Here is a 68,517-nt window from a genome sequence, read left to right as displayed (position 1 = left end):
AGACAGCTGAATGTTCCCGGGGCCTGAGGTGAAGTGAGCTGCCGTGGGAGGGAGGGAGCCCCCCAGCGCAAAGGCGTGCGAGCCGGATGAGCCCCCGAGAAAACTACCTGTGCACCAGCTTTGAGGGTGAACGCTTCCCCTCCCCCACACCCCCAACCCTGACTTTTGGGGAAGGAAATGGTCAGGTGTTGAGCATCCCCTGTGGGCAGGCACGGCTCGGGTGCCCCAGACACTTGTCTGGCTGATTCTTCGAGCCATCCGTCCTCCTACGGCAGGGGAGAAACTCAAAGTCACGCATCCGGTCAGCAGAGGAGTCCGGATTCAAACCCAGGCCTCTGCAGCCACTGCCCTACGGAGACTGCAGGCCGGGGCCGTGACGCCTGACCCAGGGCGGCCGAGGGAGCAGCCTACGGCTCACAGGGGGCGGCGTTCTCAGGTCCGGGAGCCCAGGCACAGTCCGTCTGGGCCACCGCGGGGCCCACCATGAGCAAACCTTGAACCTGAGCTGGGTGCAGTTCCCATCTCCCCGCTGCTGGGGGCCTGCCCCTGCCTCCCTCAGCTGCTGGCGGTGCGGGGGGCTGATGCTTCCAGATAATAATGGTAGGTCTTGCTAAGGTCACAGATCATAGAGGTGCCAGGAATGCTTTGTCCTCCATGCCAGGCACTTCTGCGTGCTGGTCACATGTTGTCTCATTTAATTCCCTCAACACCCTACGAGACAGACACTGTCACTCTTCTCACCCTGGAGCTGAGAAGACTGAAGCTCAGAGTGGCTAGGGATGTGCCTGAGGTCACACAGCTAGGAATCGGTGGGGACAGGTCCTGAAGCCAGACCCCCTGCAGACCTCGCAGGGACTGGTTCCAGAGGCTGCGCCTGAATCAGCCCCGCCATGTGAGCCCATCTCCACGTCCTCCTGCCACTTACAAATGGGTATGAGCTGATGATGGCTGGAACTTGTGGTGTGGGCATCCCTGCTGCCTGCCGCTGCCAAGCAGGGCGTGACAGATGGTGATGTGCTGCCCACCCGCATGGACACGGCTGCACACCCATCTAGAGGGTTCAATCCCAGCTCTGCCCACCACTGGCAGCGCCTCTCTGGGCCTGTTTCCTCATTGGGAAGAAGAGGATAGCGCTGGTGCCCACCCACAAAGTCATACGGATCCACAGGCTATAAAGTCAAGTGCATGCTCTGTGGTGGGTGGCACGTCAGGTGCTTTAACCCACAGAACACTATGACACAGGTGCCATCGTTATTGCCATTTCGAGAAGGGAAGCCTGGGACTCAGCACTTGCCCAGTGTCACCAGGCTTCTGTGACAATGGAGCCAGGGCTGGCACCCAGGCCAGCTCCAGGATCCATGCTTTTAAGCCCACACTGCCCTGCACTTGCCAAGACCTTGGAAGAGTCTGAGGAGGGTGTTATTGGTGGGCGCTCCCCAACCTGATGAGGAGTACAGAAGTGTCACAGGACCCACAAAGCATGGGGGAGATGGGGGAGAAGAGGCCGAATGGCCGAGCCCCTTGCACCACAGATACCCTCCTCCACACCATCAGTCTGAGCTCTGGCCTTTGGACGCTGCTCTTCTTCCTCCCACCTCTCTTGCCCCCGGGGCAGCCCCCTGTGCTGCAGCCCAGAGCCAAAGCCACTGGGCTCACTGGGCCCCAGCTCTGCCCCTGGAAGGACACCCCTCTGCACCCTGGGCTCTCTTCTCAGCTCCCACTACTCACATCTGGGGATCCGAGGATCAGGTAACAGGCCCAGAATGCCGGTCGCATAGGGAGCAGCTCACAGGATTTGTTCCAAGGCCTGTCAAGGCAAAAGAAACTCCTTAGGACAAAAGGAGGGACCCCCAGAGCTGGCCCTCGGGATGGCCCCCGCTGCAGCAAGGCCAGCCTGTGCCGGGCTCTATGCCGACCTCGGGAGAGGCACCCATTCCCCACCTGCTCCACTTCCCATCACCAGCGCCTCTTTCTACCCTGCCCAGCCTGGCCCCGCAGTAGCCACAGTGATCTTCTAGAAACAAGCAGTCCAGGACATGTTGGCCTCCCCATCTAAAGCCCTCCAGTCTTCCCATGAGGCTGGATGAAGCCTTTGGAACCCTGTGGAATCACCACCCACCCAAGACCACAGCCAAACTGCAAGCCACCTTTGCTGTTGCCACATTTGGATCACAGCAACCCTATTCCTGAATCCCTCTCAGCCCCTAGGCTCCCAACCATGCCCCAGGCCCCTGTCCCCACAGCTGCCCTAGGAGTCTCTCAAAAAGCTTGGGGAGCCCTCTTTCTTCCCCCTGCGTGCTTCTAATGTCGAGTCTAACTATGGCCCAGGAGTCTCACAGCCCAGTGTCCCCCAAACTACCCCGGCCCCTCCACCAAAGCCTGGACCCCCAGTCCTCCCTCCCGCCCTGGTTCCAGGAGTCTAAACTTCTAACTCCTGTGTTTTCCAGTCTTCTGTGATACCAGAGTCTGTGGGTCCTATCAATCCAAATTCTCAAGTGCAGCATCTTGGAGTCTATTAGAAAGAATTCTAAGAGTCTAAACGTCAGTGATTAGAGCCCCCCATCCTGAGACGCTGCAGCTTTGCTGGTCAACCCCCCACACTTACCGTCTATCTGGCTGAGCATGGATCTTGCAGGATGTGGCCTGAAGGTCCCCATCCCAGCTCCAGATGCAGGAGATGTTGGCTTTTGAGTTGTAGAAGCATGTGAGCTTGGAAGTGTCTGCTGACAAGACGAGGCATGAGTTGCTGGCTGGGGGGTACCTAGGGACCTCCGGGGCCCGCCCACCACCCAGCTCCCTGCTCCCTGCTCCCTGCATCCTGTGCCTGCCAGATGAGGAGGTGGGCAGCCCTGGTGGGCAGCAAAGAACTCAGTGGATCCATTTCAGAGAGGACAACACTGAGCCCAGCGCCTGCAAGGTCCCTCAGGCAGGCCGAGGCAGGGCAGGCATGAAAAGCCAGGGTCTTCCTTTGGCTGGAGGAGACACAGGGGTGCAGCAGGGACAGGACAGATGGGCCAAGGGGGAAAGTGGTGCACCTGATCTCTGGTCCCATTGCCCTCGCCTCCTCCCTCCCCAGCCTCCTGCCCCAGTTGATGGGCCTCTGCCCAGAAGCAGGGGTCCTGAAAGGGATCCGACAGGGGTTTGTCCACCTGCCAAGAGAAAGCACAGCTGTCCAGGTGCCGGGGTCCTCACCATTCACCACTGAGGATGCCTGAAGGATGGCCAGGGGCAGGAAGAGGACAAGGAGGGGCAGACAGGAGGACAGAGCAGGAGCTGCCATCATATCCACGGGTGGGAGCCGGGGAAGGGAGCCCTAGAGGGGGGAAGAGGGGAAGAAAGCACAAGTGAACACCTGCTCCAGGTCCCTGCCCCTCTCAGGGTGCCCCAGTCTGCTCTCCACCCAGCAGCACCAGCCAGCCTCGGCGTTTTGCACCTGCTGGCCCCTCGGGCCCACGCATACTCCCTCCCTTCGGGGATTCGGGGACCCACACTCTGTCAGACACTGTCACACACTCGCTCTCCCTGAGCGAGCCCAACCCCTTGTTCAAAAGCCGAGGAAACTGAAGCCCAGGGAAAGGAAAGATTTGTTCTAGTCTACGTGGGGAAGTCAGCACAGAGCCAGGATTAGGGCTTGCCTCCTCTTGGCCCTGCTGCTCCCTAGTCACCCCTGAAAGTGGCATCAGGAGGCTCCTAGATGCCAGGCTGTCTTAAACTCTTTAAATGAAGCAAGAAGCACATCCATTGGAGATACTCTTATTATCTGCATTTTCAGGCGGGGAAACTGAGGCACAGTGCTGTAACTGGCCAAGGCCACACAGCTGATAAGAAGCAGATGTGGGGGATCCCTGGGTGGCGCAGCGGTTTAGCGCCTGCCTTTGGCCCAGGACGCGATCCTGGAGACCTGGGATCGAATCCCACATCGGGTTCCCGGTGCATGGAGCCTGCTTCTCCCTCTGCCTATGTCTCTCTGCCTCTCTCTCTCTCTGTGACTATCATAAATAAACAAAAATTAAAAAAAAAAAAAGAAGCAGATGTGGGATGTGAGCCAGAGCAGACCGCCCAGAGCCCAGGCAGGGGCTCCTGTAGCTTCTCCGACTGCACCTTCCCGCCCACCGAGACGGTTGACATGGTCAGTCCATGTGTACTGATTACCTCACGGCCAACCTCTTGGGGTGTACGGAGCACTCACACTGTGCCCAGCACTTTACACACACTACATCATCTTCTCTCCCCAGCAGCTTGGGGAGGGGCGGGTGCTTTTATTGTCCCCTTTACACAGATGAGGAAACTGAGGCTCCTAACCCGCCAAGGTCAGGTGCCCAGAAGAGGCAGGGCTAGGATTTCATCTGCTGCTCGCTCGCCCCCAGGACACGTTCCCTCACACCCTCTGGCTCTGCCCAGACCCTGTCCCAGGCACTGGCCTCAGAAGAAGGCCCATAGCCTCCCTGTCCTGGAGTTGAGGAGTCAGGGCCCAGCAAGGGCGCAGGCCAACTGTCAGGGGTCTGGCTGGGGTTCGAGAAGGAGCCCAGGGAGGTACCTCTCGGCTCTTTGCCTGGACCACCATCCCCACAGGAGGGTGAGCTCCCCAGCGGGAGTACAGGGTGCGGGGTTGATTGCCTCTTTCCACAGCACAGGGCACAGGGTTGGGACCCCCAAGGGACCCCCCCCACTCACTCAGTCATGGCCCTCTAGCATGGGCACCAACAATCTCCTGCAGGGTGTCACCTCGGGTCAGCACCAGCGAGCACCGCAACCCCATGCCCAGGACGGGACTTGGTATCGAGCCTCAGGATGGGTAGGAGGGTTGGGGCAAAGGCATGCAAGAGCACAGGAAGGTCAAGGCGAAACCACAGCCCCCGCAGACGTGAGCCGAGCCGGCTAGAGCAGAAGCATCGTCTAGAATAAGTTCCCTGCCGCTCACAGCAGAAAGGTGCCGCGATGTACATCAGGATTGCAGAGGGCGCAGGGAGAGGAGAGAACGGGCTGTGCCAGAGCTGGTGGGGGCAGGGAGGGCCCCCAGCCCACACGGGGCTGCGCCCCCCACCCCAGCAGAGCGAGGAACTGAGGAAGCTCAGGGAGGTTAGGGGTCCTGCTCAAGGCCACGGGCCCAGCCTCAGGGAGAAGGAGCAGGACCTCTGGGTGCAAGCACGGCGGGGCCCGGGTTCTCACGCACACCCACGCAGCCTGCCCTTTCACAGCGGCAGAGCCGCGCTCACTGACTCATTAGGTCCTCACCGCAACCCTGGAAGGTGGCTGTCATCACCCCCCTTTCATAGATGCCAAGACTGAGCTCAGCACTGCCCAGAGAGCTGGACTCAAAGCCCGTCATCTGATTTCAAGTGAGGAGATGATAATGACAATGAGGATGACGATGGTGACAGGGGTGATGACGGGGGTGGTGACTAATACTCGCCTCTCACTCTGTGCCTGGGTCCCTAGCGCCCCACAGAGAGCAGCTCACTTAGTCCCCACAGCGGCCCTGGGAGTGGGTACCATTATGACTCCTTTTCTCAGATGAGGAGGAGCCGAGGCTGGTAAGCCTGTCGCCCAGGCCAGAGTGGGGCAGAGCGGGGGCTGAACTGGGTCAGTACCGCCTGACTTCCCGCCACTGCCGCCGCGGGGCTGATGCTGTGGGCCGTGGGGTGCCCCAGAGGGGTTCGGGGGGACCAGAGGCAGGAGGCCGGCATGCAGACCGCTGGCCTTGATGGGCACCATCTCCCCTCGTCCTCCTGGTCACCCCACACACAGGGGTGGGGGGCATGTTGTTTACCTCCAGGAGCATCTCCCCAGCTGTGGGGTAAGGAAGGGGACCCCAGGGGGTGGCTCTGCCCCTCAGCCACCCCATCTGTGAGGTGCTCCGAAAACAGTTCAGGGCGGGAGGCCTCATTCCCCCAGGAGAGAGGACAGCCCCAGGAATGGAGTCCCATCCCCTCCAGTGGGGCCTGGAGACCCTACAGGCCTGCCCTCTCACATGGCTCCCAAAGAGGAGGAAACCCCATTTCAGGGCTAGGTCTCAGAGGACCCCCTCACCCCTTTCCCACCCCACAGCCTCCCAAGGAGCACTTTACAGAGGGGTGCTTCCCTGCCATCCACAGCCGCCGGGTGGGGGCTTGCGTGTCCCCCCACCCCTCATCCCACTGCCCTCTGGGGCTTAGCTGGCCTCCCCCCTCCCCGTCCTATCTCTTTCCTCACCGATTTTGGGTTGGGAGTCCCCCTCATCCCAGAGCAGCCCCCAGCCTCCCCAGGGTTGGGCTGGGAAGGAGGAATAGCCCAGAACTAGGGGCCAGCTTTTTTCTCAAGAAGGCAAAAGCCATGAGATCAGGACCACTTCATCCTTGAGGGATTTCAAGATAGGGCTGGGGATGAGAGAGTCGGGAGATGGGGGTTCAGGCCGAACCTCCTGGGGCCTCTAAGTGAGAGCTCAGCAGTGTCCCATGACCACTTCCAGCCCAGGGGCTGATGGCAGGGCCAAGAGGGAGCCCCCAGGTACCCGGAAACCAGACAGGGGCAGGGGTGAGGGCAAAGTCACCTGGCTGAGACATGGAACCGCAGCGCGCTCTTTTGGGATCTCTCCACTGCTGGGTCCGCAGCCATCTCCCTGGGGCCCTGCGCCGACTCCTCCACTCCGGCAGCCCAGGTAGCAGCTGGCTGAGGAGGCCGGCAAACACTAAAACCCCAGGGCCAGCCCACTTCCTGTGCAGAGGATGGAGGGGGCAAGGCCTGGGGTGGGGACGGGGAGACAGGCTGGTGAGAAACTCTGAAACTCCTGAAGCACCTAGGGGCCAGATAAAGATCTCCCTCCTCCACTGGGGGAGGTGGGGCACCGTGGGTGTCTTGACAGCACACGCACACGCACACACGCACACGCCCGCGCCCACATGCACACCCCCCCATCACTCTCAAATAGGCACCTTGCTGCATATAGAAGCCTAGGGGGGTTCAGCGCCTTCTTTCCCCTCCTACACCACCCAGCCCATCTCACACAGGCCACTCTGACACCTTGATCCAGTCGCGCACACACACACTCACCCACTAACACCCGGGCCCTACACAAACACGACCTTTTAGGTGTCTCCGTGCTGCTCACTCCCATCCCACCCACCTCTCTGAGACCTGCAGAGAGCTCAGCCTTCAGGGAGCCCCTTGCTTAGTTTTGCATTCAGAGGGGGACCATGTTCCAAGGGGTTGCAAATAATTCAATGGCCATTTTATTGAACGTTCTAGAACCTTCCTTTTCCTTTCAAGTCATGGCTCCCTAATCCTTCCATCCCCACCCACCGCTGCTCAGGACTTTTTTTTCAAATGATGAGACCTTGTGGGTCGCTCTTTAGAAAGTGTCATGCACAGTGTCCCAGGCCCAGGGGCCCAGGAGTTTCTATCCAGAAGAAGCAACCAGAAGAAGAAGAAGCTCTGCGTTCTCTTTCTCCTGACTTTAATGACCCTGCTTCTGTGGCGGGGGAGGGGGCGCGGGGTGGGGGGGCGCAGGTGTTCTCATAAGCTGCTCTCTCTTTAGAAGAAGGGGATGGGGCAGGCAGGAGGCGAGTCAGAGCCCAGGTCCAAAGAACCTCCTGTCCACATGGAGTTAAGGGGCAGCGCTGCGGGCCCTGAGAGGAGAGTCAGTGGGCTCCCTTCTGAGTAGAAGCAGAAGCAAGAGGGCTGCATCCCTGGGAAGAGCGAGGCCTTCTTTAGAGCCTGCGTGCAGACTCTCCCTTCCCACGCAATGTGCACCCCGCAGTAGGAGGCAGGATGGTTCTGCGGGATGTGTGTCCCTAGGGCTCTAACCGTCCCTGCGCCGAGTGGACTCACAATAACCCCACCTCTCCTCTCCCTAGAGCAAGGCTTTCCGGCTGCAGGAGTGGGTAATAAACACAACCACAGCGAAGATGAAAAGAATAGCCGAGATTTATCAAGCCTAAAGTGTTTCTGGAAGCTTCTCAAGAAACTGGGAATGTTGGTTCTCCCAGGAAGGAAAGCCAGGCCAGGAAGGGGTAGGAAGATGTTTTCACTGTAGATTCATCGGTACCACCTGAACATATTTCCTGCCCCCAAAATGACTTCAGTTAAAACTTTTAAAAAAGGGCACCTGGGTGGTTCAATTGGTTGGACACCTGCCTTCAGCTTGGGTCATGATCCTGGGGTCCTGGGGTCGAGCCCTGCATCAGGCTCCCTGCTCAGTGGGGAGCCTGCTTCTCCTTCTCCCTCTGCTGCTCCCCCTGCTCATGCTCTTTTTCTCACTAATAAACAAATCTTTAAAAAAAAAAAAAAACTGTATTTAAAAATATATAAAGAAAAAATATATCCCCAGGCAAAGTGAGAAGTCACAGACCCAGCTTGCGATAAGCAGCCACTGCCAGCAGCCTGGCCGTGGGGGTGGCCTTGGCCTGCCCTGCACAGCCTTTCTGCCACGGTCCTCCTCCATCCTTCTTCTCTTCTCTCATTCCCCATCCAATGGGCAAACATCTACTGAGCAGCCCAGATGCCCCAAGAGCAAGGTGGAGGAGCCTGAGCCCACTGGCCCAGGCCCAGGGGCAGAAGGGGGTGGCTCTCACCAGCCACGGGCCCGGCAGGAAGGGGCGCAGTGCATCCACGTGTGGCCTCCGCCTGCCGAGGCAGCTTGAAGCAGCCCCCACCCAGGCCCAGGGGGTCGCACTCTTGCCTTGGGACTCAGGCCGGGAACCCTGAGGTGGAGCGGCAGGGGCGGCCACGCGAGAGTGTCAACCCTGTTGTCCGCATCTTCCAGCTGGAATCTGATGGCTGTAGGAGCATGCAGGGGTGGGCACATGGTGGTAGAGAGAGGTGGGGGCATCCCCGTCACCCATCGGGCCCCAACTCCTGGGCATCTGCTGGGGTCCACCTCTCAGCCTCCCTGGGAGGCCGGTGGGGCCACGTGACCCGCCAGCGAGGTACGGTGGGAGGGATTCCGTCCTACTCCCTGGGCTAAGACCCCTTTTGTGCCTCCTCTGTGTGGGTGGGTCTGTCTCCTTGCCCTCCTCTCCCCCCTCCCTCTCCCTCTCCCTGTCTCCCCTCTCTCCATCTCCCCCTTACCCTCTCCTCTTCCCCCCTCTCTCCCTCCTCCCTCTCCCCCTCTCTTACAAGAATGCACCAGAGGATGTGAAGCCCTAGCTGGCAGCTGAAGGCCCTGCTCCCCACGCCCCAGACAAACCACACTGAACTGTAACAGGAGCAAGAAGGGAAGGGCTGGGGGTTGGAGGTGCTCGCCTCAGCTGTCAGTGGGCTTCACCCCGACTGACAGCAAAGGTGCCCCAGGTGCCCGAGCTAGGTGTCGAAGCCAGGTGAGGGCTGAGCGGGCAGGCCGAGCAGGTGGGGGGCAGGTGGCTCTGTTCTGCCCTCAACCCGGTCCCAGCGGCCCTCACCTGCCCCTGAGCCAGGTCCACAGAAGCCATCTGACTGCCTCCCACCCCCATTTCCACTCCTGACCCCTCCAGCCCGTTCTCCACTCAGCAGCCGGGATGATCTTGCCCAAAGCCCAGTCAGGCCACCTCTTGGCAGCTGGCCCTATGAAGCCTCCAGTAGTTCCCAGGGCCTTCCCGATCAGAACTGGACTCTTCATCTTGGCCTCGAAGCCCCGCAGGAGCAGCTCCGCCTCCATCTCTGAACCTTCCCTCCGGCCCTGGTCGGGCAGCTCCCCCCTCAGCCATGCACACAGCCCCTCCTGCTCTCCGCAGAGCCAGCCCCTTCCTCTCCATTTGCAGGCAAGGAAACTGAGGCTCAGGGGTCATGTGACAGAATGTGACCGAGCCAGGAATAGAACTGGGGTGTGTCCGATGGAGCATATCCATCAGATTCTCAGAGGTATTCCGAAGAGGAATCCAGAAGCTTCTCTAATGGCCAGGGCCAGACAGAGCCCACGGAGGACTCCTGGGGGTTGGACTAGCCTGCTTCCTGAGCTGGCCTCCTCCCTTCCCAGCACCAAACCGCCAGGTGCATCGAACGCTGGTCCCTCTAACTGCCTCTCCTTTCCCCGCTCCCACCCCCACCGCCACTCCCAACGCATCTTCACAGCGCTCACTGCAAACCAACCTCCCCGCACCCTCAGCTTGCAGGGCACAGGCTCCGCAGCTCAACTGCCTGGGGGACCCCACTTTTGAAGGCACCACAGGGCAAGCACATATGGGGTCTTCTGACTTCCTCTTCCTCAACACCTCCCCCAGCCTCATAAGCCACCACCCTCCCTGATCCTGCTTTGCCAGTCACTTTGTCGGCCTCCCAGGCTCCAGATCTGATATGCATGTTCTTTCGTGTTCTCCTGTGAGCGGGTGGTTCACCGGCCCCTCCAACACCCAGTACCCCAAGCAGCTCACGTCTTGTGCAAACCATGCCTTTCACATAGAAAGTCATTCCTGGGGTGCCAGGGTGGCTCAGTCATTAAGCATCTGCCTGCCGCCCAGGTCATGGTCCTGGGGTCCTGGGATTGAGTCCTGTGAGGGGCTTCCTGCCCTGCGGGGGAGCCTGCTTCTCCCTCTCCCTCTCCCTCTCCCCCTGCTTGTGCTCTCTCTCTCTCTCTCAAATAAATAGATAAAATCTTGAAAGAAAGAAAGTCATTCTTTATTCTGCTTCCTCGTCAGGACTGCTCCAGGGGAACTAGCTGTCCCACTCTGTGTGGGCCTGAAGGGGTTTCAGGACATGGACCTCCTGTGCTAAGGCTGGGAGAAAGTTGGTCATTCCATTCCCAGCTTACTCGTCCCAGACTGACTCAGCTCCCCAATTTAAAGCCAGTCCTTCTCTGCTCCCCCACCTAGCCAGGGCGGCTTCTATGCACACACAGGCAATTGCCTCTTGTGTCATGGCTGTTTACATGTCTACACTAGGAGCCTCCGGCAGCAGGAACTATATGTGACTCATTTGGACAGCTCCAGAGTCTAGAAATCACCTGGCATACAGGATGTGTCAAGATGCAGGGAAGGAAGGAAAAAAAAGTCTCAAAGTTTCCAATTCTTATTAATACAAAGAAGATTCCAGAAGATACAAATTAAAAAGAACACGGGGAGTAACGTGTTTGAAGTTTCCAAAGGTTTGTAATCAGTATGGTTTTGAAGGGAGTGGGTGCTCCAAGTGGCACAGCCTCCCTGGGGGGCGGTTTGATGACATCCAGCAACAGCTCCGGCCCATGACCCAGCAGGGGTATGTCTCAGGCTCGTCCTGCAGAGAGAAGCGTGCCCACGTAGGAAACGTGTGTGCCAAGACTGGAAGCAGCTGCAAAACGTGCATCAGCAGAGCACGACTGGTAAGTCAATCAAGGACCATCCACAGGGCGGAATGCAGCGCAGCCAAAGACAAAACGGAAGCGGGCAGCTTTCTGCTCCCAACACGGAACAGTCCCCAAGGCACATGGTGGAGCGAACCAAAGCCAAATTCAGAATGAAGCGTGTGATGTGCCATGACCCGTACAGAGGGGGCAAATGTGAGTGTGTGAATGTGAAAAGGGGTGTGCAAGTGTGTGGGGGGTGCCGATGTGCATGAGAGCCAGCCTATGCGAGTGTGTGCACATATGCGCACATGTACGTCCATAAGGGTGCATGCGAAGGTGTGATGGAGAGTAGGCGTGAGCACACGCGTCGTGAGCATGTGCTGGGTGGGAGGGTACACCTATGTGTGGGAGAAGGGTGTGGGTGTGTGAGTGTATGCATTTGTGAAGATGGTGTGTGTGTGCGTGCATAAGGCTAAGTGTGTGCGTGTGTGCGAGGGTATATGTGTGGGCAGGTCTGTGAACTAGCGTGTCCATGCACTAAGTTGCTCTAGAAAAGATTTCTAGAGACTGGTAGCAGTGTTTTTCCTTCAGGGAGGGGAGCTGGGAGACCCAGGGTGGGGAGGAAGGGGAGGAATCTTCCTGAATGATCTTTTGGGCACGTTGATCTTCGTTTTCTGGGAACATGATACCTACTTAAGAAAATAAATAAAATTTAGAACAAAATATAAAATAAAAAGTAGAGGACCCTTTGTGGGGGACAGAGCTCCTCTCGGAGCTCCCCGAGTACCAGTCCTCCTACCCCTGATCATTTCTAACGTCTCCCGAGGAACCTGAAAATATCCTCGAGTCTCCAGGCCTGTGGGACCAGCTCCCTGTGCTGAAGGAGCCCCGGAGAGAAGCTCTGTGTCCACAGTCATCGCGACTCTTAGCCCCCATCTCCGTGACGGGGACCAGTCAGGAGAGCGCCGAAGACCCTCTACCAGTACCTGCAATGGTCTCCCCCTTTCCCGTGGGAAACAGGTAGAAAAGAATCCTTTCGCTTTTTCTTAGGCAGGTTTCACCAAGATCTGTGATCTTTCTCAGAAGACAATCTAGGTGTTGCACGGAGGAAAGAGAATGTGTGAGGTTTGCAATGTCTGTGAGAAGTTCCTCTCAACCTAGAAGTTATGCTTGCTTGCTTTTTTTTTCTTGGTGTTTTTATTAAGGAATCGGAAAAAAAAAACACAAAGGCCCCTCTATGGAGGCTGTGCCTGGCTGTCACCACTGCCTACGACGTCTGCTAGGAGGAAAGCAGTCAGATGGGGTCAGAAATTGGCCCCAGCTCTGGAATGGTGTCCCTAGTCAAGCCGGCTCCAGGGCCAGGAATCCCGGAGAACAAGGGACCCCCAGGCAGTGAGGATGCCAGCTTCTGGCTGTGGGCAGGTGCAAGGTGGGCCAGACCTGGCCCTGCGTCGCATTGAGAGGCTGTAAAGTCTTCCCCTGGTCCCTGCCCCTTGGCATCCTGGCATGTCTCTCTCATTGCCACCTCAAGAATCCCAATGAGGCAGCACTAAGAGAAGAGAGGCAACTCTACGTTGGCAGATCCTGACACAGGACATGGAGGGATACAGAAAACCCACGGGTCATGTCCCTGGAAGAAAGGGGCTGAGCTGAGCCTGAGGAAGGAAAATTCTGGGCAGGTGCAAAGCCTCTAGAGGTGCTGGGCCAGTGACAAGGATTCATGGAGAAGGGCTCCTGTGGGTAGTGCTCAGGGAAGCACGGTGGTGCCAGGGTCCCTGTCGTTCTTCCAGTGGCGCCCTAACCCTTCCCCACTGTGTAGTCACACAAGCATGCCACCAGGTTGAAAATAGGATCCCCTTGGGACACCTGGGTGGCTCAGTGATAGAGCGTCTGCCTTCACCTCAGGTCATGATCCCGGAGTCCCAGGATCGAGTCTCACATCGGGCTCTCCACAGGGAGCCTGCTTCTCCCTCTGCCTGTGTCTCTGCCTCTGTGTGTGTGTGTCTCTCATGAATAAATAAATAAAACCTTAAAAAAAAAAAGAAAAGAAAACAGGATCCTCTGGCATCGTTCCTAGGTAGACAGGCTTGGAGGCACAGGGCAAGGGCGGCCCCAACTCCACTGTGAGGGCATCACGGCCCAGATGGTGGCTCTAGATGATCAGCAATGGACTGAAACACACCCCACCGTGTTGGCCTCTGACCTCGAGCACTGGCACCGTCACGCGAGGCGGGAATCTCCCTCACAGTGGGTTTGGGGCCGCCCTTGGGCAGGAGTCTGCAGGGGAGAGGCCCAGGCGGGAGGCTGTCGGGGAGACCAGTGCAACCCCCGAACTCCATCCCCTGCAGGACATTGGCTCCATTCTGCCCCCAAATGCCCCTTTTCAAGGGACACTCAACACTGGGACTTAAAAACATGTGAAATCCTCTCATTTCAAATACTGGCCATCGATTCTAACAGAAAACACATACCCCACCCACCCCACCCACCCCACCCCCAGGTCTGCCTCAGAAAACAACACAGGAAGGGGCATTTGTGGGCGGGGAGGCTGAGGCCAGGGCTGATGCAGGACCCTCCGTCAAGGGCGTTTCTTCTCGGGCGCTGGCCGGATATTTATCTTCCATCGTGGTCACAGAGCAGCTCTGCAAACCTTTCCTGTGTTGGAGGTGTTTGCTTCTCTGGGAGTCTCACGTCCCAAGCAACCAGCCAAAGTATTACTTACCCAGCTTCCCTTGCAGCAGGGGTGGTGAGCACACGAGCAGGCTTCTCCAGTGTGGAGTTCCGCTGCAGACTTCGGTTCGGGAGCCAGGGCTGCCCTTCAGGAGGCAAAGGACCCCAGGAGGCCGGGGAATGGGCGCGTCGGCATGGCACATCCCACGTGGGGCACCCCTCCAAGCCTAATCTGTCTGTCCTTCCAGAGGTCCCCGAGCTTCAGAATATCCTAAATAAATCCCTCTTCTAGTGAAAGGAGGCCAGGCCGGCTTCTGTGGCTTGCAACAGATGTTTTTGTCACGCGTGGAGGGACAATCCCTTAGCACACAGATTTAAGGTCGGAAGCTGTCCTTCATTGCCACCCCACCCCCTTTGGCAACAGCTGGTCAGCCTGGGAGACAGCAAGGTGGGAATTGGGTGGTAGGACATCAGAAGCAGGGACACCTGGGTGGCTCAGTGGTTGAGCATCTGCCTTCAGCTCAGGGTGTAATCCTGGGGTCCTGGGATCAAGTCCCGCATCGGGCTCCCCACAGGGAGCCTGCTTCTCCCTCTGCGTGTGTCTCTGCCTCTCTCTCTCTCTCTCTGTGTGTCTCTCATGAATAAATAAATTAAAATATTTTTTAAAAAAAGGACATGAGAAGTATGCCTGCCCCACAGTTTTCTCTGCTGGGACCATTGGACTGGGGTCGTTGCTGTGACATAGGCCCTGCAGCCAGCTGAGCATCCGGGGTCTCAGGGGATACTTCAGAAGGGCCTGAGACAAAACCTCTTGCTGCCTCATGAAGTCAAGGGGTAGGTGACCCTAAAAAGGGGGTTTACAGCGGGCTACCTCCTGGCTGGCTATGTGGTTGAAGGCCTGCCTGTCAAGGTCTAGTGAGGCCCCTATGCACATCCTAGTTGGCTGGCTGAACTTGAATCTGTCCCACTGACTGGTTTCCACTTTGGGTGCTGGTTAATAAAGAGACAGGCTGCGGAGCTTTCAGAACTAGCAGGGGCCCCCGTGTTTGGTGGGTGGCTGGTTTCGCTTTCGCAGTGAGTTAGACATGGCCTCGTTGTGGGTCCTCCCACCACACGGAGTCACTAACCCACCTCGGGCTTGTCTGAACCAGGTCAGCACATGCTCTGTTTACCCAGTGCTTGCTCCCCGGGAGGCCCCGCACCCCTCATCGGCCCCGCGAAGCAGCGGCGTCCAGCCACATGCTGGGCACGTGGGGCAGGGCCAGGGCATGTAGTCAGTGCCACGGGGAGCCCCTCCAGGGGACCCCAAGCAGCCCCCCTACCTGTCCAGTTTCCACATGCCTCCTCACGCCTTGCTCAGTGGCCAAGCCACCAACCTCCCCCACCCAACTCCACAGCTAAGAATATTCATTTCTTCTTTTGGGTTCCACGTCATTTCGGTCCTGCCGCTCCTCTCGGCCGGAGGCTCCTCCCAGGGGACTTGAGAGCTGGCTGGGAATTTAGACACCTGGGTTCAAGGCCCAACGGTACCACCAGCTCACTACTCACATGTCCCTCCCAGCAGTAGCCGTTGTTCCCTGGCTCTGGGCCACAGGAACAGGCTGTGGCTGACCCGACCCAAACAGAACTAGCCAGAAGAATCTAGGGTGGTTTACAGGTTCTGGAAACAGCTGATGACCCAGACCTCAGGGTGGTGGTGGTGTCAGACTCCAGAGCAGCTGCAAGAGTGGAGCTGCAAAGACCCTTCAGAGTGCCAACCTCTAGATGTTTCCTGGTTCATTCCACTAGAATTCCTAGTCTCATCGGCTACATGGGGCCAAACACCCACCCCCTGGCTGGAGAGGTTGGGGTACTTTGGTTGACAACTTGACCAGGACCTCATCTAATGTAGGAAGGTAGATTTCCAAAGAGAAATGGGGTACTGTTCCCAGGAACAGGGCGCGCCCCCCAGCACCACCACCCCCCCCTCCCCCCCCCCACCCCCCCACCCCCCCCACCCCCCCCACCCCCCCACCCCCCCCACCCCCCACCCCCCCCACCCCCCACCCCCCCCCCCCCGCAGAGAGATGCTGAGCCAGCAAAAGTCACAAGTGCCAGGGCCTCCTTTCTTTGGGCTCAGCCTTCTCAGCCCTGCAGGGGTGGGATCTGGTCCCATGATCCTGAAGGCTCTTCCAGGAAAGGCATCCTCTAATTGGAGGACTCTGACCCGGGCACCTTACCTCCCTCAGGGTAAATGGGGCTCTCTTCAGCTCTCAGGCATGAGGGTGCTTTGCAGACTCACCCAGAGGCTTCCCCTGCCATCTAGGAGAGAACCAGGCAGGGTCAGGGTTGCCTGAGTGGAAAGGAGGGAAGCTCCCCTCCATCCCCCCTGTGAGGCTTGAACCAGTGACCTTGATCTCATGGGCCTCCAGGCACTCATGAGCCAACCTGAAAGCCACAGAGGGTAAGGGGCCCCAGGCCAAGCTGCTCTTTCGCTCTTTCTTTCAGGGTGAGGCCTGGGGAGGGCCCTGACTAGCTCATTCAATTCCTCAGGGCTTCGCCCTGCTCCCCAGAGGCAGCCAGTTGCACCAGCTGGGGGGCCCCTCACTCACTCCTAACTGATGAATGATTCGTGTTCCCAGAACACTGTTCACAGGTCGTTGAGACAGACGCCCCCTGAGACTGGCTCGGAGGTGGACGACAGAGACCACGAATGAGGCTATGCTGGGAAAGGCAGCTCACGTCGGACACTCGGCCACCAGGCCTCCGGACATGACTCTTCCCCTACAACCCCTGCCCCCCCACCCCCTGTAGTCACCCACCCCCAGCCTCCTCCACCAACCCAGAAGGACCTGGAAGCCCAGCTTCACTGGTCCCCAGAGCCAGGGCTCAGGGATCAAACTAGGCCTGGTGGCCACAGGCCAACAGGGTAGGGAGGGGGTTCGGGTCAGGGAGAGGAAAGAGCCTTGGGCCGCTGCAATCAGGAGGATGTGGCCAATGGCTTCAGGCCTGCGGTTCCAGCCCCGAAGAGCTGCTGGCAACCTGGCTGAGGTCCCCTGTGCCTTTCCCGCAGGAAGCAGGGGTGGCAGGCACGGAGGTGGCAGAGAGGTGCGGCAGGGCGGGGGAAGCTGTGAGGTGTGTGGTTTAGGCTGTGAAGTTCACACCAGAGAAAGCCCGGACACTCCGGTGAGTGAGCCAAGAGAGCCCCTGCTCTATACCGGCTCCCTTTCCTGTTTCTCTTCTCTAGTGTCTCCTAAGATCATCCTCTGCCTGGCCCCCAACACCTGTCCCTCCTCAAGGCCCAGAGCACAGACCACCGAGGAGGTTCAGAATAGCCTGCTCAAAGGTGCCTCACCGACCAGAAAATAGAGCAGCATGAAAGATGGAAAGGGCAGAAACTTCTAGAAGCTATATGCTTCCCTGAGCGGAGCCAGGTAACATCACCCGGAACATTTCTCCCAGCCCTTACTATGGGCCAGGACCTGTTCTCAGCACTTCAGGCATTAATCCCCAAATACGCCAAGTTTGGTTTGAGTTCCAACAGCAGGGGCATCCCCAGGAGCTTGTTGGAAATGCGGGACCCCAGGCCCCACCCCAGACCTGCTGAGTCAGAATCTGCATTTCAGTCAAATCCCCAGGAGATTCACATGAAGAAGGAAGTTTGAGAGGCATCATGTTAATCATTCAGTCCTGATGACAACCCTTTCAGAGAGGGACTCTGAGGGGTCCTGTTTTATGGAAGAGGAAACCAAGGTACAGAAGCTGAAGTATCTTGCCCAAGGCCATGGGGTGGTAAGTGCCAGAGCTGGGGCTTGAACTCAGGCCGTCAGGCTCCAGAGGACATGCTCCCAATTGCCAGGCTGCCACTGCCTTTGCCAGGAGAGAGCCCTGGCAACTCAAGGCCCTGCTGACTGTGCTGTGCTTACCCTGCGTGCGCTACTCCAGCTTTCCGGCACCCCCTCTGGCCTTGTCACTATTTCTCTGACCCAGACCTCTCTAGGGAGAGTCTGAATCGTGCTTTTCCAGGCATAGCAGGTAAGAACGCCGTGCAGTCGGCCTGGAGGATTTGTCAAGCTCCTGTATCAGCCCAGCTCTGGGCTGGGACTTATGGTGGCTGCCAAAGGTGCTCAACACAGCCTGGCCTCCAGGAGTCCTGGGTCTGGTTGAGGAGCCGGGAAACGGGCACGTGCGTGAAGGCAGTAACAACAACCAGAGTCTGCATGAGATGTTCACCCACTCCCTGGGCAGCTGCTTCTTCAGGGCAAGCCTCAGGGAGGAGGCAGCTTTGAGCCAGGCCTTGAAGGCAGAAAAATGGCTAACACAGAGCAAGGATCAGAGATCAGCCTGAGCAAAGGGGCAGCACTGGGGATGGACACGGATGTAAAGAGGCCTGTGTGGGCGAAGCAGACACCTGGAGCTTTATGCGCATCCCCAAGTCCAAGTCTCATCTGGGGCCCAACTCCCCACCACAGCATCTCACCTGGAGTGCCCAGGCTCCCTTGAATCCCCCCCTGTGATGAAGAGAGCACTCCTATCCAGAGGAGCAAGCCCATTCCAGGTCTGGTGTGCATGGGGGTGGGGGAGTCATGGGGGGGGCGGTTCCAGCCAGCACTCCTGGGTACAGGTGAGCCTCCTTCAAGCAAACCTGAGATAGGCAGAGCCAGCCAGCCCAGCTGCTACCTGGGGAGCAAGAGATGCCTCACAGGCCCAAGGTCTCCACTGCCCTGGATGCCCCCCACTCCAGCCTTAGGCCCTTGAAATCTTGCCTCCTCAGAAATGCCACTGTCACTCTGTGGTGAACCTGCACAGCCTGTCTTCCTGCCTGGAGCACTGCAGGGCCAGCATTAGGAAGGGGGGCCTCTGCCTCTGAATGCCACCTTGCCTGGAGAAACCCCAAGGCCGGTGTGTCCACACACAGTAGTGTACCCCTCTGGAGGGTGCCTCCTTTAAAAGCACCAAGCACACGTGTGTTCTAAGTGCAGCCTGGGCCAGGAGCGAGCCTGCCACGCTCTCCATGCATGATGCTGTTTAGTCCCTGGTACAACCACAGGCACTGCCTCTACCGTGATGCCCACGGTAGAGAGGACACCAGGGACCCAGGAGGAATAAGGAGCTCACTCATAGCACAAGTAGGCTGAATTCTAGAGCACCACATACAGAATTCCTTCCCTCTTTAACCTCACTGCCGTTCCTACGTGCCTGGCTCAGGACGCTGCACACAGAAGGCACTCAATAATTGCTTCAAGCGCACTGGAGTTCAAATGAATCGGGCCCAGTGACGTGCGAGCCCAGAAGCTGCCGCCAGAGGGCGATGCTTGCTGCTCTCCAGCCTCCAGGGCTGGGCGGTAAACGCAGGTTGTGGCCCTAGCTGGACAGTCCCAGCGTCCTTCTGGGGAGTTCTGGAGTTCCGGGGACCCCCTCCTCCCACACAAGACGGAATGGGGAAGCACCAGGGGCCCTGGATTCCAGCAAGACAGTGTGAGGGGAGCCCAAGGAAGGAGAGAGCCAAAATCAGTGACCTACACGGGATCTGGAGGCTCTGGGGTCCATCCCCTCCCTGTACTGATGAGGAGTCTGAGCTCAGAGAGGACAGTGTTTGCCTTAGGACACACAGCAGAGGGAGGCTTGAACTCTGCTCTGCAGCCTCACAGGTCCCCTCATCCCACTCAATCCCCAGATGGAGCAGGGAGCTTAACCCAGAAAATTCGTCATCTTCTTTTACTTAGATCAGAAACAGATTCACCCCCTCCTCTAGGCCCTGACTGTTAGGGTCCCTGAGACAGCCCTCCACTCCTCTTGCATCTCTTTTTCTTAGCCCGCCCTGGCGATGGAAACACCCCCACCTCTGGCCCTGACTGCCCCTGAGTGCCAAGGACTCACCAGCCCTGCCCAGCAGCCCTCTTCTTCCCTCCCTCCCTCCAAGTACTACTGCCAGGCCCTCAGCCCCACCAGGGGACTAGGAAGACAAAAATCAGATAATGTCACATCCTTCCCTGCTTAAAACAAGTCAAAGGCTTCCTGCCATGCTCCTGACAACCTGGCCTCCTTGCCCTGAGACACCCAGGCCTGCAGCCCCTCTGACTCCTTCTCATCCTTGCTGCCCCACCCCTGGTTGCCTGTCAGTTCCTGGAAGGCTTGAGCTCATCCCCATCTTGGGCTCCAACCAGTGGTCGTTCTCTGGGGGAGACCTTCCCTGGCCAGCCCCACTGCATCGGCCACAGATGCCAGCCTGCTGTGTCCGGGTCCTGACTTTTCCCCCAGTACTTGCTCTTGTTTGTAGTTGGTTGGGCATTGGTGGAGCATTTGCTTGGTGTGTCTTCCTGGCTGGACCGTCGTTCCTCAAAGTCCTGTGGCTTCTCTAGCACCTAAAGCCATCTGTGGCTCAGATAGACACTCATATTTGTTGGAAGAATGGATGGAAGGATGGATGGATGGATGGATGGATAGATGGGTGGATGGATAGATGAAAGGAAGGTCTTGGTATCAGATTGAAGAGGCATCTGTTCATGCTTTCTTTAATTCAACAGGGATTTACTGGGTTCCTGCTGGCAGCCCCAGGCTGGGCACCATGGGACTTAGCACCTGCATAATCTGAAGCCCCTTCTCTCAGTATGGGGACAGGACAATCCACAAATAGTTGCAACTAAGAAACCACTGGCTTGAAATTTCAGGACAGTCCCAGTATCAAGTGATAAGAGTAAGTTCATGTGATTTGATTCTAAAGCTTTGAAGGCTTCATCTAAATAAATCAACAAGACAGAAAAAAAAAAGAATTGTTCGGTCTATATAGGCAATCTCATCTTTAGAAAAAGTGATCATAAGGACTGTAAGAAGCATAGACTGTGCCAGTTCAAAGAAAACACAGGCAGAAGACAAAACCCAGAGCCTTGCTTGCCTGGGGCAAACAGGAGAGCATCTCCCCAACCACCCTTAACCTCCCCAAGTTCTAGAACTCACATTCATCCAGGAAACAAATATTCATTGAGAGCCTGCTATGTGCCAACCTCTATTCTAGACTCTTGGAACGTAACAGTGGACAAAACAAAGATTCCTGTTTACTCCAAACAATAAATAAGATAACTAAGTAAATACCACAGGAATGAGAAGAAGACAAACACCACGAGAAAGGTAAGAGTGGGACACGGCAGGGACAGGAACACAATTTTAAATAAAGCAGTTGGAGTAGACCTTGTGAGGAGGTGACGTGAAAATCTGAAGAAGAAAAAAAAAAAGAAAAAGAGAAAGAAAGGAGGGGAGCCAGACGGCACTGGAGAAGGGATGAAGAGTACGGCCTGTCTTCTGAATTCGCACGACAACTGCTACCCTCCCTGACATGTGCCCCAGGACTGCCAGTCCCAGCCCTTGCCCACACCAGCTAGTAAGCTCCATGTGAGACAAGGTGGCTTGACTTGCTTATGAAAAGTGCTTATAGGATTTACCGGTTGGATTGCACAGGATGGAATGCTACCTGCAAGCTTCTTCTCCGCCTTCCTCCTAGCAAACTCCTACTCATCCTTCAGGACCCGAGCACATAGGAACAGAGCCAGTTGCTCTCTCCTTTGAAGTGCCCGCTCTTACACAATGGCTTGCGTCTTACACAGATTTCTGTGGTAGCCCTCAATGAACCACATTTCCCTTCTTTTTCTGAGGGCCTTGTCCTTCCTCGCGCTGGGAGCCCTCAAGGGGATCTGACCTCTGGATTCCTAGAACCACCTGGAGAGGCCCTGGCAGGATTGAAATGCGCTCTTCCTGAATGTGCCCAGTTACATCAGCTCTGGCTGAGGCTCCGCTTCCCTGATCCCAGGAGCAGGACTCAGGCTGGTTCTGCTGGGCCGGGGCCTCCCTTGGAGCCATCCACCACCCTGGCCACCAGAGGGCGGGGGTAAAGCAGACAGCACAGGCCTGGGCAGGGTGGGGGCTGGTCGGGTGGTGAGGGGTCCCCGGTAAACTGAGCCCGGGCAGCAACACCTGGGCAGCCTCCTTCATGCGGCCCCATCCCATCTGCCATGCCCACACCCTTCCAGCCTTATTCGAAGAATAGGTGTGAGTGAGATCACACCTCACCGGGGAACATGCTTTCCAGGCAGCTGCATTTTTTAGAAAAGATTTTATTTATTTATTTTAGAGAGCAAGAGAGCATGAGGGCGAGTGCAAGTTGGGGCGGGGAGGCAAAGAGAGAGAGAGAGAGAGAGACAATCCCAAGCAGACATGCTCCCTACCCCACTGAGCACGGAGCCCAACACAGGGCTCGATCCCAGGACCCAGAGATCATGACCTGAGCCGAAACCAAGAGTCTGATGCCTAAGCGATCGAGCCACCCAGGCACCCCAAGGCAGCTGCATTTTTTAATGAAGGCTTTGTTTTGTAAAAATTAAAACTAACATTTGCCAATTTCTGTAGCAAAAGAACCACCACTGAGGCCAATTTCCAATTGACCTCGTGACACCCCTGACCTCAGAGCTGGGAACAGATGCACACGGTCGAACCTCAGCAGCAGGTGCAGTGGGCTCCTGCACCCCACTGGTCGTGCCTGTCGGGATTCGAGGGCCTGGGCTCCTCCTAGACGCCTGCAAGGAGTCCTCTCCTATCACGAGCCCGCTGCACCCCCTGAGCCTAGCCGGGTGCAAAGCCTGGACTCAGTGGCCGCTCCGTAATCGCTGAAGGAACGCACACCTGGCACCTGGAGGCATTTATCCAGTCTCGGCACCTGACAATTTCTTCTCCTATAAACAGAGTTTGGCGCCGTGTTTACCTCAAGATAATGGACACCTCAGTGAGCCTACTGTGGGCCAGGCTTCTACACACACTTCACGCCTTACATCCTCACACCGCTCTCTGGGGTGGATGTCGTTATCATCGTCCCCATTTTCTGGGGGAGGAAACCGAGGCACAGAGTGATCGGGTGAGTGCCCTCATGTCCAGGTTAGGTTTGGGCCCGGGCAGTGTCCCCAGCAGCCCCGGTTGTGCTCAGGGAAGCTCATCTCTGCCTGGGAGGGTTGGGGAGAGCTCCGGGCCAGGGTGACGTCAGTGCCCAGGCCAACAGGCAGGGCTGTAACCAGGGGACACTCAGGGTTCCAAGGCTGTCCCCCCAAGTCTGGGAAGGGTCCCTAGAATAAGTCACCCTGGCTGAGTCAGGTGCACACATCTGGTAACGTGGTCAGAGAGCCACGATCCTGCTTGGGGGTTCAGCCCAGACCCTCAGGGTTCAAGGGTAAATCTTGCATGCCACAGTCCTCTCTTCCCAGAGGTTGGGTTAGGTGTGGTTATGTGACTGGCTGTGGCCAATGGGAAGTAAGGAGGGTCTGCAGAGGAAAGACTCTGATTCTTCTTCTGACACCCCCCTGGGACAGCAGTCTTGTGGCCATCATCTTGTGCCTGTGGCCCAAGGGAAGCTGGCCCTGGAACAGAGCTGTGGCACTAACGGTGATGAGTGGAATTATGGGACAAACCACAGTGCTCAGTGATGCTGAGTTAACCAGCCCTGGAGTTGCCCTATCTTGGGATTTAGGGTTATTTTTCCTTTTTGATGCTTTATGTTCAATAAGCATTCCTTGCACCCAAAAGCGCCCTAACAGATACAGAAGGGATGCGCAGCAAACAGGAGGACAGAGCCTGTCTGCCCAGTCCAAGGGCTTTGGAGAGGAGGCACTGGGTCCGTACACTGTCCCCCTCCCCCAGTACCTGGGATACCCCTGGGAGGGGGGAAGGCAGGAAGGCAGGGAGGCGGGCAGAGGGGAAGCAAGGAGTGCTTCAGTCTGGGGGTTCTGGGCGAAGGGGACCCTACCCCTCCTCTCCAGCCAAGCCTGGGAGCGGCACACAGAGAAGATCCCCAGCAAGTGAGGGGCATCCGAGATTCCGAGGTGCCATCCTTCCCTCCCAGCCGAACCCCGGGAGGTGGCTGTGAACCCAGGGAAGAAATGGTCACGCGGTGTGTTTGGGCAGAGGGGCTGGGCTCAGACAGCCCTCCAAGGGACCCAGAATTTGCAAGGAAAGCACCTGTGCAGGGCGCACCTGGACATCCAAGGGGAGTGAGGACCCCGGGGGCTCTGAGCATGATTCAGCAGGAATGTGGGGGGAACCAGGAGCCCAGAGCAGATGGCACGTCCATGAACTCAACTCGGCAGATGTCTGTCAAGAACATTATGGGTAGCCCCCTGGGACATGAGGTGACGGGGAGCCCTGGCTGGCCAAAGGCGTGTTTCTTCAACTTCAGCAGAATGGAAGTGCCTGATAGAAATTGAGTTACGTGGTGAGGAAATAAAGCAAGTTCTGGTTCGCGTTTCTGGGTTTGTGGCATCAGTTCATTCCCCCCAGTGGTGAGTAGCAGTCAGCCAGGACGAAGTCGGCCACCCACAGCCTCACACCCTCACTCTCACTCCGCTGCTGCCCTGCAGTGGGTCCCGTTTCCTCCGGTGCCCAGATCTCACTTAGTACTTCCTCCCGCTCACACCACCACCTCCAGGCCGTGACTTCACACCCCAGCCTGACCCTGCTCGGCCCTGGGCTTGGTTCTGGCCCCCACTCCCCCCACCCCAGGGCCTGGTTCTGGCCCCCCGCCCCACCCTCTGCTCCCCAGCCTGGTTCTGGCCCCCACCCCACCCCCCATCTCAGGGCCTGGTTCTGGCTCCCCACCCCACCGCCTGCCCCCCAGCCTCCCCAGCCTCCCTTCCTCCGGGAGCACCGACCAGCTGCTCCCAGGCACGGGCTAAGCGGGCTAAGCCTTGCACTCTTGACTCCTGTCCTGGAAATCCCTCCTTCCTCTCTGGCTCCCGCAGCACCCGCTGGCCCCAGCGCTCCCCTTTCGGGGCCCCACCCATAATGTTCTTGACATCTGTTTCTGGTCGTGTTGAGTTTCTGCCCGGTTTCCCTTTCTCCAGATGTACACGTGGCAGAGCGAGGCTACTGGGCTCCGGGTGCCCGTGGGCTGGCAGGAGGTGGAGGGAGCCGCAGGATTTCACCCCCGCCAAGGACTCGGGTTCTGGCCTCCCACGGCTCCTCTCCGCTCCTGCTCAGTGGAAGTCATTCATCCCACAAACGCCCTTGGAGCACCTGCTCTGTGCCAGCACCGCCGTGCACAAAACACCATCACGTTCTGTCCTCATTTGAAATAAAACTGACACTCAGCGGGACGAGGTGACAAGCCCAGCTCACACATATAGGAAAATAAGTGTCTGCTCTGAGTCAGAAATCCGGACCCAGGATCAGAAGCCCCCGGCCAGGCTCAAAGCCCACACCCCCTGGCATTTGAATACTTAGTGCTTTTCTGAAATTTTTGTTTTAAGATTTTATTTATTTATTCATTTATTCATGAGAGACACAGGCAGAGGGAGAAGCAGGCTCCCTGCAGGGAACCTGATGTGGGACTCAATCCTGGGACCCCAGGATCACACCCTGAGCCGAAGGTAGATGTTCAACCGCTGAGCCACCCCAAGTGCCCTTTCTCTGAAATTGCCTTAGCCCTGTCGCTTGGCACGTTATATTTTCTGGGACAATCAGCACTAATTTCACATTCTCCTCCATCATTAATTAGTTCATGGGTCCTGATCCAGGATTCTGAAAATAGTCACTCCATATAGCCTTGGATAACCCCAGAGGCCTCCGTGGGGCAAGAGAAGAGGGATTTCGAATCCAAGGTGACAGATAAGGGCAATGAGGGGTTCGAGAGAGGCCAGACAAGTTCCCCAGCCACCCTCCAGTCCTTGGGTCACTCAGGGACTCCCCAGGGCAGAGCTGGCCCCGCGGCCCACCTCCTGGCACCTAGGCCTGCTCTCTTCTCACTGTCATAGAAAAGTCTGGTAGGGGGACACCTGGGTGGCTCAGTGGTTGAGCGTCTGCCTTCAGCATAGGGTGTGATCCCAGGGTCCTGGGATTAAGTCCCACGTCGGGCTCCCTGCATGGAGCCTGCTTCTCCCTCTGCCTGTGCCTCTGCCTCTCTCTCTCTGTATCCCTCATGAATAAATAAATATATCTTTAAAAATAAAAAAAAGAAAGAAAGAAAAGTCTGGTAGGAGCAGCAGAGCCTGGGAGACCCTTTGCTCAAGCTGGATGCCCAGCTCCCCCCACCCTGCCCCCTGCTGCCCTCCTCCTGCCCCTCTGCATTAAACCCTGTGCAATCCATGCTCCACCTGACCGCCAGAGCAGTTTCCCTCTTAGGTTAGCTCTAACCAGTGACCACACTGCTCAGAACCCTCCAGCAGCCCCCCAGCATCTAGGACGTCAAGTCCCGACTTAGCCAGACATTGGAGGCCTTTTATAGTCCCTCCCTACCTGTCCAGCCTGGAATCCCACCCTGCTCTGTCTCTGCCACCTTCCCAAATATGCACCTAGCATACTGGCCTCTCTCACTGCCCAGAACATAGGCTGCACTGTCCCACCTCCACCCCTTTCATCCTGCTGTCCCTTTTCCCCATATCATGTGTCTTTGGAACTCTATTCGTCCTCCCAAGCCCTGCTCAAATGTCCCCTCCACTATGAAGCTTCCCTAGATGACCCTCTCTAGAACTCTCCTCTTTCTCCCCCATACTCCCTGCAACAGAGGAAAGGATCTTCTGTGTGGATCCTCCTCCTGGGAAGGCTGAGGACTCCCAGATAGACCTTACCTGAGCCCACGAGATGGATCCAGCCCACCCACCCAGATAGCAGGGTTCCAGGGACACAGCCAGGCTCAGCTGCCTGCACCAGCTCAGTCTGGTCACCCTTCCCCCTCCATGTTCCCTGCATCCCACCCCCATCCCACCCCCCACAACCCCAGACCAAACAATGGTAAAGCGGAGGCGAGGTCCCCTGGCTCCCAGTCTAGGCTGCTTCCCATTTCCTGGACTGCATCTCCTCCTGGCCCAGTTCTCTCTCCCTTTCCTTGTTTGCTAACATTTCAGAGGGAAATACTATTTTCAAAATATGTAACTGAAAGGGATTGCCCCCCAGGGTGCAGAGGTAGAGACAGGGGCTCACTGGAGTCACCAGGACTAAGCATCACAGATCTCCTGGGAGACATTTGTCACCACAGACCTGGCCGCAGGCTTGGGGGTCCCCAGTTTTCCAGGGTCCTTGCCCAGCACCCACCAAGACACAGCCTTCTGGAAGAATTCCCATCACAAAGACCCAGAGGCTCTTACCACCCACTGAAGCTATGCCACCAACCCGGGAACCGGGCTCCTGTGCAAAAACTGGCCCAGGGGGACATCAGAGGCTGCTCTGAACCACGGATAGAAGCGTCTGCCACAGGTCAGCTGACACAGCAGAGGCTGCGTTCTGGGAGCCCTGACCTAACGCGGCCTGGAAATGCCTGGGACCTTAGGCTTTAGCTTCCAAGGGACAAACTTCAATCCTCCTGCAGGTGCTTGGCAAGAAGTTTCAAAAGCTTTGCTGCCAAAATTTTTTTTAAAAAAAAAGCTTTGCTGCCTTAGTGATCGGCAAACCACTTCTCATCACGATATTCAGGACAAAAGGCTCCTGGCACCAGGAGCAACCTTTTCCACCCAGGGGCAGAGCGGGAGTGTGGGGTAGGCCGATGACGCGTGAACAGAGCCTGGGCCAAAAGCATGCTGCGGGGTCTCTCCCCTGAGTAGCCCCTGACCTGTGAGGAGCGCTCAGGTATAGTGGGAAGCCTCTTGCCATGACCATATAGGTTCCAGAGAAATGGAGACTATGTCTCCCCTGCCAGGGCCGGGCCAATGGGCTGGGCTGAGTCCTGGGGTGGTCACAGTAGGGTCATTCGTTATAGCTTCTCTTGCACAGGGTGCCCGGAAAGCCTTCCAGCACACCAATAGTGATGCGCAGAGGTGCAGGATGCTCCCTCGACACACACACCGCTAAGTGTGTCAGGAGGGCCCACAGGGGTCACTTCAAATGTAAATATATTTATGTGACTAGCCACCATGCTAGCTTAGAAAGTCAGACCCTGGGGATCCCTGGGTGGCTCAGCGGTTTAGCGCCGCCTTCAGCCCAGGGTGTGATCCTGGAGACCCGGGATCGGGTCCCGCGTCGGGCTCCCTGCATGGAGCCTGCTTCTGCCTGTGTCTCTGCTTCTGTGTGTGTGTGTGTCTCATGAAAAAATAAATTTAAAAACTTAAAAAAAAAAGTCAGACCCTGTCAAGCCAGTCCACTGCAGAACGAAGTTGTGTGTTTCCCTCCAGAGAATAGCCAACAGTTCTCTTGTAAATATTAAACACAAAATAAGAGACACATTCCCCAGTAGGGGCCATGGTGCTGGGCACTTGCAAGTGATTCACCCGGACGTAAACTTCATGGTGTTCTCCAAGGCAAGGTGATGGATTGTGTTCTCCCAGCAGCCTCCGCACCTAGTGGGGCTCCCAGCACACAGTAGGTGCCCAGCAGGTGCAGTTCAAAGGATGAACGCAGTGCTCAGCAGGCAACCTCTCTTCTGATCCTGATGGCCACCCCATGAGGTAGATCACCTTCATCCATCCCCATTTCACAGACCAGGAAACTGAGGCTCGAGTGTGTGGGGATTTGCAGCGGGGCCCCAGCAGAACCAGGACGGGCTGCACTCCCAAGGTGGGCCGTGGGAGCCGAGCAGAAAAAACAGCCTGAATTGCCAAAAAGACACACAAACTTTAATTGCTCTGGACAAGCAGGGCAGGGGCGAAGTCAGGCTAGGGGTGGCTGTGTAGCACCAGCCTTCACGGCACTTGGTCAGGTCCTGCTGCCAGCCCCCAGCCGCTTAACCATGGATCTGTCAGCTATGAGTGAGCACCACAGACCACCGCCAGGGCCACCTCTGCCCTGGAGTCTGCATAAGCACCAATGGGTGGAGGCCATCTCCCTCTGGAGAGAGGTTCAGGCCGCCTGGGATTGGGGAGAGGAAGGCTAGAGACCACCAGGCTGCCCCAGCCTGCAAGAGGGAGAAAGGACAAGAAAGCCTATGTCCCTGATTGGGGGCCCTGGTCTCTCCCCGTGCCTGTCTTGGCATCACGGCTCAGAGGAAGTTCCCCCCGACTGACCTGGGATGGTGCCCGCTTCAGTTCCCTAGACCTGCTGAGGGGTCCAAAGCTTGGCCCATCACCTGGTGGCATGTAAAGGCAGCATTGGGCTCCCTGGTGGGAGCTGCCAACTGGGGCCTCAGCCCCTGAGCCAAGCCTGGGAAGCCAGGGACGCTGGGCTGGCGAGAGGGGCCAAGGAGGATCAGACAGCACCTGGGGGACAAACGCCAATATCTGATGGTGGCTGGCAGCCTGGGAGAACTGAGGCCCAGGCGCCTTGGACAGGGAGGGGCTGACGGGACAAGGAAGGGGATGTGTGAGGAGAATGGGGTCCTCGCACGTTACTGTACCAGGTGTGTGGGGAGCTATGGGTCTGGGCTCCCTTCCCCAAGGGCCTCTTTACCCCCAACTGCCCCAAGCCCCTGGATCCTCCCTTCATAGCACCTTTGCCCTGACCAAGGCCCCTTTGGGGTTTGCTTTAATGAAGGGCATTTGGTCAGGAAGGAAAGGAATGGGCAAGGGTAAGAATACCCACCTAGGGGACTCTATCCCACCTTGGGGGGCTGTGGGCAACAAGGAGCCACGGTGCCTGAAGGCCCAGACACAGACTTGTGTGATAAGAGCCCCATGCATTTATCTGGGTCTGGTTGCCCAATCCTGTGTCTCCCCACCCTGGCCGGCCTGGGCGCTCACCAAGGCCAGGGCCTGTGTCTGAGTCACCTGGGCTTTCCCAGAGCCTGACACAGAGTGAGCGCTCGGTGAGTATTTGATGAATGAATGAGTGAACAGCAGCTGCGTGGGTGGGGTGCACAGAGTGACAGAGAAGGTGGAAGGAGCAGGAGAACAGGGGAGGGGGAGTCCTGGACGGATGAGAGAGAACTGAAGGATGTTGGGAAGAGTCTAGAATGTTTGGAGGACTCCAGAATGTTTAGAAAGTATAAGAATGTTGTGGAAGTTCTCGAATCTGGTCACTCAGGGGGGGACCACACACCAGCAGCATGAGCATCACCCAGGAACAGACTGGACGTGCAGAACCCCGGGCCCACTCCAGAATCAGAATCAGAATCTGCAAGGGATTCAAACACAAGAAGTTCTGGTCTAAAAGGCTGGGAAAACTCTAGAATATTCAGGTTAGAGGGCTTCTTAAAATATGTTCAAGAGAGGACAGAGAGGTGAGGGAGGGAAGGAGAGAAGCAGAAGACCACGCAGAGTGCCAGGCCCTGGGCCCCCTTTCCGGAGGTACAAACAGAGGCCCTGACCACACCCCTCAACCCGGGGCCTGGGCCGCCCTGCGGGGGCCACTAGTCATCCTCGGGCTTGATGAGGTGGCCGCTGAAGGTGATGTAGGTGTCCACGTCGTCGCTGTAGACGGCGTTCTCCCGCTCGCGCTTGAAGAGTCGTGCCCAGACGCGGTCCCCGGGCGCCAGCGCCAGCATCACGCTCTGGCTCTGCATGATGCTGCGGTCGCTGGGCTGCGCGTACAGGATGACGGCCGCCTCCTCGTTGTGCATCACGTGGACATACGTCTCCTTGAAGTTCCAGCTGTGGACGTTGAGGCTGAAGAAGTAGAGGCCGCGCAGGGGGGCGACGAAGTGGCCGGCGGCCAGGTCGAAGTGCCCGTCGGGGTTCACGAAGACGGTGTCGAAGAGCAGCGGCTGGAAGCCCTCGCTGCTGTGCAGAGCCGTCTTGCGGCCCACGGAGAAGGCCGAGAAGCGCGTCTGGCACGGGCCGCCGGGGCTGCCCGCCTGCCCCTTGGCGCCCTTGCCGCCCTGCGGGCCGCGCTCCCCCCGGGGCCCCTCCCTGCCCAGCTTCCCCGGCGCGCCCAGCAGGCCTCGGTCCCCTTTGTCACCTGTGGAGGCAAGAAGGGCAAGGTCAGGGCAGGCACCCAGGCTGGTCCCCAGGTTGCATCTGCCTGCGCTCGTGGAGGGCTCCACCCAGGTCCTGCCCAGAGAAGGAGCTAGCATGTACCGGGCACCTGCTGCATGCCGGGCATCGCCTCCCTGAATGCCCCTCTAAAGAAGATCCCCTGACCGGGACGCCTGGGTGGCTCAGTAGTTGAGCGTCTGCCTTTGGCTCAGGGCGTGATCCCGGGGCCCTGGAATAGAGTCCCATATTGGGGTCCCCGCAGAGCCTGCTTCTCCCTCTGCCTGTGTCTCTGCCTCTCTCTCTGTGTGTCTCTCATGAATAAATACATAAAATCTTAAAAAAAAAAATGGGGCGGGGGAAGATACCCTGACCATCTCCACTCACCTGAAGGTTAAGTGACTCACCCAGGGTCATACAGCTCAGGAGAAGCAGGAAGGGCAAGTCTCAGGACAGTCTGTCTCCCACCTGCCCATTCCCCTCCCTCTACAATGAAGATGTGATCGTGCTCCCTGGGGAGCCAGGCCCAAACCCTGGAGGTCCTCACACCCAGCCAGACTCCTGTGGAGATGAGGGCTATGCAGGTCGCATTTTGCATTTCTTTTCTCTTTAAAAAAATTTTTTTAATTTAAATTCAATTTAGTTAGCATATAGTGCATTGTGTAGTGCATAGCAGGGTTAGAGTTTCATGACTCATCAGTGGCATATAACACCCAGTGCTCATCCCATCACGTGCCCTCCTTAATGCCCATCACCCAGTTCCCCCCCAACTCCCCCTAGTGACCCTCAGTTTGTTTCCCAGAGTTAAGAGCCTTTTATGATTTGTTTCCCTCTCTGATTTCATCTTATTTTATTTTTCCTTCCCTTCCCCTATGCTCCTGTTTTGTTCCTTAAATTCCACATAGGAGGGATCCCTGGGTGGCGCAGCGGTTTGGCGCCTGCCTTTGGCCCAGGGCGCGATCCTGGAGACCCGGGATCGAATCCCACGTCGGGCTCCCGGTGCATGGAGCCTGCTTCTCCCTCTGCCTATGTCTCTGCCTCTCTCTCTCTCTCTCTCTCTCTCTCTCTCTGTGACTATTGTAAAAAAAAAAAAAAAATTCCACGTAGGAGTGAAATCCTTGAGCATTTATTTGTCTTTCTCTGATGTGCTTATTTTGCTCAGCATAACACTCTCCAGTTCCATCCACATCGTTGCAAATGGCAAGATCTCATTCTTTTTGACGGCTGAGTTGCACTTTGCATTTCTGACCCACAGAAGGAGCCAAGAAAAATACCTCTGCCTAACCTGAAGGGAAAAGCCCTGGTTAGGAGCCAGGCCCCCCTTGGTTGGTGTTATGTCCCACTGGGGCATTTTACAGTCAGGGTCGTTATTTTGTCTCTGTCTTGAAGAGGATCATGTTCACCTCACAGGGGTGTTCCTGTGCCTTCAACAAAATGTCCTACGGGAGAGTGCTCTACAGACTGCAAATATGAGGCAGGGTGGTCCACCCAGCAAAGCTCAGCCCGTCCCTGACTGCCCAGGGGTTCCGGCAGCGGGTCCCAGTCCCCAGGCACACACGCCTCAGCCCAGCCTTTGCTTCAAGTTGACCTTGCACGCAGGAGAAGTAGGTGACCCCCTAGGTCTTGAGGTACCTCATCCCAGATGTTTCCCTGCCACCTGTCACAGTGCCTCAACTCGCACTATTAGCCACTCCCCTTGGAGAGAACCCCGTGGCCCTGTGTTTTCCCAAGGTCTCCTGTGACCACGGCAATATTGCTGGACGGAGCAAAAGGAAGGCCTGGGCCCCTGGAGGACAGCATGGGGAGAAGCAAGGAGGAGGGGGCCCACCTTTAGCGGAGAACTCCCAACTCACCCGCACGGCACTTTACAGGTTACAGGGCACCTCTCTGCCCCAGCCCCCGGGGAGGAGGGTGAAGGGGATCATGGGAGGGGGTTACCTTCTCCTTTTTACTATTGAGGCAGCAAGCCAGGGAGGGAGAGACCAGCCTGCCCCACACAGCAAGGGAGCTGAACAGCCAGGTGCCTCCTGCCGCAGCAAAGTTCCACCCGCCCTGGTGGGCGATGAAGGCTGGCCCAGGGGTGTCCTCCATCCCGGCCTTGGGGTTGTTGGAGGCACAGATGGAGGTGAAGGGTGTCTAGGCCCTGGCCCCAGCCCTATCTGTTCTAGTCCCCGGCAGCAGAAGTCTCTTCCTGATTTTAGAGGACGGGAAGCCAGCTGTTCCCTGGACAGCCCTAGTGGCTACCCATGGGTCTCTCTGCTTCCACCCTTGTCCCAGGCTGGCTCTGCTCCATGGACATTAGAGGGATCCATATGAAACCCAAGTGGGATCAGGTCCCTCTGCTCGAACCTCCCCCTGCTCCCCATTCCCACACAGGGAAACCCAAGTCTGACCCGGCCCCTGTTTCATCGTCAACCTCAGCTCCTCCTCTTGCCCCCTGCTCCTGAAACACACCAGGCCCACATCTGCCCCAGGGCCTTTGCACCTGCTGCTCATCCTCCTTGGACTACTCTGCCCCCGATAGCCACATGGCTTCTCCCTCACATTCTCAATGAACCCACACTGACCACCCCATTTAACATGCAAACTATCCCCCAGCCCCTGCTCTCCTGATGCTCCTTACCTGCTCTACCTGGCACTGCCATCGCATTTTTCACCATAGAACATTCACTAACTTAGATAATATATTTATGGCCGACTGTCTGCCTCTCCCACGAGAACGGCAGTAGGCATCTCTGTCTGGCTTGCTTGTTCTCTGTCCTCAGAAGTCAGAACAGTCCTGGCACGTAGTAGCTGCTCAATAAATGTATGGATGACAGGAAGGGTCTGGGATCATTTTCTGCCCAGGTTTTTCCTGCTCCCTCCACCCCACTGACTCCAGCCCAAGGAAAGGGTCCCCTGCCCTCCCCGCCCCCAGATAGGCCAGCACAGCCTGAGCTGGGGCAGGTACTCACCCTTCAGGATGGTGATGTTTATGTACGGCCTGACCTCAGGCAGCACGTATGGGAGGCCAGGTGGAGAGGCGGAGGACACATCTGCGACATCGGCGGGGGCCAGGGGGTCCTCAGACTCAGAGTCACAGCACCGTTGACAGTACCCATGGGGACCGGATGCCACGGCCTCCCTAGAGGAGGGCTCCTCGGTGGGGACCCCAAACACCAGGAGAGGAAGCAGGAGCACCACGCAGAGGAGGCCCAGGGTGGCTATCCCCATGGTGACCTGGAGCGAGGAAGGAGGGGCGGAGACTCTATTTAATGTCACATCTACACCTGCAGATGCCCAGCACAGATGCGGCCACCCCAGCCTCTGTGCACCTGACCTAACTCAGGGACAGAGCAGGCGTCAGCGCCTTCAGGTAACAGATGAGAAGACTGAGACCCTACATGGAGAAGCAACTTCTTCAAGGTCACGGAAGAGACTGGTGGCAACGCAGGGCCCGCAGGCCGAGTCCCCTGGAAGCCAGCCCACGGGGATGTCTGGCACACATGGGCCTGGGGGGGAAATCCCTCTAAAGAGAGCCACAGCTGGGCACAGACCAGGGTCCCGGGAAGCCTTTGCTGGGGTGGACGAGGAAGATGCTCCAGCCACCCACGTGTCATACGCAGTAAGACTGCAACGCTCTCCCTCCCCCACCTCCCTTGGCTTCTTTTCTCGCCACGGACTCTCCCATCTCCAGCAAGAACATGCCCCTGGTACAGCACGAGGAAGGTTAGTGGGCCCTTGGGACAAACACAAAGGATTCTCCAGAATTCTGCAGGTTCTCCAGGAGACGGTATGCGTGGCTGAGCCACACGGTCTGGCACCTGAGCGCCGTGGTCCTGACGAAGATCTAGGAAAGTTCGTTTATCCTAGCAGTCAGGAAGCAACACCCATCAGAGCAAATGCACGGCTTATGCACAGTTACTGTTACTGTATCTCTGGGAGTTGAGAGTAGGTCTGCGGAATTGCAGACTGCCGGCCACCGCTGGCCTCCCATGCAGTTGTCTGTGTGCAGAAGATGGTACCTCTTTGGATGGACAAATTAGAAACGACAAAAAAAAAGTCATTTTTGGAGCAGGGCATGTAGCTTTGCAAGTGCTGTTGTCAACCCACCTCCCCCTCAGCACCTTTGTGCAGTCAACAACCCACACAACTCAACCTTACACAGAAACCCTGTCGGGGCAGGTTCTAGAGTTAACTCATTGGAAGATGGTTGTGTCAATCACCATAGACCTACCAATCAGCTGCCAAGGGGGTAAATTGGAATTAAGAAGCAGGACTAGAAGGTCTGGAAAATTCAAAAGGATGGGAGAAGTCCAAAGGTTTAGGAGGATGAGTCTTTGGCCCTGGCCAAGAGAGGTGCCAGGAGAGGGGCAGGAAGTAGCCGGGACAGCAGACACTGGGGACAGGCTGGGGCTGGGTGGGCAGGAAGCCGGGCAAAGAGCCTTTGAGGTGGTAGCGGTGTTTGGGGGCTGGCATGTTATCGCAGGATCAGAAACTCAGCTCTTGAAACCAGACTGGTTTTTACACTTCTGGCGTTTCTCTGTTTATTTCCTTTTTGTTCCTTTAACATTTAGTACAATTCAAAAATATTTTTTCTGTGGTTAATACATGTAAAGAAGGTAAAATTATTTTTTTTTAAATGCTATTCTATCTCCAGTGAGCACCGAGGTAAGGGACAGATTTTAAAGGGCTCCAATGCACTGGGGGTTGGGCAGTAGCAGGAGGGGGGTGATGGGCAGGCCGTCGTCCCCAGGGACAGCACCCCTCTCCTAGAGGTGACCGGTCCTCAGCTCTACCTTCGTCTGCTTGCCTGGTTCTGCTCCATAAGGCAGATCAACTTCTCAGAGATCAACATTCTCTCTGTCTGAGGTTATCGCCCTCAGCCTGTGCTTGTAAACGACGCATCTCTGTGATTTTTGAGAAGTGCAAAAATCCCCCTTTTCCTGGTCATAGATGTGACTTTATGGGAAAGGGTGAGGCCTGAGGGTTGGACCTAAGATCCCAGGAGGGTTTACAAGTTGTGTGACCTCAGGCTAGTAGCTTAACCTCCCGGGGCTTCCCGCTGCTCCTCAGCATTTCTGAGAAGTTGAAACCCCCACGTCTCCCAGGTTATTTGGGAGGATCAGGGAAAGTGCCTGACTTGTAAAAGACTCTTAATAAGGATGACAGAGGGAAGAGTCAATAGCATCATCGCCAGTGACTACATTCATGGGGGTGAGCGCTGAGTAACGTATAGAATCGCCGAATGACTACGTTGCACACCTGAAACGAATATAGCGCTGCATGTCAATCACACTTCAATAATAAACAAATACAATTTAAAAGTGCTCCTTCCTGCAACAGGCAAGACCTCTTCCCGGTGCCTGGGGATGGGAAGAGCAGAATTGCGCCCAGAGGACTGGCATGGCTGGGGACGGCCCTGTTGGCAGAGGCCCGATGGGAGTCAGAAGCTCGGAGACCCAGAACTGTGACCTGGGGAGGGCAGGAGGCAGGAAGCAAGGCAGCCTGGAGGGGTAATCACAACCACAGCCCTGGGGGATGGTGCCAGGCAGGGATCAAGGCTGAGAGGCCGTGCCATCTGGGGTGATCTGGGGTGATCTGGGGTGATCCGGGGTCCCTGCCGCCTCCACGCAAGAGGCAGGAGCGGGGAACTCTCTGGGGAGGGAGGGGCTGGGCCTGCTGCGCTGAACTGGTGAGAGTCCAGGCAGGGGCGGGCACAGCCGAGCAGCTCTGGGGGTGGGGGGGGGGCTAGGGTCTCAGTCAGCAGGAGGGAAGGTGGAAGGAGAGCAAGAGCGGCTGGCCAGGGTCCCAGGGAGAGAGCAGAACCCAAGATGTGGAAGGAAGACGGGGGGAGGAAGGGAATTCTGGGCTCCCACCCCGGCCCACTGGAGGAAGTTACAGGACCTTTCAGCACTCACCCTGTGTCCCGGGCCTCCGCAGCGGCTCACGGACCCCCGGCCTCTGGGCAGCCTCTGGCTCCTTGGCCCATGTCTGCTGGTTGCTGGCCCGGACCCCCAGGCCCAGCCGAAGAGGGAGGGAGGAAGGGAGGGAGAAAGGGAGGGAGAGGGGCGGAGGGAGGGCGGAGGGAGCGGGCTGAGCTGGCTTCCCACTTCCCCTCCTCCCTGCTCCCTCCTCTCCAGCCTCTGGGATCTGCGGGGAGATGAAGGGAGCCGCCAGGGAGCTGGGGACTTCCTTTGCTTAACTCTTTGGTGATCCAGTGGGGTCTGGTTTGATTCTAAGGCCCAACAGAGTCAGAGCAGGAAGGGGCCCCCTGAGGTGTAGGCTGGAAAATTGAGGCCAGAGAAGGGAAGGGGCAGGAGCCCCCCAAGTGGCTCAGGAAGGGGGACGCAGCACTGGAATCCGGGATGAGGGGTGGGGGTGAGGGGTGGGCTTGGCCTATTTGCTCTGCAGTCACCTCACAGGGCTGGATGCAGAGTGGAGAGGGCTGGGGCACCAGCCGGCAGCCTCAGGGTCAAATCCTGGCACTGCCACCCCCTTGGGCACAGGATGTGGGCCGATCCATGACCTTGGTCCTTATTAGCACTCTAGTCCCCAGCCCCCTGGTGCCAGGCACAGGGGAGGCTCAGCACATGTCCAGTGAGTCGGTGAGCAGGTGATACCCCCTCAGGTATCAGGGAAGGGCAGCAACCAGGTCAACAGCCCCCTCCGCAGGGACCCTGAAGTCCCCCTCCTCTGCCTAGAAATCTCCCCTGATGGGTCCATCCCCCAGGTCTTCTGGAGCCAACCCCCTTGTGAAAACGATCCCCCACAAGGGTCCTGTTCACAGGGGGGCAGCCTCTGGTATTCTCCTGGGCCTGTGGAGATTTTCCAAAGGCTGCAGCCCTGGGACTCTGGGCTTGGAGACCCCTGGGCACAGTCTCAAATGTCCCTCCCCCTCCAGCACCCTCTCATTCAGCTTTGGTTGAGTATTTGCTGCCTGGGCCGGGCCCCATCTTTGCAGGGGCTTTTGGTGCCTGAAGGGTGTTCCCATCCACTATTTCAACGAAACCCACCCCAGCCTTGCACTTTCCCAGGGTCACGTGGCTAGTGAGGAGGAGCCACAATCCCACAGAAAGGAAGGGGCCCCCACCCCACTGGAGTCCTGTGAACATGCCTGGGCATGGTGAGCTGGGTGGTGGTGGCGCAAAGGCTATACTTCCAGGTTTGTCCCCTGGGAAGAGGATGTCACTGCCCTCCGTACAGACATGTGCCCCTTGGGAACGGATTTCAGTCTGGGGCTCTGGGCACTGAACCCTAGTCCCCACTTAACTGGGCAAGTGTAGAGGATAGAACAGCCTCCAGGCTGTGTGTCTCTGACCAGGTCTCCTCTGTGGGCCTCGGTTTTTCTAGCAGCTTTGGGAATAATCCAACAGTAGAATATCAGGCCTGGAAGAACCCCGAGAGATGACCTAACCCAACTATTTATTGTGACCAGCAGAGACTGTGACCCAGGAAAGACCCCATTCTTTGGCTCAAGGTCATAGCAGAGCAGAGTCCAGGCTGGGATGAGGGCAGACTCTCACAGCTTGGAGCTTTGTGTTGGCTTTCACCTCCCAAGCCCACTTGGAGCCCCCCCGCTGGCCCAGGCCTATTTAGGGGTCCCAGGGGGGCCCAAAGAAAGCAACCTGAAGAACATGGAGAAAACACCAGGGCCACACTGGCCATGCCCTCTACGTGGCCCTGCCCCAGGCAGCATTCCCAGGGCGCTGAGCCAGGGCTGCAGAGGGTGGGAACCACCCTCCCCATCCTCCCCATCTGCTGCCACCAGGAAAAAGGCTGAGTCAGCAGCACCAGAGGGGGAGACAGCTCCTGGCTGTCTCTGAGCAGTTTGGCTTAGAAAGCCTAGAGGCAGAGGAGAGGGAGAAGAGAAGACAGCCCAGGTTGGGGAGAGCAGCTTGGGGACACAGGAAGTTTAACCCATGGTGTGCCCGGTGTCCCCGCACTGTGCTGCAGGCGGCGCCCAATGGCCCCTCTGCCAAAGGCCGCTCATCCCATTTAGCAGCTGAGGAGCCTGAGACCAGGGAAGGGACTTGACTTGTCAGGTTCAAGCGCTGGCTCCTTTGGCTCCCAGGCAGGCCGATGCCCCGGAAAAGGGCCCCTTGTCCTCTTTGTCCAGAACAGCTGGCTGGAGGCAGGGCAGACCAGAGAGCGAGAGTGGGATATACTACACTTCAATGGTTTTCCTCTCACTCTTCCTAAATATCCTTCAGTTGTGCAGCAGCCCTTGGTCTTCCAGCCATCCGGAGGCTCTCCCCAGCAGCCAGACAGCTTGGAGACAGAGCCCCAGGCCTGGGGCAGACAGCACTGGGTTATACCCGGCTCCTTCGAGCTGTACGACCTTGCACACGCTTCCCTACTTCCGAGCCTTGGTGTCCTTGGGCCAGAGGGACATGAGGAGGCCAAGAGCATCTGCGCAGTCTGGTGGGATACCCAAGAGGGGTAGCGTCTACTGGCCACTCGGTGCTTCTCCGTGTAGGTAGGCGTGTGAGCCCATTGTCTCCACGCACACTGGAGCCGGAAAAACCCCAATGCACAGAGCCAAAACCCTCATCACCAAGGCCAGAAATCCAGGGCAGAGCTGTGTGTGCCGCCGCCCCCGCCCCCTGCTTGTTCCCAAACACAGCTTTTACTCCCTACCAGGATCCCTTCTGAGGTTTTTACAGGCATTAACTCATCTAATCCCTCAACAATCCTCTGAGGAAGGCACAGGTATTATCGTCATCTCACAGATGAGGAAAATGAGGCACAGACAGACGCTCAGAACCAAGCTCCTAGCCGCATCTAGGTTACAACCCAGGATTTGGGAGAAGCTATAAAGAGTGGGTTGGTCAGTGCTTACAAAGTGCCAGGTACCCTCATGTATTTAAAAAAAAAAAAAAGATAAAATGTGTGCCTGTCCAAAAAATGAGGTAGAAGAGAAAACATGATGCCCGGACTCAGCAGTGCAAGTTGTGAACGGCCGAGGCACAGATCTGATGGCTCAAGGCCGCTAGAAGCTACATAAAAAACTAAAACAGAGGGAAGCGCGAGCGCCCCCTGCTGGGGAGAGCCCCGGCGCGCCCGGCCTGGGTGACCCGTCCCACCCGCACCCGCCGCATCCCAGGCCCACGCGCGACGGGGACTAGCTGGGGCGCGCGTGCCCTCCCCACAGCGTGACCAGGGGGCCCAAGGGGACCCTCCCTCTGCAGGGCGGGGAACCCCAGACTGGTCCTACGGAGCCCTTACTTCCACCTCCGGACTCAGTTGCTCCGTCCTAGACTTTCAACAACCCACGTCTGATCCCAAGAGTGTTAATCCGAGTTGGGCCAGTGTAACCCCGTTTTACAGAAGGAGAAACTGAATCCTCCAAGAGGTCCAGGGAAAGAAAGGGCCAGTAGGCCTCGGGGCGTCTGCCGCCCCAGAAGAGCCCCGTTAACTCTCACAAGGGGGAAACTGAGGAACAGGTGCAGCCACTGGCTCCCTCCGCAGGCCGACTAGCGGCAGAGCCGGATGACGAGGCCGCCAGGGCGCGGAAGGCAGAAACGTCGGGCCAGGGCTCAGCCAAACCGGCCCCGGAGCCCCCGCCCGGGAAGCCCGAGCCCAGGCGGCCGAGAGCAGCCTCCGCGGCGCCAGGGCGGGGCCTCTGCGCGTCCAGCTCCGAGCCCGGCCGGACTTGGCCGAGCACAGCCGGGCCCTGCCGAGTGCTGCCGGGGACAACCGAGCAGAGCCGAGTCTGGCCGAGCCTGGCGGGTGCGGCCGAACCTGGCCGGGTCTGACCGAGTGGAGCCGAGAGCGGCCGAAGAAAGCCGAGGCCGGCCGAGCGGAGCCGCGACCGGGCGCCGAGGTCCTGCGGCGCCCCCTGCCGGACACGGAGCGCAGCGCGGGCTTCGGCCGGAGCCAGCCCCGCTGCCTTTGCGTTGGGAGAGGGTAGGAAGCCCATTTTACGGATGAGGAAACTGAGGCTGCGGTTCCGGTTCCAGGACTAGCCCGGAGGCCCACAGAGCTACGAAGAGGTGGCGTTGGGGTTGGAGGCTGATCGTGTGGCTGACAGCTCAGCCGACTGCCACCCACGTATGCAGGCATCGTGTGTTTGCTCTGCTCTCCCCGTAATCGCTATTTTAGGGCCAGAGAGCAGGAGGGCCCTGCGCCGTCTGATGAGCAGAGAGAAACCGGGGCTCAGAGACAGCCCCTAATTACCCATGGAGAAACTAAGCAGGCCCTGGGCCGTGTTGACCGAGTGCAGCCGCTGGCCTGACCGCCCCGTGTGCGAATATTGACATCGTCCCTGGTCATTAAAGCAGAGAGCAGGACCGGGAGGCCACGTCCCGCCCCTGGCCTCCTGGTCTTCTCTTCCCCACCTGTAATGAGCTGACCAGAGAGGCCCTGGGCTCCTGGCTGCCTCCAGAGGATGTCCCTGGGGCCCCTGACCCAGGCCCTGAGGGGTCTAGGACCCCAGAGATGCCAAGTGCAGCCCAGGCGTTTTCCTTGAGCCTGGAAAAAGTGAAGGCTGGCCTTGCCCCCGCTCGCACACATGCACAGGTGTGTGCTCTTCATTCACCCTGTGTGCGCAGCGCACCGTGACCTGACAGCCAGGCCTGTGCTGGGCTGCAGGGCTCACTGGAGGGTGGCTGAGCCTCTAGGGGGTGGCCAAGTCGCCGAGGGCATCATCTGCTACTACCCAGTGGCCACCAAGGAGCTGGCACCAGTGGCCTCAGAGCTCTGTCCACTCCCAGCATTGCTCCTGCCACCTAGTCCCTCATTTTCATAGTTTTCCTTTCTTTTTTTTTTTTTTTAACATTTTATTTATTTATTTGCGAGAGACAGAAGCAGAGACACAGGCAGAGGGAGAAGCAGGCTCCCTGTGGGGAGCCCGATGTAGGACTCCATCCCAGGACCTCCAGATCACGCCCTGAGCCGAAGGCAGATGCTCAACCTCTGAGCCACCCAGGTGTCCCTCATTTACAAAGTTTTTTTAAAAACTATAGACACTGGGCTGAGGGCTGGGAAAACAGTTTTCTTGGTTGTGATTCCAGTGCAGTGACCGTGGGCCGGGTCCTAGACCACCCGTGGCCTCACCATCCCCTGCCATTCGTGGTATCAGAGCTGTCCTCAGCTCCTGGAACGTCTTGCATGCCTCCTCCCCTGGGCACTCAGCGGGGGCATCACGCCTCCTGGGGAGACTTCCACCCCCAACCGTGGAGGGATCCTGGCTCCTGTAAGAGCACTTCTCACATTCATTGAACACAGCACCTAACACACCAAGCACTGTGCTAAACTGTTTAGAAATATTCACTCATTTAAACCTCCTAACAAAAGAGGCATCTGCTCTCATCCTCATCTCGGAAAGGAGATGGGGGCACAGAAGGGTTAATTAACTGGCTCAAGGTCAAACAGCCAATGAATGGATGAGTCAGGATTCAAACCCAGGCAGTTCCGGGCTCCACCTAGAGAACTGGTTAGTGTATCTCTTCATTGTGACTTCCTTTTGCTCCTAAACGATGGGCCTTGTACTCCTCTGCCTTCAGCCTTCTGCAATTGGCACCTGCCCAGAAAACACTTGCTGAATGAAAGAGTGAAGGGGCCAGTCCCTCGCACTTCCCAAAGGTCCTGGAGAGGAGGGACCATCATCCCTCTTTTGCAGGTGGGGAACTGTGTAGGTTCGCTGGTGCTGCCAGAACGGAGTACCACAAACTCGGTGGCTTCCAACAGAAATTCATTCGCTCCTGGTTCTGGAGGCTGGACGTCTGAGATCAAAAGAGTCAGCACGGTTGTTCCTTCCGAGGGCTCTGAGGACCTGCCGTCCAGCTTTGGGTGGTTGGCCAGCAACCTCTGGTGTTCGGGGCTTGCAGAAGCATCACCTGGCACCCTCCCTGTGCCCACCAGCCCTCCAAATCTCCCCTTTGCTTAAGCACATCAATCCCATGGGATCAGTGGCCCATCCAGCCCCATCAGGACCTCATCTTAGCTCCTTTCCTCTGAAAGGACCATCCTTCCAAATAAGGTCACATCCAGAGCCACTGGGGATTAGGGCTTCAGTGTGAACCTGGCAACTCCACCCTCAACAGGGATTAACCCCCTTGGAGGCCCTGTCTGACACCACTTCTGCCCCTTAGCCCTCATGCCTCCAGCCTCAAGGCCCCTTCCCCATCACGCCTCCCTCCTAACTAGATAGTGATACGTTTACCTGTGTGGCTGCCCAGAAGCAACCAGGGTGCAGGACCGGGTCTCTCTCCCTCCCCCATGCCTTCAGTCGAGGGCAGAGCCTGGCATACTGTCGGTGCTCATGAAAGTCTTCGTTAACTTAATGGCCTGTGCCCAGAGAGGTGAAGTAAATGGCCCAAAGCTGCACAGTAGGTTCATGACAGAGTGGGCCCAGGTCCCAGGCCTCCTAACTCAGGTCCCATAACTTTTATTTTATTTTATTTTTAAAGATTTTATTTATTTATTCATGAGAGACACAGAGAGAGGCAGAGACACAGGCAGAGGGAGAAGCAGGCTCCATGCAGGAAGCCCGATGTGGGACTCGATCCCGGGACCCCAGGATCATGCCCTGAGCTGAAGGCAGACGCTCAACCACTGAGCTACCCGGGCATCCCGGGTCCCGTAAGTTTTAGGGGATGTATTACCACCACCACCACTGCCCACAGCCATCCAGGGGTCTCACCAAGAATGTCACCAGGGCCAGCCAGTGACAGGGGGCACTGCAAGGCCCTGGCAAGGTCATGGCTTTGCACTACTCCTAGGAATGTCCCTCCCCTTCCAGCCTGGGATTCTTGCCACCTTTAGAGTGTTTGCTTCAGTGTTTGGAGTCCTGGGGAGCCCAGCTGTCACCTCTGCATGGGGCTGTGGCCTCTGTCTCCCCCACCCCTTGTAGGTGAGGACCACCTGAAGCTTGGCTTCCCCTCCCCCAGGCCCTGCAGACTCCCAGCTCGTCCCCACTGATGCTGATGCTGACGCATGAAGTCCTGGTCCGGAGCCTGGTGGCCATGGGCTGTTGCCTGGCAACCGCCTCTGAGAGACAAGTTCAAGGTAAGGCCTTGGGTGTGAGCAACTTAAATATCTGGAGAGGGGGAATCAGAGAGGGAGGGTCATTGCCACCCCTTCCTGCCTGCCCAGGCCCTTGACCCCAGGCCTCTCCTCAGCCTATGGCCTCTGCATTTCCAATAACCCACAGATTCCAGGCCCAAACCCCTATACAAGTTCCTTCCATCCCTCCCGCAGCTGTCCCCCCATTTATTCAGGGTAACTGCGTGGCACACACCCAAAGGAGGCTAGAGTCACAGTGTGAAAATTGCCCCCTGGACTTTGCGAAATGACATTCCCCGATTCATTCATTTGTTCCAAGTCTTCATAGTTGCTGAGCCTGGGAACACAGTCCTTGCATAAAGAGACGAGGCCGGCGGGACCTCCACACTCATGACTGTGAGTGGGCACAGGCAGTGAGGCATCGTGTGGCAGGAAGCTCACGGGATCCAGAGGAGACCCTAGCCAGGAAACCACTCCCATGGGACACTCAGCCCCTAGCAGTCCCTTTGCTCCCACCTCATGCACACCTGCCTCGGGCACAGTAGGCCCTTGGCTTTAACACTGCAATGTGCCTTCACTTGTGGATGTGGCTGAGGTGCGCGAGCCCCTACTATGCACCCTGCACTGTGCTCACAAATGCACACAGTCTTTTGTTGCTGCCTGGCCCGCACCCCTGTCTTTGGCAGCGGGTCCCCAACTCACCCCCTACCCCATGGGTCAGGCCAGACTGTCTGTCACAGTGTTCCACATCCTCCCTGGCAGAAGGATAGGCACATGACCCCCACCAGGCCAATCATGGCACTCCATCACCTTGTCTTTGGTGACTGGCCCAAGGAGCTATCACATGATCCAGCCAAGCCAATCAGCTTTCTGCCCTGAGATTTGTTATTTGGGCATCAGAAAAGAATGCATCTTCCGCTTTGTGATCAAGATCTGTAAGGATGTAGGCTGAGGCTTATCGGGTCATCTTCCATGTGCCCTGGAGGACTGGGATTCTGGAAGGCCATGCACACAGACCTGGGCTCGCAGAGCTGAGAGATGAACAGAGGGAGAGACGCCCCCCACACACCCATCTAGGCACACCAAGCAATACATGCAGCACCTAGCAGAGGAACTGCCCCAGATCACAGTTGTGGTCATGTGTCACTGTCTTTATTGTGTTTATTTATTTAGGGGCAGGAGCAGCAAAGGGTTTCCCTCTGGAGCTTTCCAGCCACCCCAGCCGACCAGGCTCACCTGCCCCAGGAATCAGGAAGGCTGGGTGGGCCAGGGAATGCTGAGATGCAGGGGATCCTTCTTCACTCAGACTCCTAGATCCTCCTCAGGGGAACCCCAGACTGAGGGCTGGGCTTCCTGCTCCAATATCCACACAAGGTCCGCTTTTGTGAACTTCTGGGTGGGCCGCACCCCCTAAGTCCCCTCTCTCTCTTTGGCCTCTGCCTCCCCCTGCCACTGATCCTGGGACCTGCAGTATCCTTACCGCCAAAGGCCGGAGACAGAGAGGCCACTTGATGAAGAAGTAGGTATGGGCCAAGCCCGACATGGGGGCTGCTTCCATTTTATAACCTGATACACTCACCCCTACCCATTGTAGTGTGGGGGGCAGTTGGCGCAACATGACTCATTTTCCCCCCAGATCCAAGCGGTAGGCAGACAGGGACAACCTCCATTGTATGATGGGAAAACGGAGCCCCAAAGAGGTCAAAGCTGGCCAGGATCCTGAGATGGATTGAAGATGTAGGTCTCCCAACTTGTGCTTTCCCTGAGGACCGCCCTGCCCTCTGAGGTGTGGGGGATGGAGGGGTCTAGCCTGAGGTGTCCCCTTCTCCCCAGGGCCAATCCCACCATGGCTCTAAGGGGTTATCTCTGGGAGAGAGTCCTTATATGGTGGCCTCTCCTGTGGTCCCTCTCCAGCTCCCTTTCTCTTGTCTTCCCTGGGCCGCCTCAAACTGTGGCCCCAGACAATCCAGAGAATGGAGAAGCCTGCTTGCTGACCCACAGGGCCCTGAGTCTCAGCTCTGTCCCCAGGCCACCGTAAAGGCACAGCCCCTCCTAGCAGTGCAGGCAGGCCCTCGAGGGGGCCAGCGCCGTACCTTACAGAACATTTGCTTTCCCATCCCGACTGCATCCTTTCCTTGAGGTGGATCGGACCAGGCATCCACAACCTGCTCTCAGCCAGGCTGCGGCAGAGCTTAGCCCAGAGGGGCCAAGGATGGCTGCAGATCTGTCCTCCACCCTCCTCCCTGTCCCTCTTCCTCCTCCCCTTCCTCACTGTGCTGTTTAGACACTGCATTTCCCTGACAGCCTGCCTGACCCGGGTCCTGCCGTGGTCTCTGGGAGTGAGGAACACCCATGGGTGCTGCTCTGAGGAGGCTCCCGGAGCCCTCAGACACCCAGAGGACACACCCCTCACCCCCCACCCCCGCAGCCACAGGACACAAAGTGAGCTGCTTTGGGAATTGGTCAGCTGTCCTCAACAGAAGCTGGGCTTTGGGTGGCCTAAACTTACGCAGTTTGGAGACCCTCTTTATGAAAAAGAATATAAAATTACAAGTACAAAATTAGATAAGAGGGCCTTGGGCGGGCCCAAGCGGTAAGGGGCCCTGGAGCTGGCCTGAGGGGCTTCCCTGGAAGATCCACCTCCTCTCAGGGCCAGGAACTCAGAGCCCCAGCACTGACCAAATGGGCCACAAGGGCCAGGAGGTTATTGGGTTGTTCAGCAGTTGAGGCCCGAGGCCCAGAGGGGAGGAAGAGCTGGTCAAGGCCTTGCAGCAGGTGGGGGAGAGCTGCTGTGGGGCCCCAGAAGCTTGCACCCCTCCCCACACAGGGGAAGACTCTCTTCTTCTTGGGGCCCCAGCCTCTCTCCTGTGAACCTGACTCCGTCTCTCCAAGGACCAAGGTTCAGGCCAGTCTGCCAGGATGCTCTGTCCTGGAGGGGGAAGGCCAGTCAGCACCTGTCCCCTGAACCTGGACCCCGCTCAGGAAGGTCAGCCAGCAGCAATGCCCCTCCAGACTTCTCATCCAATAGAGCTTGTCCTGGCTGATTCCTCCCATCCCTGAGTCAGAGAAGAGAATGCAAGGTCCAGAGAAGGAAAGGGGCCCAGGCCAGGCCACACAGCGAGCCTCGGCAGCTATGGGATCGGAGCCCAGGCCTCCAAATATCGGGGGGCCTCTGACACCATGGGCGGCATGCCCCAGGCACACCCACAGCTTCTGCCCCTCCGTGGGCCACGCTGGGCCTCCCTCCGCAGGCCCCTACAGATAGCTGATGTGCAGCGCGCCCGGCTTGTCTGCAGCCGAGGCCTCTAGGGGTAGGGGCTGCTTGTCCTTGCTGGCCTTCCCGCTGGGCGGCCGCTCCTGCCCGCTGGTGCCAGGCTGGGTGATGAGGCTGACCCGGCCGTTCATCCCCTTCCCCTCCCCCTGCTTCCCGGCCCCGTCCTCCCCCTCCCGGTCCTCCCCCTCCCGGTCTTCCCCCTGCTCCTCCACCGTCTTCTCTGGAGGTCCTCCGGCGGGCTCCTGGCTGCGCACGCGGCGGGAGGGCCGTAGCAGGACCCGGCGGAAGCCCTGCTTGAAGCGGTAGGAGAGGAAGCCGTAGAGGATGGGGTTGGCGCAGCTGTTGGCGTAGGGCAGTGCCACCACCAGGAAGTAGAGGCCGAAGAAGGCCGGCTCCTCGGGCAGCGGGCACACCACGTTGACGATGTTGAGCACGTAGAAGGGCATCCAGCAGAGGACGAAGAGCGCCACCACGGCCACCACCATGCGCGTGACCTTGCGCTCCGAGTGCCGCCGCCGCTGGCACGAGGGCGCCCGCACCCGCCGCCCCGCCGAGCGCACCTTGACCACGATGAGCAGGTAGCAGAGGCAGATGACCAGCAGCGGCCCGAAGAAGCCCAGCGCGGCCGTGTAGATGATGAAGCCCGCCCGCCAGGCTGCCGCCGGCTCGGGCCACTGCATGTGGCAGGTGCTCATGCCGTGGGGCACCCCCGAGAAGACCACCACGGGCAGCACCACCACGGCCGAGGCCACCCACACAGCCACGCTCACCGTGCGGGCCACGGGCGCCGTGCGCCAGCGGGCCGAGCGGGTGGGATGCACCACTGCTAGGTAGCGGTCCACGCTCATGACCGTGAGGCAGAAGATGCTGGTGAACTGGTTGATGCCATCCACGGCCATGACCAGGCGGCACATGAGGGAGCCAAAGGGCCAGTAGGACAGGGCGTTCTGGGCAGCCAGGAAGGGCAGCCCCAGCATGAAGAGCTCGTCGGCCAGTGCCAGGTTGAGGATGTAGACGTTGGTGACCGACGGGCTGGCCGTGTGCCGCAGGACCACGTAGATGACCAGTGAGTTGCCCAGCAGGCCCACCACGCACACCACCAGGTAGACCAGGGGGATCAGAACACCGCTGATGGCCAGCCCTGCCACACTCGGGGCTGCCGACACATTTCCCACGGTGGCATCCAGGGGCCAGGCCGAGGAGGTGTTCCCGGGCTCCAGGGTTGTGGGCACCGATGCAGGATAGCCAAGGGTATCCATGGCCGAGGGGAGAGTGGTCAGCAGTCAGCTATTGGCCTGGAGGAGGAAGGACACAGCCACGTCATGGTGGATGATGGCTTTCTCCGCAATGCTCTCCCCATCGCACTGACCTTGGAGACTTAGAGCATGCCCGGCCAGCGTTTGACACACACCAGCTCTTTTACTCTGCCTAGGCCAGCAAGGTATGCCCACTTCTCAGATGAGGAGGCTGAGTCTCGGAGAGGTGAAGCGTGTCATGTAGCTAGGGTGTGGCGTGGGACGCAGGCCTGCCGGGCTCCCGAGGGCAGCGACCTTCACCGGCTTGCACACCTCAGCATCTCCTTCACCCGTGCACCTGTGAGCACTCCACAAATGTCTACTAGAGGAGTGAATGGGTCGTTCAATCGGCCCATGGCAACATATGCCCTTCCTGTTCTTTCTCAAACGTCTTTGACACCAGTGTGTTTTACGTCGCAAGTCAATGAAATCATATTGTTTCACAGAGCGATACCTGCCTTTTTGCATAGGATGCCCCCCGCTGGCAGGACCCCAAGTGGATCACCCACTCTGAGAGACTGAATGTGTTCCTCTCCCTGCTCCAAAATTCATACATTAAAATCCTAACTCCTAGAGAAGATATTAGGAGGTTGGGGGGGGGCCCTTTGGGAGGTGCTTAGGTCTTCAGGGTAGAGCCCTCCTGAATGAGATCAGGCTTCTTATAAAAGACCCCGGAGAGCTGCCTCACTCTTGCCATGTGAGGACACAGCAAGATGACTATGAACGAGGAAGCAGGTATCACCAGACTCTGAATCTGCCAGCACCCTGACCTTGGACATTCAGCCTCCAGAACTTGGAGAAATAAATGTTGTTTATAAGCCCCCTCCTCTGGTTGCAGTATTCTGTTACAGCAGCCCCGAACCGACTAAGGCAGCCACCAGCAGCCCTCACGTTGGGAAACCAGCAGCTGCATATCACAGGTCTTTAACCTTGAATCTGAGTCTCCAGATGAACTGCACAGGATCCATGAACACCCAAAACTGGTGCACACTAATGCATCCTTGCCTTTTTCTGGGTAGAGCCCAGAGGTTTTATCAGGTTCCTCAGATTCTGAATGCAGTTAAGAGCCACAGGCACATCAATGTCCCCTCTCCTGGGAGTCAGAGTGCTTGGGCACCTGCTAAGCCTAGCCCATCCCCTGGGGCCCCCAAAGAGGCCCTGCCTGGGATGGCCAGCTGTGAAGCTGGGGGTGGGCGCGTGGGGCCCCTTCTCTCCCCGTGGTGAGGAACTCACAGCACACTGGGGTAAGTGCAAGAGAAGCCACCTCACCCTCCACACTGGTGGGGCAGGCTTCCTAGAGAAGGGGACATTTCAGATGGGTCTTGAGGCACGAATAAGAGTTTGCCCAGCGGCACAGTGGGAACCAGCATGCCCTTTCTTCTCATGCTTCCTGCATATTCTAAGGAGCTAGGACTCTTCCCCACTCCCCAGCTAGACCAGCTCCCCTTACATGGGGAGACACGCTCTCAGCTTTGAACCATCTTCTGGTCCCTTCACACAGCACAGGCTCTGCATCAGTGTTTGAGGCACTGAATGAATCAGAGGAGCCCGGAGTGGACAATTCTCAATGCAAAGGGGGGATGAATTGCTGACAAAGGAAATTCAAGCCCTGCTCAGAAAGGCCGCCCACCTCAGAACTTGGAGCCTCCCTCAGCAGGACTTCCTGGCTCTCAGGAGGCCCTCTCCCCATCTCTCCTTTCTGATGACCTCCCCCCATCCCTCGGCTCCTGTCTGGCCCCTGCCTCTACCTACAACAAACCCTGAGAGAGAAGGAAAGCCTCTGATGTCCCCACTCTGAGCCCACACGGAGCCTGGATCACCTCCAGTGGGACCTGCCACCTGCACTGCCCTATGCAGATGTGATTTTTAAGATGCAAAGCTTCTGGAAAGGGGAGGCACCCCAACTTGGAGCAAACGCCTCTGGGTGGGTAGGCATGCCTGTTGCCCCTGCTCGAGGACCCTGGCTTTATAAAGGTCTGAGCACCAGGCCGGGCAATGCAGAGAATAGGCAAAGAATCGCTTGGCTGTGGCTCCCCGTTTTGATACCCCAGGCTGTCTGGCCTCAGAGCACCCCTCCCTGCTCCTCCAACCCCAGGGCAGGAGCCCCTAACCTGTCATCACCCTGGGATCTCATCTGCTCTCCTGAGCCTGGGACAGTGGACACAGGGCTCACAGGATCCTAACAGGGCTGCCGGCTTTTTGTCACCCACCCCAGCTGCCAGGTTCCAGGCTAAGCTGGCAACATGCAGCATTCTATGGGGTCTTGTAGGAGAGGGACTAGCGTTGTCCCCACCATTAGACAGGGCACACAGGTGAGGCCACACAGCCCTGGACACACAGCTAGGAAGGGGCAGACCTGGGCGAACCCTTCGGGTCATCCTCCAACACACGCACCACCTCCATTTCACAGACTGAGTCTGGGCCCTGGGGAGGCACCCAGCCGGCATTCTACTCTCCCACCAGCCTATGCAGAGCTCCCCTCCCTGCTCTCCAGGTTCTTGGACTATTCAGGGACTCAAACACTTGGAATCTCAGGGTCCTAAAAATAGAATTTTAGATACTTAGAACTGAGGTGTGGAGTCATAGATTGTTAGACTCCATGTCCTTGAATCAGAATGTCAGAACTCCTGAATGCCAGCATCAGCCCTCTTCCACCTGGATTTGTGGGATCTGAGACCTTGGAGATCTTTCTGGCTTCCTTAGCCCGAGAGCCCTACGTCACCCATCTGTCCACCTTGCTGCCCTGCGCACATCCTCTTTACAGCATCCCCGTGGGGCAGCCAATCACAGCCCAGGGCTGGAGGAGGCAGGAAAGTGCTCTCTTCTGAGAGAGCAGGGAGCTGGGCAAACCTAATTTCCAGGCTGCAGGGACAGATGCCCCCAGGGAAGCCTGGAGGTGAGCTCTGAGGACAGCCCCCCTCCTGCTCAGGGACACGCGTGCACAGCCCCCCCCACACACACACACATGCACACATGCTAACACACACAACCCTGGCGGGAACACAGCACAGCCAGCCAGGCCCTGCCTTTGTGCTGGGGACTCTCTGCCTCCACCCTCATCTGGGCGCATCTTCCCTGTCAAAGTTTAATAGGCCGGGTGCCAGGAGCAGGAAAATTATAGCTTTCTGCGGGCATAAGCCAACCTGCAATTTAAGGGCCGCCTTTTCTTTTAAGGAGCTGGAGTCCTGTGCATGATCTAGTTCATCCTCAGGGAGGAGGGATTTTTTTCTCCCTGCCTGGTTTATCTTTGGCACCAGCTTGCCTGAAAGCTGGGGGTGGACTCTTCAGAGGACTGTTTGAGAGGGGACAGAGGCCCAGAGAGGACGAGTGGCTGCCCTGAGCCACACAGCAATTCAGGACAGCCCCTCAAAGATGCCAAACACCTCAATCCACTTTCCTTTTTTCTGCTCCCATTCACTTACCCTCTTGAATCCTGGCTCTGGGTTGCAGGGACCCTAAGCTATTTATTACTTTAGCCTCAGGACCTGGCACAGCACCCCGCACTGGGAAACGTGAACAGACCAAGCAGTTCAGCAAGTAGAGCTCGGAGCAAGATGGGGCATTGCTCCTGGGCCCAGGGCTCAGGCCCCCATTGTGAGATCTTCACAAAGCCCAGGAGGGAGGATTTTTAAAGAGGAGGAAACTGAGACTCAGAGAAGTTCAGTAACTTACACAAGGTCACCTAGCTGGTGCGTGGGACACCAGAATTACCACCCAGTTCTGTCTACTTCTAAACCATCAGTACCTGCGGGTCCTGCCGGCTTCCCCTGAGGGCTGAGAGGAATCCAGGACTGGGGCCTGGACGGCCCTAAAGGCTACAGGCTGCTGCCCCTGGGCAACTGCATTCTGCTTGCTGTCTGTAACCCTGGGCCTTCCACTCAAAGATCTGGATTGTGCTGATCATCAGAGCCGACCAGCATACTCCCCTCCCAGACGAGGCCTGACCCCCAGGGACACACCCCACAGGCCCTGGGTTGGGGGACTTGGCCTGTGCCACAGAAAGATGCTACCCAATTACTGGGTGACCTTGGGCAAGTCACTTCCTGTCTCTGGACCTCAGTTTCCTCCTATTCAAATGAAGACTGTTAGACCCACCTCCCAGGGTGGCTGTAAAGATTAAATGGGATACTGTGGAGCCCAGTGCTCGGCATGGATGGGGAGCTCAGGAAAGCTGGCCCCAGGGCCGGGGAGGCCCACCGACATGATGCATTTGGTTTCTTCCAGTGCTCTGACGCTCTGCTGCTGTATGATTCCAGGATTCGAGAACCGTGGCCCCAGACTCTGAGATTGACTTGCCCCCCACCCCCCACAGCCCACCAAGAGGTCACAGGAAGCCCTCCTTCCTCCTTGGGCCTTCCCACCCTCTCCCAGCCCCCAGCCGCAGCTTCCCGGGTTCATTCCGGGCAGAGGGTGTGCTCCAGCTCCCCACCCTCTGGGACCCCACCCCACCCCCAGCCTCCTTACCTGCCCATGGGGCGAGGGCTCCCCTGCTGGCTGCCAGGCTGGTTATCATTCTGCTGCCCCTTCTCCCTGCCCAGTCCCCAAGGGCCCAGAGCACCCTCAGCTGGGGTCCCCCCACAGTGCCCACTTCTAGGCGGCTTACAGCCCGGGCCCCCTAGGCCTGCGGCGGCCACAGCTGCCCACAGAGCCTCTCCCATCTGGTCTCCGGCCCTGACTTCCCACGGGCTCCTGGTGCGTCACCCCCCATCTCCAGGACACGTCCTGGCGGGGGGGGGTGGCTGGAGGCCCAGAGTGGGGGGTCTGTGGGCAGGAGCGCAGGGTGGGGGTGGACAGAGAACCTCCCAAGGAGGAGAAAAGGGGAGCAGGGACTGTCGGAAGCCAATAGAAATAGAGGGAAAGGGGGGCTCGGTCGGAGGTGGAGAGAGAAGGAACGGGAGAAGACAGTGAGTGGGTGGAAAGCCAGAATGAGGGGGAGTGATAAGAAATGCGTGGCAGGGAGAAGAGAAGCAGGAGCAAAGAGGAGAGAAGGGGCGAGAGGGAGATGCAGAAAAGAGGCAGGGATGGAGAGCGAGGAAGGAGGAAGAAGGAGGGGGTGGCAGGCAGAGTGACAGAGAGGGATTGTGCCACAGATGGTGACATGGAGAGCCAGGGAAGGAGGGAGCAGGGGTGGGGGGGGCTGCGGGAGGGGCCAGAGAGCAGGTGCAGGCAGGGGGGAGGGGTGGCAGGTTAGGAGAGGAGGGGGAGAGGGGGTGAGGGCAGGGGGGGTGGGGGGGCAGACCCTGTTACCGCGGAGATTTGGCCACCCACGCTGGCCTTGGCTCTCGCGGTGGGGCGGAGAGGAGAGTGTGGCGTTTAGGGAGCTGGACGCCCCCCGGGCCACTGTGGCACGTGTCCTGCTAGGCGACAGCTGGGTCCCAGGGCCAGGCAGGTGAGGGGCTGAGAGCGCGGGCGAGCACTGGGTTGGGAGTCCACAGTCCTGGCCGCAGGCTGGACACCAGCCAGAGGAAGGCCAAGTGGGGGCAGCAGTCCTAAGACGGTCTGGTGGCCGGAGCCCGGGGAGCCCAGGGCAGGGTGGGGGTGGGAGGATTGGGTAAAGAATGCAGATTTCAGGCTTTGGGGCCCAAGGGCAGGATCAAAGATCCTGTACAGGAGAAAACAAATCTCCACTGTTTAGAAATTGATACAACTCAAAATGGGATAAGAATCGAGAACAATGTTACTGAGAAGAGTGGAATTCTTTTGGGGGGGCGGGTAACATTGTGTTTCATCAGAGATCAAGTCAGTATTTCCTATCCTCAAATCGGTTGCAAATGCTCACCTGTAAAATCCGCTCTTAGTTGCCGTCTGCACAAAACACAGGCAGTGGGCTGGGTCGGGCCCCTGGGCCGGATGTGCCAGCCTGTGGGCTAAGGCGCTGGGCCTGAGCACACCCCTGGGTGCCCCCGGATGAGTGCCCCAGCTCCTGCTGACCCACCCCGTGACCACGGCGAGAACACCCTCCTCGGGCCCGTTTCCTCATCTGGATAGTAGGGAGGTTGGACTAGATCATTCCTAGCTCCTCTTTGGATGTAAGCATCGGAAATGCCTAGGGGTCAACTGGGAATGATAGGGGTTTTTTGTGGTTTTTAAAAGATTTTATTTATTTATTGATGAGAGACACAGAGAGAGAAGCAGAGACACAGGCAGAGGGAGAAGCAGGCTCCCTGCAGGGAGCCCAATGCGGGACTCGATCCCGGGACCCCGGGGTCACACCCTGAGCTGAAGGCAGATGATCAACCACTGAGCCACCCAGGCATCCCAGTAATGACAGCTTTTTATTAACACCCCCCCACCAGGGCCAGCTGTTTCACACACGCTGCCCTGTGTCGTGGCCACCACACCGCCGACGATGACAGTGAGCAGTGCAGTGTTTACACACGGGAAGCTGGGGCTCAGAGGGGGAAAGCAGTTTGCTCAGATCACACAGCCAGCGAGGAGAGAGGGAAGAGCGTCCTGCTAAAGGTGTGCCCGTCAGCACCTCCCAGCGGAGAAGAGGGGAAGGAAGGTAATGGGTCTCCGTTGAGCACCTGCGAGGTGCCAGGCACCACCCAGGCCCCTTTCCACCACGGGCTGTGCCTCAGGACCGGGCTGGACCTGCTCCGTCACTGGGCACCCCGGGCTGATGTGGAGTAGCCCCTCAGAGAGCCGGGAATCCGATTCTTCCAGAAGAGCCGCTCTGGGGGCTGCGGCACACAGTGGGACTAGGAGCACACCCGCTTCCGGAGGCCCCTGGAGCCCCCCTTCCACCCGCCAGGGGAGCTGGGCAAGCCAGCCCTTCTTTCCAGCCTCAGGGTTCCTCCGTTGCAAGTTCCTGAGGAGTAGGCGGTGGGCAGCTCCTGGGAGTGAGGGAGGCTTCTCTGGGGCCCTCTCCCTCCCCTCCCCTGCCGGGGGCCCTCTCAGAACCGACCCCATGCAGCCCTCCAGGCTTTATACCACACTGGCCTTGCCTCCAGCCTCTGCCTCCTCTGCTCATTTCCTTCTTCCCTGAGCTCCAGGCACACCCAGCCTCACCCATTCATTCATTCAATTCTAGAGGGGTGGGCTCAGGCCTCCGTGAGACAGTGAGGGGAATGGAGCAGTCCTAGGGAAGAGGGCCCAGGCGGAGAGCAGGGTGGCTGGAGGCAAGGGAGGCCGGGAGGCCTGACCACGGAAGGTCCTGTCTCAGTCTCGGTGGGTCCGGAGCCTCACAGGTGGGAGCAGAGGAGCTTCTCGACCTAATTTATGTTCTTCAAAGGCTCACCAGTCAGGCAGCGGTGACGGTGTTGGCTCTCCACAGGACCTTTGCACAGGCTGTGCCCCCCACCCTGGCCACTCTCCTCACGCACCCCACCCCACCCCTATGTGTGAGATGAAGTCCTCCTTCAGGCGGCCTCCTCCTGGAGTCTTCCCCATCCTAGATGAGCTAGGCCTCTCCTCTCGACTTCCTAGAGACCTCGGCCACACAGGTGTCCCCAGGCCTGGCACCAGCCTAGCACACAGCAGGTGTTTGCTGCATGTTTATCGAAGAGGAGGTGGATGGAGGGCGAGGGGCAGGGTGGCGGAGGAGGAAGACTGCACTCTGCAGGATGTCTGCTGGGGGCTGAGTGCTGGTACGGTCCCGGACACCAGGCTGGGGGCAGGTGTGGCCGGGGTCAGACACCGACCCCTGCCCGGGGGGCCTTCCCCGAGCGGAAGCGACTCGGGATCCCTGATCAGCCTCTCCTTCTGGGGATGGCAGCGCAGGAAGGGGAAGTGCCGCTCCACATCAGTGAGCCTGGGACGCAGGGGATGTTGGGTGGCGGAGCCGAGCGCGGCCCCACCTTGCCTGGCGTCGAGGTCCTGGAGCACGAGGGCCTCTAACCTCGGAGCTGGCACAGCGTTGTGTCTGCCTGGGGTCCTGCAGGGGCTGCCTGGACCGCCTCTCTGTGTCTGGGCCATCAGACCCCCACCTCCTCAAAACGAGGGCTGTGTCTCCACCCTCAGACTGTGGGGCTTCTGGAGACCTGTGACCGTGTCTCTGATGTCAGACAGGTGGTTTTCCAGGAGCTGGGGTCCAGGCTCCCCCATTCCTGAGAGCCAGGACAGGGCTGTGTCCTCCCTCCCGTCCCTCACAAGGCCTCAGACCAAAGCCGACCACAGTGTAGACTGGGGGCCTGAGCCACTGACACTAAGGTCTTTCCTTCAAATAGGCCAAGGTGAGCCAGAGTACCTTCCCAGTCCCTGTTAAAGGTGTCCTCTGGTTCTTCTGGGCCCCTGCCGTTTCCCGCTAGCCTCCAATCTCAGCTCCTCCGCTTACTGGCTGTGTGACCTCGAATATGTGACTTAGCCTCTCTGAGCCTCCGTCTCTCAGCTTCAACACCCGCCATGCAGAGTTGGGGAGACAAGAGGACTAGTTAAGCCCTACACCCACCCAGCAGCAGCTCCCAGGGACACGGAGACGCCACCCGCAGCATGAGCCTGCCCCGTCCTCCTGGGCAGCAGGGGCGGGAAGGCTAGCAGCCTGAGCAGGTGAGTTTCCACCCCAGCTCTGGCCCAGTCAAGCAGCGGGACTTCGAGAAACGCCCCTGCCAAGCCCCTCCTTCAGTAGAACGTGTCCACCTTCCTGTACGATGGCCAAACGGAGGAAACGCCTGCGAGCTTGTGGCCTCCAGCACCGCGATCCGTGGCTTCCACCTCGAACTCTCTGCTTTCTGACCTGTTCGCTGCTCTCCAGCCCCCCAGCCTCCCTTCTGCGCCAGGCCACTGTCAGCTCCTCTGTCCCCCCTGCTTCTGCCCTCATCCTGCCCCCTCAGTGGGGAGAGTGAGTCCTTTAAAAACCAAGTCAGGCCAGTGGCTTCCTCCTTGAGACCCTCCTAGGGCCACCTGCTGCTGCAGAATGAAATCCCCTATCCTCACCATGGCCTGAGAAGCCGGTGGAATCCGCCTCTGCCTGCTTCCTTTCTACTCGCCCCTTCTTCTCTTTCCACAGTCCCATGGTCTTGACTCTGAACCCCATGTGTGCCCCAAGCCCTTTGCACAGACTGTTCCCTCTCGAGCTCTTAATCCCTCAGCACGTTTAGCGCCAGCTGCTCTGAAGCCTTCCCATTTTCTGATGCTCCCTCCTCTGGCTTCTCTTTTTTATCTGTAATACAATTATTTTTTTTATTTGCTTCTATTTTTCTCAAAGTGCTGTTTGCAAGTAAATTTTATTTTATTTTTATATTTTTTAAATATTTTATTTATCTATTGATGAAAGACACAGAGAGAGAGGCAGAGACACAGGCAGAGGGAGAAGCAGGCTCCATGCAGGGAGCCTGATGTGGGACCCCGATCCCGGGACTCCAAGATCATGCCCTGGGCAGAAGGCAGGTGCTCAACAGCTGAGCCACCCAGGTGCCCCTGCAAGTAAATTTTAAAAACCAAAGTGATAAAAAAGACTTACAACAGCAGAAAATAGTGGTCCTCCCATGGTCCTGACCCACCCCTTCTCCCAGAGGCAATTCCACCTCTTAGCTCTTTTTCCTTGTGTTTGTCTCCATCTTGCTAAATATATGATTTGTTTTTCTATGTCTTGACCCCTCAATTTTATCCAGTATCTACTGACTTCCTATTATGATAGATGAGGATTGTAGGTTTCTTACACACGCTGGTCCCTTCTCTCCACCCTCTCCACGAAATGACATTCTCCATTAATGTATATTCAGTGTTTTCATTAGGAATGCACTGGAAATATTATTACCTGCCCAGCCTGGAGTTCATAATTGCTTCATTTTTTTCATTTGCTTAGTCTTTTTTTTTTTTAATATCTCAGTTTCCTAGGACTCAGTATTTGCATTTGCTCCTACTGCTTCATAAAACCTCACAGGGGAATTTCTAGGTCCTGAGCTCCATGAGGATTTCTGCTTGGAGGCATCTAAACTCCTCTCATCTGTCCTGGCTGTCCTCTATACCTGTGTGACGACTGCTGCCCTAGGAGTGTCTCTCTTCACCACTCTAGCAGTGATTTCCTTCAACTTTTTCCTGTTAGATCCCATTTCTTGAATCTTCCTCCTTAATGGTGTACTCCTGATTTTGTTGTCACACATCCTCTGGTAATTCCCTGAGCAAGTGAGCATGTTTGAAAAGATTTATTCTCTTCACACATGTATTAATAGCTGGGCTGGGTATAGAATTCTAGGTTGAGAATTACTTTGACTCTGGTGGTGGAAGGCATTTGTTCATATGTCTAACTCCCAGGACTATCCTTTTCTTTTCTTTTCTTTTCTTTTCTTTCTTTTCTTTTCTTTCTTTCTTTCTTTTCTTTTCTTTTTTTTACTTTTAATGTTTTAAAAATGTTTATTTAAAAATTTTAAGTTTTAAAAATTTTAAGTTTTAAAATTTTTATTTAAATTTTACTTAGTTAACATACAGTGCAATATTGGTTCCTGGAGTGGAATTCAGTGATTCATCACTTACGTGCAACACCCGGTGCTCATCACAAAAAGTGCCCTCCTTAATACCTTTCACCATCTATCCCATCCCCCACCCACCTTTCTTCATCAACCCTCAGTTTGTTCTCTGTTTTTAAGAGTCTCCTATGTTTTATTTTCCTCTCTCCCTTCCCTCCCACCCCTCCCCATATGTTCATCTGTTTTCTTTCTTAAATTCCACAAATGAGTGAGATCATATGGTATTTGTCTTTCTCTGACTTATTTCACTTAGCATAATACACTCTAGCTCCATCCACGTTGTTGCAAATGGCAAGATTTCATTCTTTTTGATGGCTGAATGCTATTCATATATATATACCTATAGATAGATAGATAGACATATATATATATACATTTATACCTATATATACATTAAACTTCTCAGATATATATCCACTTTATTCATATATATATATATATATATATATATATATATATATATATATATCTTCTTCTTTATCCATTCATCAGTCACTGGACATTTGGGCTCTCTCCACAGTCCATAGTTTGGCTTCCCAGTACTGTTCTTATTCTCAATCCATTATGTGTAAACTTAGGTCATTTTCCCTTTATTCTGGAAGATTCTAGGATCTTTGCTTGGGTTGTGCACCCCTCCCCCATGCCCCACATACCTGGCTCCAACACCAAGTTTTTGGGGGTACCTAGTGAACCGTTTCCATCTGAAGATTTGTGCTCTTCAGTTATGGACAAGATCTTTCTTTCTTTTTAAAAAGATTTTATTTATTTATTCATTTTAGAGAGTGAGAGAGAAGAGAAACGGAGGGAGAGAGACAAGCAGACTCCAAGTTGGGTGCAGAGCCCAATGTGGAGCTCAATCCCATGAGCCTGAGACCATGACCCAAGCCAAAATCAAGAGTCAGATGCTTAACCTATTGAGTCACCCAGGGACCCCAGGACAAGATTTTTCTATTGTTTTCTTTTGGAACTCCTATTATTTGACTATCGGCCTCTTGGCTTAACCCTATAATTTTCTTGTTGTTTACTTTGGCCATCTTATTCTCCCTTCTAGGAGTTGTTTTTGTTGTTGATGCTCACTCTGTTTTATCTTCCAAATCTTCTATTTAATTTTTTTTTCTAATTTCTGAGAGCCTTCTCTGTTTTCTGATTATTCCCTTGTAAATGGTATTCTCTATTTATTTGTGGGTATAATATGTTTCCTTATCTCTCCAAGTATAGCAGTGATGGTTTCTTTCGAGTTTTCTTCTGCTCTCTGCCTTGTCTCTATTTCTTACTAGTTCCTTTTTCTCTGTTTTTTTTTTCTTAATTGGGTCTCTTTCATATCAGAGCTTTCCTCAATTGTCAGTTCATCTTTTGTTATCTATTCATTTTTCAGAATGAAGCATTAAAACTCAGATTGGCAGCTCTGTGTAGAAAGGCAGAGCTTGTAAGATAGTGAACATCTCTGGAGAGACAGCTGGATCTTTTGTCAGGGATAACTAGATGTTACCCAATGTCAGCATCTGTAAGACTTTTCTCTGAGGTGGTCAGAACCTGTCCACAGATTCTGGGATAAATGTATGCCTGTGTGTTAGCATTCCTGAACTCAGCCAGGGAAAAGGACTAGGGACACCCTGCTCAGTGTTCAGACTCTCACTGACTCCCCCTTCATCTGTCAGTTATTGCTGTGTAACAAACGACCACACATCTCTGTGCTGCACAACAATAAGCCTTTATTATAATTCACACCTTCAGGTCAGCTGGAATGGGCTGGACTAAGCTAGGCAGATATGCTTTGAGGTGCAGGTCAGCTGGACACCTCTGCCCTTACGTTCTTGAATCCAGTGGGCTTACCAGGGCATGTTCTTTCATCAGCACAAGAAAGCATGCCGAAGGGTGCAAGTGCATCAAGTCTTACCTTATGATGCATATACTAACATCTCACTGGCAAAAAGCAAGTCCCAAGGCCAAAGCTAGCATCAGTGGAATGGGGAATGTGTTCCTCCCCTGGAGGTGGGTGAGGAAGGAGTAATAATCTGCCAAACATAACCCAACCTACTACACCCCAAATAATCAGTCTGGGACCTCGCCTCCATCTGCCCTGTAGCTGGTGTCCTTGGATCCAGAAATCTCTGGTTGGATTTTCCTGCCCAGGGTAGGGAGGGATGGTTGCCTGGGTGCATAGTACAGGGGGAAGGACCTGGGGATCTAATTGCTCCTAAAACAAACTTCCAAATAACTTGCTGGCGTTCAACCTCCTGCCTTGCCATCTGTGGTGTCTGGACCCCCTACTTCAGAGCCTCCCAGGGTTCTGCAAGGTCAGTTGGTTTGGATCTCTTCCATCTCCAACCCCCCCACCCAGCCCACCCCACCACAGAACAGCAGGCACTTAGGTTTCCCTGGGCTCTGTTAAATCATTTACCATCCCTCCATCTGCTCTCTGTACTTGTGTGCTGTGGTTTGGGGTCACAGGTGTCTCCTGGTTTCTTTGAAGATGAGAGTTTGTGTTTCTGTTTCGTGTTCTCCTTATTGTCGTGGCTGCTTTTCAGTAAGGGGGGGCAGGCGGCAGAAACATCTCAACCTTCGCATCTTGAGACCAGAATCTCTTTCTTGCTCTATTGCATACGCTTCCGTGGTATGTGGATCAACCACATGGCAGGTGTTGATTTACTCATCTGTCTGTCTCATTAGCCTCTGAGTCCCTGGGGAGCAGAGGGCTGGGTCTCACTGTCTCTACACCTCCAGCTCCCACACACTTTGGCATGGAGCCTGGGTTAGTACATAGGAACTAAACTGAACTGAACTTTAAGTTACATGGATGACTGCTCATCATTTCACCTACCTGAGGGCCTTCAGAAGTCTTCTAGAACCATCCTAGATCTCTGTCTCCCTCCTCAGAGCCTACCCTGCCTTGCCTCTTACATCCCATGAGACCTGGATGGGGTCATATGTCCCCAGAGGTGACTATTTCTCTGGTGGTGGGGCAATTAAGTGGGCAGGGAGGAGAGGGAAAGGATCAAAGGAAGAGATAACAGAGACCTCAGCCCCAGAAAAGCCACTGTTTCAGTACATCATGGTATTATTTCTCATGATTTTATGAGGCGGCTGAGCTCAGTTGGATGCTCTTCTGCTGCACAATAACTTTGCCTGGGGCCACAGTCATCCGGAGACTTGATTGGGCTGGCACATTCAAGATAGTTGACATACATGACAAGTGCCTTGGCAAGGATGGCTGGAAGGCTGGGCTCAGCTGGGTCACTGGGAGGGCTGGGTTTCTCTCTCCATGAAAGTCTATTCTTCCATCTGCTTGTTCACTTACATGAACAACACTTATCCAGCATCTACGAGGTGCCAGATACACGCTAGGGTCATGGGGAGCCATCCAAGCAGAGGCGCTGTTTCTCAGGGTTTGCTGCTGACTCAGTTGTCTCTGCCCTGGACTGTGAGCTCCTATGGGCAGGCCCACACTTGACTCACCCTCAAACCCTGTGTTTGGTACATGGTCCCAAAAACTATTTACTAAGTGATGAGATGATTGAATGAATCCATGGTCATACAAGCATTTTCTAAGGCAATAGGTGTACATCGTGGCATCTGAGTGGCACAGTTGTTTGTAAACAAGGAGGAGCCCCCAGGCTGCCTGAGCGGGGCCAGAGTCTAGGTAGAGACAGTGGATGCAAGGAGGCCACTGAGATGGTCACAGCTATTGTCTAGGGAAGAGATGCAAGGCCTGGAGCAGGGAGTGGCAGTGGGGCTAGATAAAGAGATGGGTTTAGCGTACAAAGAGAGGCCAGATTTTCCAGATTTGGTGACGAGTAGATGCTGGGGGAGGGAATGGGAGGAACCAAGGGGATCCCCGCACCTCAGGCCTCTGCTTTGGAGTAATGAACAAGGAGCAGCCAGGCTCTGAGACTGAAAGCCCCAAATGAAGTAGCTCATCTGGCAGGTGCTTTCCTTGCCTGCCAGGCAATGGTATCACTGCAAGGCGCCCAGTCTGATGCCCGGAAGCCTAGCCCAGGCCTGGCACAACTAGGTGGGTGTTCAGGGGTGGTTACTATCAGAGTGAGCATCACCGTGTTGTCAGCTTCTGCCTGCAACCAACAGTTCTTCCTGTTTCAAAACCAGCTCCTCACCTACTCCCCTCGAGTTTCTCTTTCCTATCTAAAGGGCCTCTGGTCCTCGGCCACTTCACAGAACAGAAATGAGTGACTCACCCCATGTCCAGTGACTGCTGGACACAATGATACAGTGGAAAGAGCACAGAGCTAAGAGACCAAAGACCTCAGATACCAATGCTGTCAGCTAATGATAACAGAGGCCTGACCAACAGTAGCACAACCAGTGGTTTCATTTAGCTTTTGTTCCCATAATGAGGCAGCCACTGGCATTGGCTCAGCTGCCAACCAAAGTCGTGGAGGATCCAGGCTCTTTTGATCTTTCTGCTCCTCCATTCTTAGCATGTTAGCTTGCATCTTCATGCTTGTGGTTTCAAGTGTGTAAGATGGCTGCTGCGGCTCCAGACATCCCCTCAGTATTCATCAGGGAAGAGGATGGAGCAAAGGGCAGTGTCCTTTTTTTTTGTGGAAGAAAACAAACACTGTCACAGACACCACCTCTCCAGCTGACTTACACTTGTCTTTTTGGCCAGTGACTGTGCACCCTTGGGACGCCAGCTGTAAAAGGGCTCCACCTGAAACTAGGTATCCGTTAGCAAGAAGAATGGGAGTAATGGGAGGAGATGGGAAAGGGGAGTGTCTGCCTGTGAGTTGAGCTCTAGCTCCCAGTCCCAGGTTCTCCTGTGCCTCTGTTTCCTTCTCTGCAAAACTGAGCTGCTAGCATCAACATTGGAAAGACTGATTAAATGAGATAATATGTGTTAGATGAGAACACAGTGGTGAGAGAATTTATTTACCCACGTTATTATTGGCATAAGTCAAGGACTGTGCCCACTGGGGTGGGCTCAGGGGAAGAGACACATGGCAGAGGCACCCCCTGCCACGCCCACCCTCAGCATGCCAGGAAGTTGGAAGAACAGAGGAAATCATTCCAGGAAAGAGGACCAGACCAGGGTGTGGAAGGACCAGGATGATAGAGGTGTCAAGGTGGCTTTGAGGATATGAGAGTTCCCTCTGAGGGTGGAGGTGTGTGCAGGGGACAGAAGGAGGTGCAGTGTGACCAAGACTAGGGGCCACCAGAAGGGGTCCCAGGTTTACCTGGAGGCCCTAGGAGAGCTGGGAGCAAAAGAGGCTCTCCTGAGACTCTGGCCAACTGGAGGGGGCGCCCCGGGGCTGCTAAACGGCGGTGTGGGGGTCAGTGTTGGCTTTTCACGGGGTGTTTGGTTTCCAAGGAGAAGTAACCTTAAAAACATAAAGGCCTTCTCTGAGCTGAAACTGAGAAGCACCACGGGGTTTCCCCCCCTGGCCCCTCAAACCCTGCCCCTTTCTTTTTTTTATTTTTTTATTTTTATTTATTTATGATAGTCACACACACACACACAGAGAGAGAGAGAGAGAGAGAGAGAGAGAGAGAGGCAGAGACATAGGCAGAGGGAGAAGCAGGCTCCATGCACCGGGAGCCCGACGTGGGATTTGATCCCGGGTCTCCAAGATCGCGCCCTGGGCCAAAGGCAGGTGCTAAACCGCTGAGCCACCCAGGGATCCCTGTCCCTTTCAAGAGGGTGGGGATCCCAGGAGGCCAGTGAGCTGGAGGGCCCAGCCCCCAAACTTCAGGACTTGGGGGTGGGGGCAGCTCAGGGGCAGCAGAAGACAGAAACCCAAAGCATCTCTGTCCTGGGAATCGGGGGACTTCTGTGCTGTCAGGGGGCGGCCAGGAGGCTTAGATCTCTCTCTTTACTCCCTCCCGGTAGCCCCTCTGGAGGGTCAGCCCACGAGGGCAGGAACTCATGCGCCACGCTGCACCCCCCACCTGGAACACAGTGAGAAGGTGCTCAGTAAGTGTGCATTGAATGTGGATGACGCTGGAGCGGAAAGACAGACATCGGGAAAGTAGCAAAGCACCACCCCCACCCCCACCCCCGTGGCACCCACTCCACACCAGGCCCTGCTGGACACGGCAGCCCCACCTTCCCTCTTAAAGAAGTTCGCCTTCGCTCAGGGCCTGCCCCGAACACTGCTACCTGACACACTGTTGGGACACTTGTCGTGACCTCCAATGGTAGGGGTTGGGGACTTCTGGCTGCCCGACACCCACAGCCCCAGATTCTAGCCAGGTCTTACTCTGCATTTGTTGAGAACCAACCCCTGTGTCCAAGGACGCCAGGTTTTTAAGGGATTGCCTCCACTCCTGGCTCTAGCACGGGGACAAATATGATTGGTTGAAGTGGGGTCTGGGATCCAGGCTGGTCCAATCAGAGTAAACCTTGATTAGAACTTCGCCTGGGGCAGAAGTTCTTTTTTGTTTGTTTTTTGTTTTTTTATTTTTTTTTTGCTAGTCTTGAACCTGGAAGGATGCTCTGCGAGTCACCTGCCTGAGAATGAACCAGACAGCAGGAGGCAGAGCAAAGAGGTGCAGGACAGCAAGCCCTGATGATCTGATTTGAGTCCCCCTGATGTTTCCAAATTTGGATTGATAGATTTATTTCCTGCTTAAGCAGCTTGAATTAGGAATGGCAAAAGTTCTGACTGGCAGAGTCTGAAAGTATCCAGACTTCTACAGGCAAATGTAGCTCAGGATCCTGTGAGTGGCGTACAAAGATCTGAGACATGGCAGGAGCCAGCTGGACCCGGGTTTTTGACTGGCTGTTGCAGGAACCCACCAACATTCAGAAAATTTTATTTGTTTTATGTTGTCCCAAAAACAAGAACTAAGGCCGCAGGTGCAAACTTCTGAGACACTCATTTTAGCTCAGTAGAAGGAGAACTTGCAGACAAGCAAGACCATCAATACGGGAGTAGCCTGCCTCAGGAGGGACCCACCCCTAAAGGTACGCAAGTGGTGGCTGGCACCATCCGGCCCGAGATTTCCAGAGGGGACTCAGGCATCGGGCGGGCCTGGGGTAAATGGACAGATGCTTCCACATGTGGCACGTAATGCAAGGGTGGCTCCCCTCTGACCCCTGGGAAGGCAGGAGCAGGAAGGGATTGGGTGCAGAGCCTGCAAATTCACAGCCTTCCAGCCCCAGGGGGCCTCCAGCCCAGAGAAGATGATCAACCAAGCTCTGCAGCCATCTGCTAAGAAACACCACGGGGAGGGGACAGCAGGGCCAGCCAGGGTGCCACTGGGCTTTGGGTGAGGGCCCCGGAGGTCAGAACCATCTGGCTGGGAGAGCTGGGTGGAACCTGGAAGGAAGACATGCGGGGCAGGGTGAGAACCTGGGGACAAGCAGATCGCCTGCTCCCGACTCAAGGCTCGCTGCCACCTCCCAACTTTTTTTCGGGGCTGGAGCTCCCACCAGCCCACCCTGCTTGCCCACCACACAGCACCCTCTCCATCCTTCTTGTCCCCCCACCAGGTAGCCTCCACCCCATGCTGGTCCCTCCTCCACCCCAGGGGCTCTCAGCTCAGTCTGCCCTGCCTCCACCCTTCTCTGTGGGTGTTGAGTCTCCCTGACTCCACTGGGCTCTGCTTCCATCCCTTGTCCTCCATGGCCTCCTGCAGGGTCAGCAGGGTGGAAGCCTGGTGACACTCCTGACATGGCTCTGGCACTTTCTGATACCATACCCTGCACCTTCCTTCTTGGAAACAAGAAGGCTCCCCTGAGTTGGATTGGCTCAGGCAAATAGGGAAACTGAGGCCACTTTGATCCCCCCCCCTTCTGTCTTGGGCTAAATGCTATTATTCCCAGAGATACAGGAGGCCACTGGGCAGCGGCTGGACACCACCCCCCCCACCCCCGGTCGAGCCTACTGTGTGCGGGTGGGGGGCGGTGGGGAAGCGGTGAAGGGGCGCTCTTACCCCTACAGGATGCTGCAGGGACGCTTCTGTGGCCGCGTGGGCTGGGGGCACAGGACCGCCCGGATCGCCTCATCAAAGACGGTTTTCAGGCCTCGCTGGGTGAGGGCCGAGCACTCCAGGTATTTTACAGAGTCTAGGGTGGGGCGGCAAGAGGGCAGAGGCCAAGGTCAGGGGATGGGCAGAAACCTCTCCCGAGCACCCCCTGTGCCAGTCTGTGGGGTAGGGTGACCACCACTCTCTGCCTCCACCGCCTCATGCCCGGAAGAGGGAGCCTGATCCCCAAAGGAGAGGCTGAGCCCCCCAAGGCAGGTCCGACCTCTCTTAAATGCGGAAGCCCTTACTTTCTGGAAGGCAGGCAGGAATGTGGAGGCATTCCTGGCGGAGACAGGGGCTCGAGCAACATGACAGTGACTGAATCTTTCCATGCCTCAGTTTCTTCTAGAAAACAGCCACACACTTGCCTCCATGCTTCCCCCAGGAGGCCCTCATGGCCCAGGCACCAAGACCTTCCAAATGTCACCTGACCATTCCTTAGCGTCACCTCATTTTACAGACGAGGACACTGAGGCTCATAGGCGGGGACTCATCTGTCCAGAGTCACGTGCTGGAAGTTTCTCCTCCACCTCGGGGTGGCTGGGGGCTGCCAGGGAGGGGAACAGGAGGAGAGAGCTTTCCCTCCCCCCTGAAGGGACCAGACTTCTTCCACCTGACGGCTCCAAGCAGGAGCCTGAGGAGCAGACAGCCAGAAAGGCAGGCTGAGTTCCCGCTCCCAGGGCCAGTGTTCCATGACCTTCCGGAAGGAGCCTGTGTGAGTTCCCATGACCACTACACCACAGTTTCCGTGAAGTAAGGAACCACAACACCCCTTCTTTGAAGGGGGCTGGGGGCTGAATTCAGGAACAAGAGGAAAGAGAAGGGCAGGAAGGGGAACTCTGCCCTCACCCTGGAGTCCGCTCCTGTGGGGGAAGGAAGTGGACCGGCGCTGATGGGCACCTGCTCTCTGCCCAGCACCGAGCTGGGTGCTTCCAAAACCCTTGTGAAGAAATACTGTGATTTCCCACTTACAGATGAGGAAACAGGCTAAGGGGGGAGAAGCATGGGGCCCAGAGACACACAGCTGGGGAGAGGGGAGCCAGGACCTCCAGATGGAGGAAGCCCACAGATGACCTGGGGTTGGAAAGAGAGAAAGAAAAGATGGGGCGGGGACAAGGAGACAGGTTCACAGAGCACGTCCCTGGCACACTTGGGAGCATACTCCCACTGGGGAGCGTGGGTAGTGGTCCCAAGGGCCTGGCTGGTGGGGACAGAGTGCCCTTGGTTCTGTCCGGGAGCCTCATCACCTTATAACCTCTTACGCCAAGAATCGTGTCACCAGGCATTTGGCCACTGTCTCCCTGCAAGGGACCATAGCCAGTGTCCACTTCTTCCACACTGGCCAACTGTCACCTCCCTGCACCCTGCCACCCTCTTGCTCTTTTTGGCCTGGTGGCCTCCAGAGCAAGGGTCCTGAGCAGGGGTGGAGGTGAGTGTGGGGGGCTGCTGGGCTCCCTTCAGCGCTGCCTCTGTCCACCCTAGGAGCCTGGCCAGCCAGCCCCCTCTTTGTGTCTCACTCTCCCATCTGTCTAGGACATGGGGACCTGGGACAGCTTGTCAAGCTGAGCCAGGTGGGGCAGAGGAGCAGCAGAGGGCCAGGGGGTGGGCAGGCGGCAGCAGGTGCCCCAATGACCATGACTAATGGAGTCAGGCAGCCCGGCTTTGAATCTGGGCTCTGCCCCAGCCTGGTTGGGTGGCCTTGAACCAATGACTTTTCCTGGAGCTTCACTTTCCAGTTCTGTAAAGTGGGGGCACTGAGACCCTCCCTCGTAGCTGCTGTGAGAACAAAGTGGGCCCGGCACCCCAGAAGTGCTCAGTCTCATCAGCCTGCTGTGATTATCAGCTGGGGCCTCGACTGGCCCCACAACTCACCACCACAGGCTCAGGGCAGAGGCAGCTGTGGGTC

At 56.8% G+C, this 68,517-nt stretch overlaps 4 protein-coding genes and 1 long non-coding RNA gene across 9 annotated transcripts in view; 1 reads left to right on the top strand and 4 right to left on the bottom strand.

Moving 5' to 3' along the window:
* The window catches only part of IL2RB (interleukin 2 receptor subunit beta), a 17,565-nt gene extending 10,867 nt beyond the window's left edge, over positions 1-6,698 (bottom strand). The window contains exons 1-4 of one of the 3 annotated variants that reach the window (XM_035696450.2): positions 6,530-6,698; positions 3,193-3,313; positions 2,606-2,723; positions 1,729-1,807 (exon numbers count right to left, since the gene is read on the bottom strand). In XM_035696450.2, coding sequence (XP_035552343.1) covers positions 1,729-1,807; positions 2,606-2,723; positions 3,193-3,283 — 288 coding nt within the window. In that variant the 5' untranslated portion in view covers positions 3,284-3,313; positions 6,530-6,698. Of the gene's footprint in view, positions 1-1,728; positions 1,808-2,605; positions 2,724-3,149; positions 3,314-6,529 lie in introns of those variants that run through there. The other 2 variants (XM_025460853.3, XM_035696451.2) reach the window with 2 other exon arrangements.
* Positions 1-8,229, top strand: part of LOC118350113 (uncharacterized) — an 11,555-nt gene extending 3,326 nt beyond the window's left edge. The window contains exons 3-4 of one of the 2 annotated variants that reach the window (XR_007413480.1): positions 1-28; positions 7,833-8,229. The exon at positions 1-28 is cut by the window's left edge and continues 113 nt beyond it. This is a non-coding gene — a long non-coding RNA (uncharacterized LOC118350113). Of the gene's footprint in view, positions 4,003-7,832 lie in introns of those variants that run through there. The other variant, XR_007413479.1, reaches the window with a different exon arrangement.
* A 20,183-nt stretch (positions 8,230-28,412) lies between these two features.
* On the bottom strand, positions 28,413-36,963 carry C1QTNF6 (C1q and TNF related 6). Its single transcript, XM_025460846.3, has 3 exons — positions 36,564-36,963; positions 33,618-33,882; positions 28,413-30,649 (listed from the first exon to the last, which is right to left on the bottom strand). The coding sequence occupies exons 2-3, from the start codon at positions 33,874-33,876 to the stop codon at positions 30,102-30,104; spliced, it is 807 nt and encodes a 268-aa protein (XP_025316631.1). The 5' UTR covers positions 33,877-33,882; positions 36,564-36,963; the 3' UTR covers positions 28,413-30,101.
* Positions 36,964-44,780: 7,817 nt separating this feature from the next.
* On the bottom strand, positions 44,781-53,345 carry SSTR3 (somatostatin receptor 3). Its single transcript, XM_025460835.3, has 2 exons — positions 52,684-53,345; positions 44,781-48,219 (listed from the first exon to the last, which is right to left on the bottom strand). Exon 2 carries the CDS (start codon positions 48,181-48,183, stop codon positions 46,906-46,908), a length of 1,278 nt encoding a protein of 425 aa, XP_025316620.1. The 5' UTR covers positions 48,184-48,219; positions 52,684-53,345; the 3' UTR covers positions 44,781-46,905.
* A 12,035-nt stretch (positions 53,346-65,380) lies between these two features.
* Positions 65,381-68,517, bottom strand: part of RAC2 (Rac family small GTPase 2) — a 16,245-nt gene continuing 13,108 nt past the window's right edge. The window contains exons 6-7 of one of the 2 annotated variants that reach the window (XM_025460812.3): positions 66,519-66,651; positions 65,381-65,902 (exon numbers count right to left, since the gene is read on the bottom strand). In XM_025460812.3, the coding sequence (XP_025316597.1) occupies positions 66,521-66,651 (131 nt within the window). In that variant the 3' untranslated portion in view covers positions 65,381-65,902; positions 66,519-66,520. Of the gene's footprint in view, positions 65,903-66,518; positions 66,652-68,517 lie in introns of those variants that run through there. The other variant, XM_025460822.3, reaches the window with a different exon arrangement.

The sequence above is a fragment of the Canis lupus genome, chromosome 10, assembly GCF_003254725.2.
Source record: "Canis lupus dingo isolate Sandy chromosome 10, ASM325472v2, whole genome shotgun sequence".
NCBI classification, from domain to species: domain Eukaryota; kingdom Metazoa; phylum Chordata; class Mammalia; order Carnivora; family Canidae; genus Canis; species Canis lupus.
This window is presented reverse-complemented; position numbering and strand designations above follow the sequence as displayed.

What these genes read in the sequence shown, in the direction of transcription:
- C1QTNF6 (XM_025460846.3), bottom strand. Translation starts at nt 33,876, where the DNA reads ATGGGGATAGCCACCCTGGGCCTCCTCTGCGTGGTGCTCCTGCTTCCT. An exon ending in AAACATCACCATCCTGAAGG is followed by an intron (nt 30,650 to 33,617) that starts GTGAGTACCTGC and finishes TTGCCTCCACAG; the next exon opens with GTGACAAAGGGGACCGAGGC.
- SSTR3 (XM_025460835.3), bottom strand. Translation starts at nt 48,183, where the DNA reads ATGGATACCCTTGGCTATCCTGCATCGGTGCCCACAACCCTGGAGCCC.